Source organism: Rattus norvegicus, chromosome 9, assembly GCF_021556685.1.
Source record: "Rattus norvegicus strain SHRSP/BbbUtx chromosome 9, alternate assembly SHRSP_T2T, whole genome shotgun sequence".
Lineage (NCBI taxonomy): Eukaryota > Metazoa > Chordata > Mammalia > Rodentia > Muridae > Rattus > Rattus norvegicus.
This window is the reverse complement of record NC_141542.1, coordinates 121,611,116-121,683,204: the sequence shown is the minus strand read 5'-3', so window position 1 is coordinate 121,683,204 and position 72,089 is coordinate 121,611,116. Positions and strand designations below refer to the sequence as shown.

Here is a 72,089-nt window from a genome sequence, read left to right as displayed (position 1 = left end):
TTGAGAAAAATCCATCAGAATAATTTCTCAGTAGAAACAATGAAAGCCAGAAGAGCCTGAAGCAGTGCAGTCCAAGTCATGAAAGACTATTACAGCCAATATAGACTGATATGTTCAGTAACACTGTCTGTCATGACTGAAGAAGAAAGAAAAAACTTAAAACCTAAATAAAATACAATTAATAAAATATATTTTGGGGGCTGGGGATTTAGCTCAGTGGTAGAGCGCTTACCTAGGAAGCGCAAGGCCCTGGGTTCGGTCCCCAGCTCCAAAAAAAAAGAACCAAAAAAAAAATAATAATAAAATATATTTTGTTTGGGGTAGAGAGATGAATCAGCATAGTAGAAGAAACTGTGGAGATAAGTAGGAAGTCACAATTATGAAAACACAGAAGAGCACAAAGAACACCAAAAATCAACAAAAACAGTGACCACAATGAACACACAAATTCCAATAATAACTTTAAACATTAGTAGCTTTGATTCTCCTATCAAAAGACATAGAATAATGGAATGGATCAAGAAACAAAATCCATCTATCTATTGCCTATAAGAAACACATCTGAACTTTGAACTTTAAATTTAGGAACCACCTCAGAGTAAAAGGATGGGCAAAAGCACTCCAACCAGATAGGACCAGGAAGCAAGCAAGTGTTGCTATTCTATCTGACAAAATAAACTTCAAGTTACAAATAGTCAGAAGAGATTAAGGAGAAAACTTACTGTCTTAGTTAGGGTTTTACTGCTGTGAACAGATACCATGACCAGGCAACTCTTACAAAAACATTTAATTGAGGCTGGCTTACAGGTGCAGATGCTCAGTCCACTATCATCAAGGCAGGAACATGGCAGCATCCAGGCAGGCATGGTGCAGGAGGAGCTGAGAGTTCTACATCTTCATCTGAAGGCTGCTAATGGAAGACTGACTTCCAGACAGTTAGGGTGAGGGTCTTAAGTCCATGCCCATAATGACACACCCACTCCAACAAGGCCACACCTAGTAGGGCCGCTCCCTGGGCCAAGCATATACAAACTATCATACTTCTAATCAAAGTAACAGTTAACCAAGAAGACATTACTATCCTAAACATATATGTACCAAACTCTGGGCTACCCAATTTCACTTTTTTTAAAAATGTCCTACTGGATTTAAAGACACAGATTACCATTAACAGCAGGTGATTTCAATACCCTGCTTTCTCCAAAAAATGGGTCATCTGGACAAAAAATTAACAGAGAAACATCAGAATTAATTGACATCATACATCCAATAAGACTATTAAGAGACTATTTCACCCAAACGCCAGGTCTTAGTGTTCTGTTGCTGTGAAGAGATGTCAGGGCAACTGTTATAAAAGAAAACATTTAATCGGAGCCCATTTACACTTCAAAGATTAGTCCATTATCATCATGGTGGGAAGCACGGTAGCAAGCAGGCAGACAAGGTGCTGAGGAGGTAGCTGGTAATTCTGCATCCAGATCAGCAGGTGTCATGAAGAGAGAGAGAGAGACACTGGGTCTGGCTTGAGCTTCTGAAAACTCAACACCTACCCCAGCGACACACTTCCTCCAACAAGGCCACACCTCCTGATAGAGCTACCCCCTGTTGACCAAGCATTCAGACCTATAAGCCTATGGCGACCACTCTTATTCAAAAGAATCACTCACCAAAATATGCATTCTATTAAATAGCAAACAGAAGCTTGTCTAAAGGAGAGCATACCACTGGAATGCTTTAAAAATACTTAAAAAAAAATTGAAATCACACCTGTGTCCTGAACAGTCGCAAAGCAATAAAACTTAAAATTGGCAGCAAATAACTTTAGTAAATACCCAAATTATGGTGATTAAACGGCTTGTTGTGAACAATGATTGGGAAGGAAAGAAAGAAAGAAAGAAAGAAAGAAAGAAAGAAAGAAAGAAAGAAAGAAAGAGAGAGAGAGAGATTGATCTTCCTGGAACTAAATGAAAACAGAGACACAATAACCCTCCTAGAAACATTGAACGCAGTCTTGGGGTGGAAATATATAACTTAAGATGCCTACATTAAGAAATCAGAAACAACACAAAGAAGTTATTTCATAATGCAACTCAAAAAGTTAATGAAAACAAACTGGACTTCCAAACCCAGTCAATGGAAAGAAACAATAAAAATTAGAGCAGAAATGGATGAAGTAGAAACGAAGAAAAGAATACAAAGAATCTAAGTGCCCATCCTTTGAAAAGATGAGATTGACAGACTCTTAACCCAACCAAACAAAAGAAGAAAGAGAGGACCCAAATTAACAGAACCAGAAGTGAATTGGAAAACATAACAGACACAAAGAAATTCAGATTATAAAGGAACACTATTAAAACCTGTTCTCCACTCATTGACCAAGTTGGTTTCTATCCCTGATATGCAAGGCTGGTTCAACATACACAAATCAACCAATGTACTAAACTTCGTAAATAGACATGGGATGCCTGAGTGACCATCTCAATGGAGGCAGACTGGGAGAAATAATCGTGCCAAGGAAGAACACACTGATTGGTTATTGAATACCAAGTGATCGCGCCCTGAAATCGTGCATACAAGTAACACACAAACTGAGCAGCATATATGTAGAAATAGATGCCTGTATACATATATGCATATAATGACAATGGATCAAAAGAAAGGTCACGAATTTGAAAGAGGCCATGGAGTGGGTGCATGAGAGGGACGAAAGGGAAAGGGAAATGATGCTAAGATCTTAAAAATACAAAAGAAACTATATGCTAGACCTGCAGTGGCAGAGCGTTTTACCTGGCCTGGATGGAGATGTTTATGGAGCTTTCTAGAATTCACAGAGGCTCCTCATAGCCACGGCCCTGGGACAGAAAGCTTCAGACAGCCTTGGCTAAAGCTTGCACCTCCGGGAGCCAGGGCAATCAGCTGTGATAGCTATTGTTTTCCTCAGGGCAACCAAAAGATGTTCCAGACAGCTCCTGCTGGCAAGGGTCGTCTGGCTGGCTAGTTGACTGATAGTCCTTTCCTTCAATGGGAACAAGGAGAGCCCAGTAGCTACCAACTAAAGAATGAAATTGCTCTGCCCTCGCTATCCTTGTTTATTTGCAGAAAGTGGATATCAGAAATACTTGAAAACATTTTTCCCTTTTATTGAAAATAGGTTTTTCTTCTCATATGATATATCCTGATTACAGTTTCCCCTACCTCTTCTCCTCCCAGTTCCTCCCCACCTCCCTCCCATCTGGATCTACTGCCTTTCCATCTCTCACTAGAAAACAAACAGGCCTTTAAGAAATCACACACACACACACACACACACACACACACACACACACACACACACACACACGTGATACTAACTCCTGCAGGTCTTAAGATGAGACTTTCAGCATTTGGACACCCTGCGACCTCCATCTTGCCCCAGGCCCACTCCCCTGTTGCATTCACTCTGCTCCACAGGGAGGGATGTGAGGGAGAGACATGTTTAGGGCCGATTATCCCAAGGTCTCTGACCATTGACTTTACTTGTGCTCAATAATGCTCAACACTCTCCCAGTATCTCGGGGAAAAACAACTCTTATTCATCTGTCTCGTGTGATGGAAGCCATCCATCTTCTATGGTCTGGCTCTGCCACATCAGAGGTGTTTGGTTTTGGACCCCAGGACAAGGAACTGAGGTGCATATTTTATATGTCAAAGCAGAACTGGCCTCCAGGTTCTCCCAGCATCCCTCAGTCCCTACCTGGCATACCCTGCTCCCAACCCTGAACTTTCCAGCCTGGAGGCTAAGCTGTCCTTCCCCCAATAATTCAGACATTTTGCTTGCTCAATCTCCCCTCCACGTGTGCCCTTTCTCTCTTCCCCCTGCTCCCCTTCTCATGGTGACTTCACAAGCCTCAGTCCTTGTAAATCTGCCTTTAATATATTCTAATCTGGCTCGAACTGGCTCATTTCACTGGCAGAGAAATAACCTATCAGTGAGTGTTTATTTTTATTCCCTATACGGATGTTTCTGTGCCACAGGTTTTTCAGTTCCCTGGAGATATCAGGAGGGGGTGCCATCCTCTGGAACTGGAGTTAGAGATGGCTGTAAGCCACCATGTGGGTGCTAAGGATTCAACCTAGGACCTCTAGAATACCATCCAGAACTCACAACCACTGAACATCTATCCAGCCCCACTGATTAGAAAAAGAATTTTTATTAACCTTAGATGAGCTATAAGAGAGCAGGACCTTTTTAGTCCTTCCTTCCTCACTCTGATAGACTAATTACAGCATCCCAGACCTAGCCTACCTGATTGTTACAAAGCCACTGCTGTGGTTTGAAATCTAGTTTTTCAAGATGGCGGAGCAATCAGAGTAGAGGAGCTGGAGGCTGGGTGCCCTGAGCCGGTAAAACTGGAGCTGACCTGACAGGAGCAATCACAGAGGATGACAAGTTGCTAATATAAATTCTCCTATCAGCAAACAGCCAGCGTACTGACGACTCTGTCATCGCACCCGGGACTCTGCTGTAATTCATATCTTCCTCGTGGCTAATGGCATCTCAGCCCACTGATTCCACATAATGTGTTCATCAGCTCAGAGGGGCGATTTCTGCCCGGAACATCAGAGCCAATTTGTAAATATGGAGACATTTTCTTTCTAGCAAATTTGTATCAGAACGACACAATAATGTTCCCACAAAAATTAATGTGTCCTAGCAGATGTTTGACTTTTGACTAGCCTGTTTTGAATATATATTACCTGCGAATGTCTATACACCGAAAGCATTTTTTATGTCTACTCATTAAATCTCAATCAAACAAGTAACGGTCCTAAATGACGGAGGCACAGGAATACTGTCCCTCTGGCCATAAAGCAGTGGCGGCGGCAGCTTATGGTGGTATGAAATAAATTAACTGCCAGTGTGTTTTAACAAGCAACAGTGGCCACGGCAAAGGGCTGCGTCCCTCAGGAGGAATTGCTGGGCCAAGTTAGGGCTCCGGCCAGGACATGGTCTGGTGCTTTCTGAGTGACCCTACCCAGTTGCTTCTCCTGCCTTTCTGTCTTTCTCCGCAGTGTGAGGGTGTCTGTCACTCACTGCTTGGGACTGTGGGGAAAGTAAGGGAAGTTAACATGTGTAAAGCGCTTTTGTAACATGCTGCCACTGGGCATTGTGTATACTATTCCATGCTGGTTACTCGTTTACTTTTAGTGTGTATATGTATAGTACACACAGATGTGTATACACATGTGTGCACACATGTGTGTGCATGTGCATGTACACGTGTGTGCGCATGTGTGCACATTTGTGTACACATGTGGAGGAGGCCAAAGGATGACATCAGGTATCTGTTCAGTCATTCTCTGCCTTTTTCTGTTGAGACTGGATCTTTCACTGAACCTAGAACTAGGCTGGCAGGCAGCCTAGGTGTCCTCCTCCTCAGATGTGCATGGCACTTGGGTTGCAGGTGTGCACAGCCACACACAGCTTCTGGTGTAAACACTAGGGATTTTTAACTCAGGTGCCTGTGCTTTGCAAACAGGTTCCCTTAGCCACTGAGCCATCTCTCTGGTTCTGCTCATCCTATTACATTCTAAATTGCACAAACAGAATAAGAACACAGGAAAATAATTCTTTAGCATTCAGCAGCACCCACGAGCCAGCCTTCTTCTAAGATGACTTCTGGGAAAGCAGGGGCTCTGTTTTTCTGAAGACAGGCATCAGGGGCTGGAGAGATGGCTCAGCGGTTAAGAGCACTGACTGCTCTTCCAGAGGTCCTGAGTTCAAATCCCAGCAACCACATGGTGGCTCAAACCATCTGTAATGAGAGATCTGGTGCCCTCTTCTGGCCTGCAGTCACATATGCAGGCAGAATGCTGTACATAAAATAAATAAAATAAATCTTTAAAAAGACAGGCATCAGTTGGCATCTTCGTTGGCACCCTTCTGGTACAGCTGAGCCAAAGCACACCACACAGCTTCTCTCAGAAGTTCCCACACTTACTCAGCCTGTCCTCTGTGCCCTTGAGAGGTCACAGGGCAGGAGGCTCAGTGGAAGCCTTTAGAAAGGACAGACAAATGCAGACCACACAAATCTGGAGTCCGGCCACCAGGCAGAATGACTACTTTGTGCTTTCTCTTCCTGCTCAGTCTGGCTTTCTCAGCTCTTGACCTCTGTTTTGCCTTTGCCTGTCTCTTCTCATCCTGTCACCTTGTCTGACACATTATGATGCTCTCTCTCCTGTTGCCACCTCTGACATTTACCTCTGTCTTGTGGTTGCTTTTCTCTAGTTTGTTTTAGGTCTTCTAGATGGCTACTTTCCATGGTAAGAGGACTTTGAGAGCTAGGTTTTTGTTCCTTTGTTTGGGTTTTTGTTTTGTAATGAACGGCATGATGGGAGGGCAAGATGGATACAAGGAAAGTGTAGATTCAGGGTGCTTTGGCTGAATATGATGGACCCAGAAGTTACTTACTAGAAGCTTAGTCTCCGATGTGACTGAACTTTGGGGATAGGCCCTAAAGGAGAAAGGGACTAATATAATGGCTCTCAACCCCTTGGGGGTTGAATGACACTTTCCCAGGTCTCACCTAAGACCATTGGAAAACACAGATATTTATAGTAGGATTCATGAGGAAAATTACAGGTATGAGGTAGTAACAAAGGTAATTTTATGGTTAAAGGTCACCACCACATGAGGAACTGTGTTAAAGAGTCATAGCATTGGGGTTGGGGATTTGGCTCAGTGGTAGAGCGCTTGCCTAGAAAGGGCAAGGCCCTGGGTTCGGTCCCCAGCTCTGAAAAAAAGAAAAAAGGAAAAAAAAAGAGTCATAGCATTAGGAAGGTAGAAAACCACTGATCTAGTGGTCAGTAGGGTACTTAGATGACTCAGGATCTCGGCCTTCAGAAGAGATTAATATACTTCCCAGGGAGGAGCTGTGAGTTCCCGCTTTCACGGCTTGGTTGGCCTGGGCCTTGAGTTCTTGCTTCCTGTCTTATACCACGTTACCTTATTTGCATATACTCATGAATATGTGATGAGACTGCCAGAGGAATGACATGGACTTTCAGCTTACAGAACTGAGCTTATAGAACCTTTATACAGTAGGAGGAGAAGATTCCAGTGTTGTGCAATTACAACAGAAAAGGGGCAAAAATATGAAAAGAAAGATGGTTCTCATCAGCTATGTGAGAAGCCAGGCCCATGGTGCCAACCCACAGTATCCTTCTTGGATCTTGCAAGAAGAGAAGACAATCCCATCTGGTCTCCCGGTTCAATGTGCTATGCAGATGGACATGGTGGTAGCCAGGAAGTAGGCTGAGAGCACCTCCTAGTTGACCTGTGTGTGCTTACTATGACTTTGTGTGTTCACTATGCATAAGTGCTGTGTAAAGTCTCTGGGTATCAATCCTACCCAACACGACACCAACCACTAATACCTTAAGCTATGTGCTAGGTCTGAGTCTTTGCTTGTACTAACTATTGGGTCCTCCAAAATCTATTACACTGATGCTACCATTAACCTCACTTCATGGTTGAAGAACTCCATAGGGCTAGAAATCTAAGGCCTAGAAATCCAAGGTAGTGTGCAAGTTATCACAGGTAGTGAGTGAGAGAACCAGACTTAGGAAGTTGAGGTTTCACCATTTATTCTTGGCCCTAGTACTAAATGGTAAGGCGATTTCTGCTTTTGACTCAACAGGTAGATGGTTAAATGACACAGCTTGTCCCTCAAAGGTTGATGCCCTGGAAACTAATTCCTAATGTAAAAGATTTGAAGGGGTAGTAGTACTCTTAAGAGGTAGAACCTAGACAAATAGTGGTAGTGCACACCTTTAATACCAGCACTCAGGAGGCAGAAGCAGGCAGATCTCTGTGAGTTCAAGGCCAGCTTTGATATACAGAGCAAGTTCCGGGACAGCCAGAACTACACAGAAAAACCCTGCCTCAAAATCCAAACAGCAGCAACAACAATATGGAACCTGGTGGAGGCAATAACCTTCTCTTCTCACAGTGAGCCCCTACCTTGCCCTGTCTAAGGTCTGGATCAGCCTGAGTGGTGGTGGTAGTGGGGGGAGGGTTGTCACTTCTTAACTCAGATCCAGAGCAATAGCTATTTCCTGTGTCTATGACTCCTTAAAGTGTTCTTTAAAGTTCAGTTTACTTCACCCCTCATGTCAATTCCTTAGTGTAATTAATCATTCTGTGTGTGTTATATGCCTGCACATACATCCATTCCTGTGCATACACAGATGTGGAGGCCAGAGGTCAATGTCAAGTGCCTTCCTCATTCAATCTCCCCCTCATTTTTTGAGATAGGGACTCTCACTAAACCTAGATGCTTGGTGCTGGCTCCAACGGACTGGTATGATTGTGACAGTTTAAAGCACTCAGGGACTAATGCCTTAGATGCAGGAGAAATTTGAGTTGTAAATGTAATGCTATAAAGACTTTACTAATAAACTTGCTTAGGAAATACTGAAAGACCCCCGGAGTGGGGAGACCCTCACTCAAGTCTCGGGATGACGCAACCCCCCAAGAACTCACACAAGACCGTCCTTGTTGTAATCACATGAGGTTTATCGATAGCAACCAGTGCACTGGGGTCGAGACTCGTATCCCACGCAGGGGCAGTGGAGTTCGACCCCGAGAGGCTGGGAGAAGAGGTATTTAAAGGGAGAAACCACAACCCGAGGGGGCAGGGATGGCGTCATAGAATAACAGTGAAAAATCACAAGGAAGAACTCTGTCCCCCAAGATTGTTTCCTAGGAGAAGCTGTCTCCTACTTCTCAGATTGTTTAACTTCATGGTCCGCTAGTTCCTTGGAGAAGTTGTTTCCTGCTTCTCAAGATTGTTCTCTAAGATTTATGGTCAGCTAGTTTCTGGGAGAAAGCTGTTGAGCTGGCCAATGTAATTATCCATTCTATAGCCCTAGGAGAGGCTTCTTGGAACATACAATTCTGGGGCCTAACCTGTTTGGGTTTTTTTGGTTTTGTTTTTTTTTTTTTTTTTTTTTTTTTTTCTGCTCTAAACTTTGTGTCTAGGGGGGCAACTTTAAAACTTTTATCTTTCAATACTATGTTATACAAAGAGCTTAGTTAAAGAAGGACTGCACCAGATATGACCAGAGTGAAAGTAGTGTACTAACCAGGCTCCTCAGAAACTGTCAGAAACAATGTTTGTACTCTAATTGAAGTTTAGGGTTGCGGAGAAAGTTTCTGCTAATGTTCATTCACCAAGATTGACATCAAATCAGGTTCATCTCCATAACAAAAGGAGATAACCCTGACTTACCACCAGCTGCCCTGAGGTCCACCCATACACATATCAAAAAAACATGTCTCTAAGAGGCAGCTCGAGGTGGGCAGCACAAGTCCACAGCCACCTTTAAGTCCCCTACACTCTTACCAAAGAGAAGCAGAATCCTGCCAGGTAGACAAGATGGCCCTGAATAACAGCTATTCAAAGAGGACTGCACAAATGTACTTAAGAAATAATACTGTCTTGGCTTTGTAAATCTCCCATCTGCCCAAGTGGCCAGACTTACAGTCCCCTGTCTATTTAAGTTGTTCAAAGTGTAACCTGGGGTCAGGACCTAAAAGACATTTGAGAATGATAGTACATGGGAAATGGATAAGCCTAAAGTGTGTGTATGTTTGTGAAATTGTCTGTTCAAGGTTGGCTCCTCCTTGGCCATTAGCCTCAGCCAGACAAGTGCTATTAAAAATTGTGTCCTTCAACTCTAAGTGTGCTAAGAGATTTCTCACTGGGAAAGCATATTACTTCTATAATACCTTCTCTCACGCAACCATACTGCATCACAAGTAATATACACACCACCAGAAATATAGGGCCAAGTAAAACTCTTATTTAAGCCAAAGAGGAAAGCGAGCTCCTGCTACCACAAAGAACTCTTACTTCAAAATAAGGCAATATGAAGTTTATAAAGGCAAAAAGACCAGGTGTAGGCCAAGGGACTTTTACAAGCATCGTTTCCTTCCAAAAAAAGGAGTAGCCCTTCATCCTCTCAGGCAGGATGTGACTGAGAAGGTGGAGTCAATTATGGAGTCAGAGACCACACCTTCCGTCAAACATGGAGGAAGTGTGGGGTTAGAGTATACATGTGTTTGGGTAGTTCAACTAGAGAGTGTGTAAGGTGAAAACAGGGATGAGCTAGTTTTAGGGATAAAAGTTTGCATCAAATCTGGGAAGAGTCTTCAATCTCTCTGAAACACTTTGTTTTTGTTTGTTTGATTTTTGTTTTGTTTTGTTTTTGACCTTGTCAGTTGGTTGCTGAGAGCAATATGACTGTGGAATAAACCTGAGAACTGGGAAACTCAGAAACCCACTATTTACCCCTGATGCTATGGGGCCTGCACCCTGCCCAGGACAAAGAGATATCTACTTATTTACTCAAAGAAACAAAGAAAGATCTTATCAAGGCCCAGGACATAGCGACTCAAAGGCCACACCCTAAAGGGACTAGCAACCCATTAAGCTGTGCTGGGACAGGGATGACAGGGAAATCAGGAGTATAAAGGTCAAAAATACTGTTTTCTTTCTTCCTTCTCCCAGCTTTATAGCCACACCTTAATTTTCTTGAGTGAACTCCACTTCCTGTGAGACTACCACCTCCATTTAGCAAAAAGTACTCTGAACACCACTCTTTACCTATTAACCTCTGACCTTTGGACGATTATAAAATGTATGCCCCCCCCCATATCACAGAGATATACCATCCATGACTCAATTGTACAATAAGTAAAGATGAAAACAAAGTTTTGAAAATTAATCCAGGCCTTTGTGTGAATATCATAGCTTGCTTGTCAGCTGCAAAGATGTGCCTTTTGGCTCCCTGAGAAATAGACTAGAGTGAATGCATATCTTAGTGATCCGTCCTCTGACTCTTGGACATTTATATAGGTTATTATCTTTGTAATATTTTAAGATATATTCATGTATTCCCCAACCCCATCTCCCTGTACCTGTCAATGTATAACCAGTGTATTTTAAATTTGTCTTGATGAATGATTTTCCTCGTTCTGTAAAACTATAAAACTTCATGAAACTGATTCCACATTGGAATTTGGGGTGACCTAAATAGACCTGTGTTTCCCAGGACCAAGATCACTGTAACGCACTGCTTATCGCCTTGGAAATTCTCAGGAGTCATCAGAATGGGAGCTTTGCATTTTCCCTTTGTGAGAGCTAAAATCTGAGCCGGGTGTGCGCAGGGAGGAGAGTCTCTGTCCCTGAATGCTCTACAGTTGAAGAGGTACCTGGATGTTTGGTAAAACTCTCCCCAGAAACCCTGAGTCTTGTTGAGTATCCTTGACAACTTTCTCTTTGCTGCAGAAATTGGTGCCTTTACATGTCACCTGCTTTTAAGAGCACCAGTTTGGGCAGCTAAGTTGTTGTGATTTTTTTTTTTTTTTTTCCGGAGCTGGGGACCGAACCTAGGGCCTTGCGCATGCTAGGCAAGCGCTCTACCACTGAGCTAAATCCCCAACCCCGATTTGTTTTGTTTTAATTTGCTTGCAGGGCACCCTGTGAAGTATGCCTGCTATCGTGTAAGTGTCCTCGGTGTCCAGCTATTTCGTACATCTATTTTCTGTAGCTCTTCCTCTTTCCTTAAGCTAGCTCGTGGTCTATTTCATCATCTTTTAAAATGAGATATTGTGAGCTGCTAACACGTGTCTTAGTTAGGGTTTCTACAGCCACGGCAAAAACACCATGACCAAAAAGAGCAAGCTGGGGAGGAAAGGGTTAATTCCTCCTCATCACTGTTCAGTGAAGGAAGTCAGCACAGGAACACTCACAGGACAGGATCCTGGAGGCAGAAGCCATTACAGAGGCCACAGAAGGGTGCTGCTCTGTGGCTTGCTTCAGCCTACTCTGTTATAGAACCCAGGACCGCCAGCCCAGGGATGGCACCGCCCACAGTGAATTGATCACTGAGAAAATCTCTTACAGCTGGCTCTCATAGAGGCATTTCCTCAGCTGAGCCTCCTCTCTGATAACTCTAGCTCGTGTCAAGTTGACACACAGAACCAGCCAGGACAATAAACACTCTTGCTTGTTCTCTAAGATTCCCACAATAAAGTAACACCAGTAAGCTACTGAAAGCAGACATTCTCTGTAGACCAGACTGGCCCCAAACTAAGGCTGGCTACAGTGGTGGCACACACCTTTAGCCCCAACACTCAGGAGGCAGAGACCGGTGGATCTCTTGTGAGTTTGAGGCCAGCCTGCCCTACAGAGCGAGTTCCAGGACAGCCAGGGCTACACAGAGAAACCCTGTTTGAGAACCCACCCCCTCCAAAAACAGAGATCCTTTCTGTTGCAGTGGGAGAGGCTGGAGCTCTGTGCTTGGCATTGACTCTGCCGGCCTCCAATCCATGAGGAGATCCCTGGGTGTGTTAAAGATCCTGTATTATTTCTCTTCCTCTGTAGTGTGTCTCTCTGCTTTCAGTTTTAATGCTTTTTTTTTTTTTTTTTTTTTTGTCCTTAGGTCAGAGCTCCTTTCTGATAGTTATCTTTGTGCCTCCACTTCTGAATGGCCCTGGCTCTTTAGCACTGTGCTGGCTGGCATCTGTTACTTTGTGAGTTGTTCCTGCTTTTGCTATTGTTTACTTACTCCTTTGTTTGAGGTCCGGGACTTGAACCTATATAGGTCAACGGTGTCTTCACAGGCTCAGCTTGCTTTGTTAGCTTTTTCTGTTTTAAAGATTTGAGTACATTGTAGCTGTCTTCAGACACACCAGAAGAGGGCATTGGATCCCATTACAGATGGTTGTGAGCCACCATATGGTTGAGGGGAATTGAACTCAGGACCTCTGGAAGAGCAGTCGGTGCTCTTAATGCCAAAGCCATCTCTCCGGCAAAGCTTTGATGGTTTTTAATAATATCTTTTCTTCCTCTCCCTCAGGCACCAAATCGTAACTCGACCAAAGGTGGGGAACTGAGTCATTGAGGAAGTGGGAAAAAATGCCTGTTGGCCTGATTTCTTGGCTTGTCACTGTATAGTCCAGACTAGTCTGAAATTCACCATCCTCCTGCCTCAGCCTCCCCGGTACTGGGATTATAGGTGTTTTTGGCTTTGCTCCCAGGTAATTCTCAAGCTTATTAACCAAACCTTTGTTCTACCCCTCAGGCCAATGGTCCCAAATGCACACAAATATGCACCAAGCTCAAGTGAATTAGGGAATTCTGAGGGTCCAAGATTTGGACAGAAGGGTCTCCAACCTCAGGCTGTCACCTTGACTGCAGACTCTTCTCTAATAATCAAGGAGAGAGATCAAGGCTGCCTTGCAGTACGCATCAAAGGCTAGACCCAGGGCTGGCGATCCAATGGAGGAATTAGAGTCGAGGCCAGAAAGGCCCCGCCCCCTCATTACCTTTAAGGGACCTCCAGAGTTACCCTACCCACGAGGGGCCACGTGGCTAGCTTTATTACTGAACATCAGTTCTTAGGGAGTGGCACTAGCTTGCGGATGGGATGTTTGTAGTGGTCGATTTGGCCCGGTAAAAGTGTTTGGATTGTGGCCGGTCCAATGCAAAGTGTGTGGGGGTGGGGGTGGGGGGTGTCCTGTGGAGAGCCTGCCAGTCATCCTTGGGAGCTGGCCCCCTAACCTCTGCCTCCATTAGAACACCAAAGGAGAAGAGACAGAAAAAGATCTCCTCTAGCCTCTGCCGTCTTTCCGCAGCTCTGAAAAAATCTCTTTTGTGCAAAAGACAAAACGAAAATGAGAGAGGACTTTGCTCTGCCAAGATTTTTTTTTTACTTATCACGTGTGAAAGGGTATCGTCTTCAGCAAATTCTAAGATGTCTTTAAAATGGGTATCAAAGACTCCAAGGCCAATTAATCTGAATCACCCTAACACCTCAAGGAGAATAAAAGGCTCCTTCTAAAATCTGCAAATGACAGTAACCTACAAAATTACGGATTAAATGCTGGGCGGTGTGGGGGAGGGGGACAGCTGAGGTTCTCCTTAGAAGCAAGCGTCTTAGGAGAAGAGAAACCACTTTAATATTTTTAAATCATGTTTTGAAATAGATGAGAAAAAGACAGATAGGTCCTGAGTAAAACCCTGCAGAAAACAACCCAGGGAAACTGTGCTTCAGTTAAAACTAGCTGACATCAAATTTTATTCAACAAAGTTTCCCAGCTCCAGGAAAAGAGGCTATTTTGACAATCTGTGCTGAAATCCACATACACAAATCTAAATTTTAGAGTCATTTCTACCATCAGAGAGGAAAGAAAGCCCACTGTTCGCACAGTTTGCAGGCCAGTTCTAGTTACAAGCTGTCTTTGTTAGATCGGGAGTTATGGAGGTGGTGTGGAAATAAAGGAAAATGAACCTACCTCAACAAAGCAGAGTTTTCTTTTAAACAGAGCAACAAGAAACACGAGGGCCACGGTGGAGTGGAATCGTGTGTCCGGGGCCTAGGGGCTAGGTGTGCCCCGGACCCGGGTTCTGAGGTTACATAGGTAGGGAGAGGAACTTCGGGGATGCTAGCGTCCGTCTGGCAGATCAGTCTTCTGTGGTCTCCACTTGGTCGACAGCAATGGTCTCCGCTACAGATCTTTTGGAAGCCTCCGGGATCCCGACAGCCCGCAGGTGCCGGTCAACTCTCCCGGCTTCTCAGCGCACCTGAGGCTCTTAGGCCATCAACGCTTCGGACTTGCTTGCTGTTTAAATTTAGCCTCCAATGCTCAGGTAGTGAAAATGGAACTTGAGGCCTAAAATTCTTGATTTTGCAGCAGCCCCGGCCAGGAGAGGAAAGCCCACAGGAATAGAATCTCTTACATTTGCATTTCTCTAAGGAACTGACATCTGACCAGAAAGTGAGAATCTGACTATTCTAATCTTCACCCCTTTATAGAAGAAGTGGGGTCTCCTATAAGCCCTGAACCAAAGCTTCCCAGGAGAGTCTGGCCCTTCCCAGCTGTCTCACTTCCCAGGCCTCAAATCAGGCTTTCTCTTGCAGTCTTTCTCCCCAAGTTACCAATATTATAAAAGCAATCCAGGCCCATGTAGAAACTAGGATAAGATTATCATTTACATATATCCATTCACCCAGGCTGTCTTACCTGATATGACCACACACACACACACTCACACACACACTTACACTCACCACACACTCACACACACACTCACACACACACTCACACACACACTCACCACACACTCACACACACACTCACACACATACACACTCACACACACACACACACACACACACACACACACACACCTCTGAAAATACCACTGAGTTCACTTTGAGTTGGCCATTTGCTGCTGGGACTGGGGCCTGCTCATAAGTGTGGTTCATATACCATGGGAGACCCCACTGGAGAAAACTAGTTCTTCCTTTGCACGCAGGTGTCAATTGGAGATAGCTCAGTTAGGGATGGAAAGCCACGCCCACTTTCCCCCCTTGGTGCCGGGACCCCATCTGGCCTTCACCTGTGCAGCCCCTCTATGTGCACCTCCATGGTCTCTGTGAGTTCATATGTGTGTAGTCCTGTGGTGTCTAGAAGGCCTCACTGACTCTTACAACCTCTCTGCCTCCTGCGTCTTCTTCTGAATAGTTCCCTGAGCCCTGCAGGAGGGACTTGATGGAGACGTCCCATTTAGGATTGAGTGACCCAAGGTCCTTCACTCTCTGCACATCATTCCGTTGTGGGTCTCAGTATTTGTTCCCGTCTACTGCAGGAGGAAATTTTCCATGATGGTGACTGACCAAAACACTGATCAATGAGTATATCAGAATGTCGTTAGACGTCATTATGTTGCTGCATTTCTTTAGCAGTGCAATAGTGTCTTTACAGTGACACGAGGAGCTCCCACCAGGGGGAGAGGGGCCAGGCCCTGCCCTATGATAGATAGATAGATAGATAGATAGATAGATAGATAGATAGATAGATAGAAGATAGATAGACAGACAGATAGATAGATGATAGATAATAGATAGATGATAGATAATAGATAGATGATTGATAGATAATAGATAGATGATTGATAGATAATAGATAGATGATAGATAGATAGATAGATAGATAGATAGATAGATAGATAGATAGTGCTAGTTCACAGCACCATGACCAAGGCAAGTCTTACAAGGACAGCATTTAGTTGGGGCTGGCTTACAGGTTCAGAGGTTCAGTCCATTATCATCAAGGTAGGAGCAGGGCAGCATCCAGGTAGGCATGGTGCAGGAGGAGCTGAGAGTTCTACATCTTTATCTGAAGGCTGCTAGGGGAAGACTCGATTCCAGACAGGAGGAGGATCTTAAAGAACACACACATACACACACACACACACACACACACACACACACACACATACACACACACACACACACACACACACACACACAGTGACACACCTACTCCAACAAGTCCATGACTCCAAACAGTGCCACTCCCTGGGCCAAGCATATACAAAGCATCACAAATAGTATTTGGTTTTCTCCTAAGCCCACGGCCTATCCAATTCCAGGTTCTTGGTCACCCAAGCAGTGTCATGCATCTCATGGAGCGGGCTTTAGATCTAGTCAGATAGGTTGGTTACTCCACAGCTTGTGTGTCACTGTGGTACCAGCAGCAGGTCGTGTAGGCAGGTCACCAAAGGCTTGATAGCTGTGTTGATGTTTACCTTTCTCCTCTGATAGTGTGCATAGGGTTGACCACTCTTACCAACTCAAATTCAGGGAAGGACTGCCCCACCTTGGACTCCCTTTGTAAACTTTGTAAACCCTTAAGGCAGGAAAGTGGACAAGCCCCCACATGAGGAGCTCCCACCAGGGGGAGAGGGGCCAGGCCCTGCCCTACAATAGATAGATAGATAGATAGATAGATAGATAGATAGATAGATAGATAGATAGATAGATAGATATGATAGATGATAGATAGATAGATAGATAGATAGATGTGATAGATGATAGATGATAGATAGATAGATAGATAGATAGATAGATAGATAGATAGATAGACAGACAGACAGATCCCACCAATCCTCACTCTGGAAATCTCTACCCTGGAAAGCAATAGAACCTTACACAGTAGCCTCAGCTCAATAAACAATTGACTTGTTAGGGGTGGGGTCCGTGTAGCCTCTCTGCCGTCAGTGTTCTTAACCGTTGAGCTGTCTCTCCAGGCCCAAATATGTTTGCTTTTTCAGGGGTTGAATCCTTAGATGTGGAACCCACAGATCCAGAAAACGACTACATATAACATCACACACGCACATGCATGTCCATGACACGCACATGCACGTCCATGTACCTTCAGTGATGTTCATTCATCAATATTTCATTAGAGAGTTCTGTGTCTTGGAGCTCAAAACCATTTCAGCTGAATATATACAAGTGCCTTGAAGCATAAAACCCTAGTGAAGGAGAGTATGTGCCCAGCTTACGGTCTTCCCAAGTACTTTTCTCCCGAAGATACTTTCATCAAGCTCTACTTTTAATTGTCTTAAATTTTCTTCTTCTCCTTCTCCTCCTCCTCCTCCTCCTCTTTCTTCTTCTTCTTCTTCTTCTTCTTCTTCTTCTTCTTCTTCTTCTTCTTCTTCTTCTTCTTCTTCTTCTTCGCTTGAGTTTCTTCCTGTACCTTCAATATAACTGAAGCCATTGGCTTGATTTCCTTCTACAAACTTCTTTATGTGTAGGGAAATGTGTGCACATAAAACTGACAGTCACCCTTCGAGAGGGTCAATCACTGAGCTTGAATGCTTAGCCTAGAGAAACAGAAAGCCCTGTGAGGCTCGCTGGTTGGCCAAAGGTTAACCTCACCCATTGTCTTCATTTGGGTGGTGCATGAGGTGGCCACACAAGGTTGGAAGGAGGGGTGACTGTTGAGTAAGAAATCAAATCTCCTGTTACAGATTCTCCTTTGCCTCTCTGACCTAACCTGGATTATGTGACCACCCTCAGCTACAAAAGTACCTAGGACAGACCGTATTGACATTTTATGCCTCCACTGAATAAAGATACATAGAGAATGGGGAAAGAAAACATGAATTGCCAAAGTGTTGGGTTACCAAAGTGTGTGGTTTCTGCCTGGACAATAACCCAGAATGTTCAAAGTGAAAATTCAAAAATCAGAAAGAATTGAAGAAATTCTCTCTGTGAGGGTGGAGTTGGCTTAAGGACCTGAAAAGGAGCTTCCCCTACTCCAGATTTCAGGGAGATGGTGTGAATGAGTGGGTACTTCAGTGTCTAAGGAATCGAATGTTCTTTTGTGCTAATCCTCCTGTGCTTGGAGCAGCATCTTATCTGAGTGGCAGGGCACACCCACTTGATCTTAACATCTCCATGGCTCTGGGAGGACCTACCACCAAGGCCCAGTGGTCGTTCTGCTGTTGGACTTCTCCAATGCACGGGCATCTGGCACTTTGTTTGGTCAGATGAACTGAGGAGCACCAAGACCTTTCCATCCCAGGAGAACTTTGTAAGAGGCCCTTTGCCACCTACCTGCCCTGGGTGGACAGGGACTTACACCCACGGTACAGAGTGTTAGGGTTTGTCTCCAGTTTATTTTCTCAACCCCCATTTGCCATGGGGTCTCCACAAATCAAAACTTTCTCACCTTGATAAGGATATACGTGAGGTTTTGTGGTTAGGATGGGGCAGATGTCACCTGACCTCCCAAACATGGCTGACTGGTTTTGGTAAGTGGCCACCCAACAGGGCTGTGCAGAACATAGACATTCTTTTATGGTAATGGATTCAGTGACTTTGGTCTACACGTCTCTCTGCCTTTGTTGCCTTGCTATGCTCTGTGTTGGATGAATATAGCTCTTAGGTAAAGAAGGATTTACACAAGTATTCCAAATAATTATCAGCCACAAATCCTACAGTATATAAAACACAATGAAGGCAATAAGAAACTGATCCCTGGATTCTGTTGAAAGTTTTAGGGGAAGAAGAAAAACATATCTACAAGGAAAAGTCCTTGAAAGTCACTGCTCCAAATGTTTTCCTTGCACTGAAATTTGGTTCTTCAGGAAATCCACAGCCACAAAAGTCCTCTCCAAGTATGACTCAGCCAACTCAGGGAGCTCGAAGTTCATTTGTTATTAGTTTGTTTATATACCCTTTGATTGAAAGTTGCTTAGTATAAAGAAATAGTTTTGCATACAGTGACCTCAACAATTAGCCTATGACCAGATCTTCTGCCTATTAAGTTTTATGGTCTTAATTTCATCTGAACACTCCATGAAGAGGCAGGTTCTTTGAACTTGAGTTTCTATTTCATGCTCAAGGCTGTTTGAGTGGACTGTTGTGTTTGCTGTTAAGGAAGTTTCTAGAGAGACAGCTTCTCGCACAGTCTTTAGCCATGATGTTATTTGTGGAGAATGGGAAGGAGCTGAGACAAAGCAAACACTCAACATGGGTTGAAGTCCAGTTCTCTGTTAAGACAATCCTCCCTGGACTAGGTTGAAACTTTTAAGAAGTCAGGATCCAGAAGGAAAATGCCTTTAAAAAAGTCATTTGTTGTGAAGGTTATCACCTTTTCCTCATTATATGTTAAAGAAGCTTAATCCCCAAAGTTATCGAGAGGCCTAGCTGGGGAGGCAACTAAGATTAGAAGAAGCTAAAAGGATGAGGCTCCTGGATGATGTTAGTGATGTTGTAAGAAGAGGGAGAGGATCCTGACCTAGCATCTGACCCTATCTCCCTGGGAGACGCACTCCATCATGTTTAGATGAATGCAAGATCCTCGAAGATGGTTTGCCCTTGGACTTCCCAGCCTCTAAATAAAACTCCATTTTTTACAAATTGCCCAGTCTAGGGTGTTTTGTTATGGCAACAGGAAGTGGACCACAATGCAGCCCCTGCCCTTGGGCCTGTGCAGAAAAACTAACGAGAACTCTGCTGAAAAGATTTTGGTTTTGATGATCGCTATGAGTAGCACAGCCATTTGTTTATAAACAAACTCATAGAGCTACGAAGCCATAATCCTAGGACTGTGGGTATAGCTCAGTTGGTCTGGTGCTTGCCTAGTGCTCTTAATCTGTGGGACCGTGAAAGGTAGCCCAGTTCCTGGGTAAGTTAAGGATTGAAACCCCGGAAACCCTGAAGGGACAGTAGAGTAGGCTCTTCGCCTGTTCACTAGTCACAGACCCCCATAGATTTGTGGCTGTCAGTCACATAAGGGCAATGCCCCAAGCCCCTCCACATGCAGAGGACATGACCTGTGGTCATGTAGGCTCAAGACAGATCTCCATACAAACGAGGTAGCTAAAGGCCTGAGGGGCGTAGCCAATAAGCTTTCCTTCCCAGACACTCCTCCCTGCAAAAGATATTTAATCCTAGGCCCACCCTGAGAAGAGGAGTACAGTTTTACACACCCATTTTCCACCATGACAATAAATGCCTTAAAACCATGGACTGCCTCTTCTCAACGGGATCCACCATGGGGATCTACAGTCTGATCTCCTGTAGAAAGGCTCTCTGCACTCCCAGCCACAACCACCAAGCCAAGCTCAAACCAACCACCAACAAGCCAAGGACTCTCTCCCTTCGGAACCAGCCGGAGCTCCCCTCTTTTCCCCCTCAGCGCTGGCCAGATCCAGCCCGTGGGCCCCCACTTTGTTCTCAGCTCTTCTGCTCTTCCGTTGGTGCCTGGGTGTCCAAGAGCCTGAGAACCAGACGGTCCCGGGGACCCCTTAACCAGTTCCAGCTGTCCCATGCCTCAGACTGTGCTCTCCTGCCCCTGGAGTGGTGTCCTGGGGTTTCCCTACAGCCTGACACCCTACCCGTGATGGCATGGGGTAAGCACAGTCAACTCCCATGGTCCAACTGCAGCGGCTATGCCCTGAGGTGGAGCGGACACAGGACCCCACAACCCTACATTAATTCCTGAGCGCAATGCCCCTCTACTTCGTTGAGTGGATGTGTTGCTGCGTGCCAATAATCTCAGCACTCAGGAGGTGGAGGCAGGAAGATCAGAAGTTCAAGGTCATCTTCAGCATAGGCCAAACTTGACAAAGGAAACCCTGTCTCAAAAGAATATAAATAGCCCAAACGGTCCCTTACATCTTTCCAACCTGCAGACACATGGATCCCTGTCCTGGTCTCAGAGGCTTAAGACTGAGGGTCAGCAGCAGTGAGGGGTGCTGCATCGGAGGTCGTTTCTGTTTTCTAACGATCTTTAACAACAGGAAGAAGTCCTACTGTTGAAGTCCTCTCCTAGGTAACCATCACTTAGACCCCACGGCTGTGACTTCTGCATCGTTCTAATAATCAATCCGCAAAAGGCAGATTCTCTTCACTATTCTCCCTAAACTAGCAGCCTGTCCCTTGCATCTCATCCTTCTGTCAGGCCAAAGCAGAGACCTGCACAAGCCCTGGTGTTACAGTAATCCTTTCAGGAGATATGCAGACTAGAAAGGGCCAGCCCGCAACCTCTGAGGCCATAAACAACATTGGAGAGGAGGTAGGAGACACTGACGTTTGGAGCCTTTGCCAGCTAGGAAACCTAGCTGAAGAGAGAAACAAGGAGCCTGGTATTAAGCACACGCCGCAGGAAGTTTAAATGAGTTTAAATGTCAACATTACAGTGACATTAAATCTTGTGCAAAGTTCATAAAGAACATAGAGAGGCAACCAAATTTGGGGGGGGGGGGTGGCTAGAACCGAACAGTTAATGCAGGGTGATGACATCTGACCAGTAGGGGGCTGGAACTAAGCCAAGCCCTCATTCCTCAACCAAAGCTTGTCCACCTGGCTATGGGACTATCAGACTCTCTCCCTCTCACCCCCCCTCCCCCTCCCCCTTCCCCTCCCCTCCTTCCCATCTCTCTTTCTCTCTCTCTCTCTCTCTCTCTCTCTCTCTCTCTCACACACACACACACACACACACACACACACACAATTTGTAGGTTTACTAGAGGCTTATCTAGACACCTGAACTGTAAAACCCACAGGTAAGAAGGGGGCAGCCAGGAGCAGTTCAGGTAGGCCAGACCATAGTTGCCTATCACATCCAGATGTTGCCCTGGATCAGATAACATCTGACCTGGATTAACTGTCTTAAGGTATGTTCCAGAGAGCTGGAAAAAGTTAATGACCATGAGTGTCCATCCGATGGCAGGGGAGCTCCGGACAGATGTAGGTGGGGAAAGCTAACTGACCTTCAGTCCCTCAATCCCATTAGTTCCCACAATGGCTCAGCTATGTAATGAGTGAAGGCCCATTGCCACTGAGGAAACAGGAAAGTAACAACCTCGCCAGGCTGGTTCCTACCACATTAGCATATCCCAAATCAGCGCTTCGCAGAGCTGGAGAGGAAGACGGGGACTCTGATACACAAGTCAAAGTTTCAGCTATTAAAACCTTCTGCAAAGCAACTCGGCAATAGATAACAAAAGCCTTGGAAATATTAAAATCGTTTAGCTCAGTAATTACTATAATTAAACGCTGGTAGGACTTGCTCCAAAAGAAGTGAGATGAATATAAAGACCCCCCAACACACACACACACACTTGCACATATAGAAGGAAAATTTTAAGTGGCCTATTGTCTAACATTAGTACAAAAAGAAAAAGTTTATTAGTGGCTGGTATTTAGGTATTTATAGGGATTAAAATTGTGTTGATAAAGTATTTTAAAGCCTAAAACAATATCCGTAGAAACAGATTTACATCACTGCTCTATAGCACAGTTGAGAAGAATGGTTTTTATTATGAATATAAAGGAGAGGACATCTGGACTGGAGAGATGGCTCAGTGGTTAAGAGCACTGACTGCTCTTCCAGAGGTCCTGAGTTCAAATCCCAGCAACCACATGGTGGCTCACAACCATCTGTAAAGGAATCTGATGCCCTCTTCTGGTGCGTCTGAAGACAGTGACAGTGTACTCATATAATAAATAAATAAATCTTTTCTTAAAAAGGAGAGAACATCCAGAGACATCTGACAGAGTCCAGAGCAGAGAGAGGAAGTAGAGGACTGAACATGGCCAACAGAAACAGGAGAGAGAGAGGGGAGGGGTAGCTATGGGGAGTCAAGCCTATGAGCTGCAGACATTTAGGGTGGAAGAGACGAGAGGAGCTGAGAAGAGCAGGATGGCAGCATGGACTTTGAAATGTGTAACAGGTTCTCAGGCCACTGAAGGAGCCTAGAGGCCAGCATCCACTTCAGTGTGCTTAGACACCATCGAGAGCGACTTGTCCCTTCTGCCAATGATAGGGGAACTGGCTCCTCTTGACAGAAGGAACTGGCTTCCCAAGTTCCTGAGAACCGCTGGCTTTTGTCTACCTGTGAGAATTTGGGAGAATGGAGTTTCCCTTAACCCTGATAATAGCAAGTAAAAAATAACTTTCTGAAGGATGCAAACAAGGAGAGAGAGAAGAAACATTCCAAACTATCAGAGGTAGCCTCTCCTTGGAGGGAAGGTGTGGGGAACCGTACATTACTTCTTTACAATTTTATTCTCACAATAGATATTACTCTTTAATCAAATAAGGAAGAGGTGCCCTGGCTGTGATGGGTGGAGCACGTGACCCACTAGGACCCCAGTTCTGGCAGAGGGTGTTGACCAATGTTCAACTCTTAAGTAACTGGGGTGTAGACAGCCCCTGGGGCTTGAACTGTGTTGCCCCTTAAATGCTCAAGTACTCAAGGCTGCCATTACTGTTCTAGAACATTCCTTCAGCGACACCTCCCACATCTAATGTTGAACCCTATCAGCTGGGAAACTTGTTTAAATGAGGACTCTGGTTAAATAAGGTGCCTGGGATGGTGCCTGTATCCTCAACACACTGGTAGACGTTAGAGATGTTGTCTATCCAAGGTCATGGCCTAGAGAGTCGGGATTTGGTAAGTTGGGAGGGGTTGGGATAGGTTGACCTGCATTCTGTGTCTCAGGCAATGTTGGTGCTGATCTACAGACCTCACAATTCTAAGAGACTAGAACTTTTGCTGGACCCCACAGCCAGGGTTAATAATTCACCCCGTGGTCAATTAAGACTGCTATCCTACTTGCGCTCAAACTATTTCTTTAACCTGCTTTTAAGAGAACAATGTAGCAACCAAGCTTACTTGCCTGGCTTTCCCCTGCAATCAACTTTTCCAACCCAAGCCAATGCATAGCTGTAGTCTCAAGTCATGGTCTCTTCCACATCCCTGACCCAGACAATGTAGGTGTATCATTTACCGCGAGTAGCAAATCCAGACATTGAAAGCAACGTCCTAAAATCCATCCTAAAGGTTGAAAGTGGCCGTCGATTGGGAGGTAAACAATGATGTCTGTTATCTGATGAGTAGGAAGCCATTGCAGCCAGTGGCTCGACCTCTTATAGGACTCCGTTAAAGCTCTCTGTAAAGTATTCTGTTCCTTCCCCCTGTGATGCTCTCTGTGCTCTTCAATAAGGGCAGAGCAAAACCCTTTGTGAGAGACAGACAGACCACTTACACATAGCTCACATGACAGATAGACACGCAGATACAGGAACAGATTCACCAGACAGCCTTTAGGAACTCACAGATTCAGTCAGTCAGTCAGACAGACAGACAGACACACATGGGAGTAGAGAACTCAAATCTAGACTCACTCTGCATCCAAGGGGAAGTCCTTTGCTTCCCTTCCTCACTGAGACACATGTGTGTCACTGGTGATGTAGAGTTAGTCACTAACACATATAAACCAAGTAAAACTGGTGTCCCTTCTTGGAATTTAGTCTAAGCTCCGCCCCACAGTTACCTGGCCCCCTCTCTCTCCATGTGCTCATGGCTGGCCTATACTCCTCTATTCTCTCTCTCTCTCTCTCTCTCTCTCTCTCTCTCTCTCTCTCTCTCCCTCTCCCCCCCCCCCGCTCTGTCTCTACTCCCTCAACTTCCTTCCCCATGCCCTAAATAAACTATTTTATACTACCCTCCTGCGGCTGGTCCCTCAGGGGGAAGGGATGCCTCAACATGGGCCCCCAGAGGCACCCCTTTCCCACACCACACCACACCTCCACCAAACATATCCCTCTCTTCTTTCTTTTTATAAAACACAACATCCCTTGTACCTTGTTCCTCAAGAAGTAGTTTAAGAACCACCAGGTACGCAGGGTTGGGGATTTAGCTCAGTGGTAGAGTGCTTGCCTAGGAAGCGCAAGGCCCTGGGTTCTGTCCCCAGCTCTGAAAAAAAAGAACCAAAAAAAAAAAAAAAAAAAAGAACCACCAGGTACTGTCTAGAGGCTCGCCAGAAATGCAGGTGACTAGACCCCACCTTCAGGATCAGAGCCTGCACTGTGACAGGACAGTGATGTCTGTGGTGCTGCCCCGGACTCTCTAATCTAGAAGACCCTCCCAACAAGGCTAGTGAGCCTTTTCAGAAAACCATTCAGCCAAAACAGTCAGGTGCCCTACCCTTCCCAGCCCTTGGTCATTAAGCCAATAAACTTTCTCCCTGGCAAGTTAGTCACTTCCTCCTTTCCCCTGTGATCGTGGCTCACAGTCAGTCATGATCAGGTGGCTGATCACCTTGTCAGGAGAGACCTCTTTTGCTGCCTGTTCACTGCCTTGAGCACTGCTGACCATGTCCTGCCAGACGAAAATAACTCCGGTGCCATGGAGCAAACTTGGGATTCTTACATCAATTCCTTAAATCGGAACTCCTTACCCAGACAAGTGGAGGTGACCGAGGGAAACTATTTTTCAGGTAGGAGAGAGAGGGGTGGCATCTGAGGGGACCAGGAGAAACATAGTCTGCCAAATTCCGAGGAAATGTGGTTGTAAGACTTCAGGGATGGGAGTGGGCGAGGGGGTCCCGTTTCATCTGGATTATGTCGGGAGATGCTAGGCTAAGGGGAATCAGGCGTTATTCCACCAGAGTCATCTGACTGTTAAGAAAAACAATGCCCGCCCTTGTTTCTTTTTAACGTACCGTAACTTAAAGGGGGGGGGGGCAAGAAACCTCTTTCCCAAGATGGTTGAGCATTGGAAAAGAGAGAGAGAAATGTTCTGTTTATGGAAGGCATATATTTACTTGCTAAAGTATTTTTCCTTAGCCATGGGCAAAATGAAATATACCACCTAGCAATGCTCCTTGCTATATGTTGGCATATTTCTGCTGCTTGAAGGGTTATTTTATTTATTTATTTATTTATTTATTTATTTATTTATTTATTATTTGAATTTGACAGGAGGCTGGGAAAGGAAGGAGCTATTCACCAATCTTGCCTAGGAAGAGGGAAACTGTTGTTATTGAGCGGTGAATATTTCTCTCTGCTGAGAAATTACTGCAATCTGACACACGAAGTCTAAGGCAGGGATAAATGCAAGCTGGAAAAATTGCCTTTTGTTGGTTTGATGATAACAAAAAAAAAATCATGTCACACTCTAGGGGTTCCCCTTGGTTAGTGAGGATTCTGCCTGTACAGCAGAGGGCCATCTCTTAGTCTGCATTGTGAGAACACAGGAAAACGGGGCTTACTGCGGGAAATGACAAAGGTGGCCGTAGTGGCCCCTGGGCAAGACGAATCCTGGTGTCTACTCCTGGAAAAAGAATTATTTGGAATATTTTTAACTTCAAAGTGAATTTCCTATAGTGACATACTGAAGAGTCTACCTCCGTAAAAGACATTGAACTACTCAATTAGCGGTCTTGGTCATTTTTCTGTATTCATTAAGAGACCTCCACTCGTCTCGTCTCATATTTAACTAATTTTACTTAGAGCTTTCATTTACCTAGAGAAACATTCAACCTTTGAGGTTTGTTTTCCCATGGCAACTGTTGTCTTTCAGGGTCCCTCGAAAACCTGTCGTTTTCCAAAGGGGATGTCATCACGGTGGTTGACCTGGAACCGATTCTTGTCAGAGCAGAAGTGAAGGACGGTGAGCGAGTTCTGGACTTGGTCGATATACCTCTCGGATACGAAGGTACGGGGTACAGTACACTTCCTTTTCGGCCTTGTGACTCCTCAGAGAACACATGGAAGGTCACTTTTGTCTCCATTTGTCACATGTCAGAGAAGGAAGCCAGGTTGTCAGCTGAACACCGGTGAGTGGAGAAGCAATAGGGAGTTTGCCAGACGCAGGCCAGCAAAGCTGACTGCATCATCCTGTCCCTGGAGCTCGGTTCTCCTGATGGTGTTTGCACCAGCCTGCAAAGCTCTCTACCCCAGCTCCTGCTGTGACCTCAACTCCACGACTGGTGGAAATGAATAGTGGGGGAAATCCTGGGAGTTCTCTCTTGTGCTGGATCTGGTTGATAAGTGTTCCTATGTAAGAGTAGAAGCCAGTTTTAGAAACTTCGGAGAAGACCTCAAAGCCACACACAGACATGATCATCGGAGCTCGATCATGGGGCTGTTTTGGTTTGGTTTCAATACTGAAAGAGGGATAAAGATAACTCCTCTCCTGATTTAAGGAGAGCATATGAGATAAACAAACCACTCTCGTATCCACAGTGGGGTCAGTTAGGAAACATTGAAGAGAGGGGAAGGTGGTGAGCAGAAGGGTGCAGGGCATCACACCCAGGCAACAGAAAGAGGAAGGCAGAGCCTCTAGCAGGAAAGGTTGGGATTTTAGGTACAGACAATGGAGAGCCTCTGTGTGGCTGTTAAAAGCTCAGAGCTCAGGTACTGTGTCTGTCACCTCCAACACAGAGGCAGGGGTGACTCTGCTGGTACTTTGGGGATGCTAAGGCCCCTGACAGACACTCTCTGACCTTGAAAACGGGGAGGATGCCCAGTAGGTGCGGAGGCTGGTGTCAGAGCAGATGGTGCTGACGTCTGAGCAATAATCTTTGGACGCGTATGATGGCTTCCTCATCTATTGAATATTGGAAGACGGGGCTGGAAAGAGGGCCCAGGGGTTAAGAGCACTGGCTGTCCTTGAGTCAGGGGCTAAGTCCCAGGTCTCACACTGTGGCTCACAACCATCAGTAACTCCAGTTCCAGGGCATCCTGTGCCCTCTTCTGTCCTCCCTGGACACCACACAGCACATAGTGCACAGACCTACAGGCAGGCAAAATGCCCATACACATAAAATAACAAAATAAATCTTTTCAAAACATTCATCCACAAAAAAAAAAAAAAAGAGTTGGATTGTTTAAGCCACGGAAGACAACGCTAGTAGCAGCAAGATCCTGCCTGTGGCCTCTCCATTCTAACCATGGGCCCAGGCACTCCCCATCTCTGGGTGTGGACACGCACTTCTGAGTTCTCCCAGAACACAAGCGAAGATGTTCAAGCATGAATCCCTGGAAAAGAAGGAACGAAAATCTCAGCTTTGTTATTCGAGGTTCTGGGCAAGCATTTCTGGGGTCTGGACGGAAGAAGGCTTCTGGAATGTTCCCCAGAGCCCACATTCCCTGGCTGTGCCTACTGACGCAGTCCAAGTTGTCAGTCTGGTCTCATGCGCAAGGCGACACAGCCCCTGCCTTTCTCTTCCCCGTGAGCCCTTTTTCCCAGCTGAGGCCCAGAATGTTCTTATTTAAAACTGTAATTCTTTTAGCTTAAAATGGCAACCTAAACCTCTGGGCAGGCTTTGTGATGGAGCCGCTGCATCTGCCAGGTGATTGGACACCTCCCACCCACCCCACCACCCATGCCCGCCCACGCCCCAAGCAACAGGCCTGCCCAGAACCCAATCCCCGCTTGCCTTCTCCACCATTGCTGTGCACTGTGCCCCAGCCTCACCAGGAAGCAGGACAGAAACTATCCTAACACACCAGACTCTCCCTCCATGAACAGCCAGAAGACACGCCTCCTGGCTCCCAGGTGCAGACTTTGTCCAGGCCAATCAGATTCAGAGACCTGCGGCTCTGGTATCAGAGTGGTGTGGAACCTGCTGAGCTCTAAAGAGCTTATCAGAAGGCAATGGTAACCCTCTCTGCAGGCTCGCGTGTGAGACTGGCGAACAAAGAGAGCGTGAAATGGAGGCACCCGGGGACTAGGCAGCCCCGGCACAGCCACACACCAGGAAAAGCAGGCACAAGGAGGCTGCCCTGGAGCTCTCCCGGTTGGGCCTGTGAGGGGCACAGCTGGCGAGCAGGACAGAAGTGCACTCTTGTTTCTGTTGCGCCTTCTGCTTGCGGGCAGGTGCGGGACGTGACTAACCTATCCATTTGTGACTACTTAGCCAGCTCACCAAGTCACTGATGGGCACACGGTGCTTTAATATTGCCCAGGCAGTGTTCCGAGTGCCAGTCAGGATGATGCCCCGTGGTAATGGCTCCACCGAGTAGAGTTTAGGGAGGAAGCAGCACTCATAACTGCCGTTCTGACGTGGGCCTGTTTCAGATTTCAGTGCAAAAGGTGGACCAGAGAGCAGAGGGCAGCCTTGGGGAAGGCCAGGCAGAGCTGGACACCTGGGGAGTTGCTTCCTTGTCTGCATTCATTCCCTGATTAGCATTCTAACATGCCTCTCTGTTAAGGGTGGCCCAGAGGGTCAGATTAATCAAAGTGGAGAACATTCCTCTTTAAATCGCAATCACAAGCATTATCTGTGTTTTGATATTAATCAATCACCATTGACTACCCTTACTATTTTTACAGCATTTTGGAGAATGGAACAAACACAATCTCAAGCCCTTGCAGGGTCCGTAGCCCCATGCTACAAGGCAGAAATGCTCTCATGTTCAGGATGAAGGGAGGAAGGAGGGCTGGCTGTGTGGTGGGTATTAAAATCGAGTGGGCAGTTTCTGAATAATGCAACATGTGATTTATGACTCTGAGCTAAACACTGGTGCTTCTTAGTTAAGCGTGCCTGCAACAGGGGTCACCCATGTCAACCCGATATCTGGAGATTTCTTAAGGAATACTTGCCCCTCTGCTTACTGGGTACATCAGAGGTGGGGGTGGTGGACCACTGTGTTCGATCCAGCCACATGGCATCTGCGTGTGCACTGGAGAGGTGATCACCGTTTCTCTTCCCAGTTTCAATGTGTAGAGATTTTCCTTAGCATAACAGAAAAAGTGTATGGTTAACAACTACATTCATGTCTGTTGTGCCTACCAGTAGGGTATGCCAAAGAAGCAGAGACAGAAGGTTCATGAGTTTGAGGTCAGAGAAGTGGTTCAGTGGTTAAGAACACTTGCTGCTCTTCCAGGGTGCAAGTTCAGTTCCCAACATCCACTTTGGGTGGCTTACAATCACCTGTAACTCCAGCCCCAGGGAACCCGAGTCTTTTCTTATGGCCTCTTCAGGCATACATGGTACACATGCACACAACAAACCCACTCTCACATTCTGAGCAAAAGAAATAATTCAGTTGAAGGAAGGAAGATTCAAACACCGTCTAGCACAAGACTTCCTAAAGGTCACAGAATATGGGAGGGATTGGTGACAGCATCCTTCCCCTACATGAAGAGGAAAATCTTTAGCTACTCAAATACCATCTATAAAATGGCACATTAGGATATAATTTATATGTATCCCTCCCATCTATTTCAAATCATTTCTAGATTATTTATAATATCCAGCAGAACATACATGTTATGGAAGTGGTTAATCTGGACAAGTTGAATACTAATAATTTTGGTTGTTGTTGTTGTTGTTGTCGTTGTTGTTGTTGTTGTTGTTGTTGTTGTCGTTGTTGTTGTTGTACAGTCTAATTATGTAGACCAGGTTGGCCTTGATCTCACTATCCCCCACCTCACCCTCCTAAATCGTTTTTTCCCCCAAATGTTTTGACCACCTGAAGATACAGAACCTTCAGGTAAGGCGAGCCAGCCATTTTGTTAGCATCTTTTGTTCTGCGAGCTGGGCAAAGGCAGTTACTAGGCATCTACAAGACATAGGTGGAGAGGCGATAAAGTTTAAATTTAAACAGTAGTCTGAGCATCAGAAAGGTTAGCCTTTGAATGTCAAGCCTTGTCATTGCATCCTCGAGGGTGGGAATTCTGACAGGGAGGAAGACAGGCACATAGAAGTGTGGTGCACACAGCATCCAGACACAATCCTGAGCTCTTAATAGCTCCCTCTACCTTCTACAGTTTTCTCCAGAAGCCCACTTCCCAGCCCCAGATCCCAGACCCTGCAGCTTCTTGAAACACAATACCAGAGGTCTCTGCATCCAATTCCATGAGCTGGGTACAGCCCCATCCCAGCAGAGGGAAACCAGAACCTCTGTGGATGACCCAAACTTAGCGAAGTCTACACTCGCCTGGCAGATTCTACCTTGCCCTCGGACCAGGATTTGGACTTACCAAGACCGCTGTGAAGCCAGCCTCATCCTTCTTTCTAGGCTAACATGATGTGGTTAAGTGTCCTTCCTCCCACCCCTCGCAAATGAGGTTTCAGGGACCAATCTCAGACCAACACCATGGCCGGCAGTTGGCAGTCAGCAGATTCTCCCTATGGAGCGGAACCCGGGAATTCATAGGAACCAATTACCAAAGCCCAGGACCGTGGAGCCCAATTGGCATCTGCCCATTTGATTGCCAAGTTCCTTCCCAATTACGGAAATGGAAGATCTGCTGAAAAGTGAACGGACGGTAAAATCAACAATACCCTTATGCAGTCCATTCACCCCTTATCCACCCACAGGTGCCCTCCTATTCTGGTCATTTCAGCATCTGAGTCTCGGGTCCTGCTGGATAACTTTACAGGCAAAAAGATCCGTCGGCTCTCCAATCCTATTTGACTGTCAAAGCCCCTGCCAGGACTCGCAGCAGAGCGAGATACATTTTCTGTTTACTCCCTGAACGCCTTATGTTTTGCTGCTGAGCCCAGAGAGGAGCTTCCTGGAGACTGCTAAGGATCTCAGGCTGACACCTGCGTGCCTTTCTCACTTCTCATTCAGAGCAAAGCGAGGGAGATGGGCGTGGGATGAACGCTCTTGCCATCCCCGTTAGCCCCACTTTAAAATCGCCACGGTTCGCAGAACAGCATTGTCTAAAGCCTCAGGAATCTAGCCCAGCTCCCATTGCAACCACGAGCCATTCTGCCCTGATTGTTCTAACCTAGATGGCCGAGCACTTTTTGCTGCACAGGGAGAAACTAATGAGATGGAGAGCTTTTGGGATGGGAACCTGCTGGCCCACTGCCTAATGCACCATGCCTGGGACCTCTGGGAACCCACCTTCCAGACTACCTCGTGCCTGGTTGCAAAAGAACACGCTTACGTGTCTGTTTGATGCCGATGGGATGTAAGTGGACTGTAAAACAGAACGGCAGGTGAAGGGAGACCCTGCGGGGAAGCAGCTAAATGGCCTCTCCTCTCAGCACATCAGGTATCGGCATCATGACGGGCATCATTACCTACCTGGAGAGTACATCAGGAACCCAGCTGTGGAACCAGGATAGGAAGGCCACAGTGGGGAACCAAGGCCTGGCACTCACGTCGAGAGCCAGGAGTTATGTCTTAGTATTATGAGTCTCGTGGCAGCTGAATTGTGTTATCGATGACGTCGTCAAGGTGAATCCAGATGAACAGAGAACCGGTGACCTCCTCTTCGCTGGACTTGATCACTTAAGTTCAAAGGGGAGAGATTAAAATAAATCAGAAGTCGTTGATAGTAACGTTTGGTAGGCTAAATGAAGATCAAAGGGAAAATGGAGGACAGGTGCCTCGAGCACTGTGGAAGTCTGCAGTAAAGACAAAAGCTTTATCAGGAGCACCCTGTTCGCTTCCTTGACAGAGGGTCCTACGTGTTGACAAATGACTAAATCACAGCTGTGTTTTCCTCTGTGCCTCATTTAGCATGTCTTCCCATCCAGCGGGGCTCTCTGTTGGAGCACGGTAGGCTGGCAACATTGAAGAGAGCAAAAAGGTTTAAAAATCAAATCCTCTCCGCTTTGATTGAGTCGCCGGCTCTTCCGGGAGAAATAGTCAGCAACGCTCCTTGGCTCCACCGCTCTAGCTACTGAATCCCAGGAGACACCGTAGGAGGGTTCTCCCAGTCCCTGTCTCTCACTCACGTTTCTGTCTGCTGGTCTATAAGACAAATAGAGCACTGGGGGTGAGGAGCCACTGCCAAAGCTGCGACTGGTCCCATCTGGAGTGCTGGGGCTCTGTGACAGGGGGTTCGCTTGGCTTCACCAACTTCACTGCCAACCTTCAGTATACCAAGTGCTGCATGTCTGGTCTCCATTCTGGGTGCCATAACCAAAACAAAGGAAGAAACCTGAGCTTCCGTGTAAACCAAACCACCAGCCAGCCACCCCAAGCTCTGCTGAGAAACTGAGGCACGTGGAGGCTTGGGTCAAAGCCAGCAACCCTTCTTCCAGGCTGTTATGTTGCTGTAAACCCTGGAGAGGGCAGCCACAGACAACAGTTAAGAGCCTCCCACCTCAGCGCCAGGGTCATCCCAGCAGCTGATGGAGGATCCAGAGAGTTCTGGTCTACCACAGCCTTTTCAGTCCCCCAGGTTCCAACATCCTCCCAAGTTGAAGAATTCTGCTTCTTTGTGAGCAGTGCTTTAAGTCAGGAACTCACAAACAAGTAAAAAAAGAAAAAAAAATCACCCTTTTTGTGAGACTCCTAACAGTGGGATCGGGGGCTGTCTCTGACACCTTTGCCTGCTTTGGGGATCCTTCCCCTCCTACTGAGTGGCCTCATACATGCTATGCCATGTTTGGTTGATATCCAGGGAGGAAGGCCTGCCTTTTTCTGAACAGACAGAGAGGTGTGGATGGGAGAGGCAGTACATGGGGGGACTGCAGGAGAAGGGGAAGGGGAAACTGCAGTCAGGATATAAAAATATAATAAACAACCAGGCATGCCTAGGCTCTCCATGGTCCTGCAGGCTTCAGCCCAGTTCTGATTACAGCCAAGAGAGGTTTTCCATGCATGGTATTTCTTAGCTGGAAAACAGACACCGTTACTAAACCATCATAGAAGTTTGATTATTGGAACTGAACTCTTTGTTTTCAAGTGTATACTTAGCACAGGGTATTGAGGTGGGGCTCAGTCAGCTGCCTCTCTGAGTCCCTGAACACAAGGACGGGTGTTCATCAGAGGCACCAGGTGATGATGACTGACATTGCTAGGAGACCGTTGGGAAGGCAGATGCTTAACCTTGACTTTAAGTTTGATGGAATCTATAATCTTAGCCTTGGAGAAATATCTCTGGGCCAGGCTGAGGGGAACTACCTGTATGAGGTTAGGTAAGGTAGGAAGATTGAATGTACACGGCTCTACTGTATAGACTGTGGTCCCGGAGAAGGCGAACTAAGCACACAAATCTGTTGCCCTGAGCGCTCTGGCTGCTGCTGAAGATCAGGTTGAGTCCACAGAGGACAGAAGCCATAGAGGCAAAGAAAAAGAAACAAGGGCCTGGGAGAAACACTTTCTGGATTAATCCTGAAGACAATGAGCTTGATTGCTAACTTCCTAGGGGGCAGAACTTGGGGGTGTTGGTGGGTTGAAATGGTGAATAGTGTCCAGGGATATTGCTAAGGTAGTACAGCCAAGGATGCCTCCATTTTCTCTCAGATGGCACACAGTGGGGCCACTCCAGATCATGACAGCATGTTACAGCCAACCGTACTAGCTGGCCCAGGGCACGGTTCTAGCTCCCACATCAGTCTTTCAAACTTGACTGTCTCTTTCCTGTCCAGGCACAGTTATGCCATTTACTGAAGTCACTCTCCCCGTGTACTCGTGTTGCTATCTGTCTCCTCATGGGTGATGGTGTTCACAGTTCCCTGAGAAGGAAACCAAGGTCATTCCCACTCTCTCTCTGACACCCACAGAGCTAAGACATTAGAAATCCATGTGATTCTCTTATGGTATACTGGTGATTAAGTGTGGTGAGTAAGTTCACAAGCAATTCGGCCATCCAGCCTCATGGAGAAGGTATTTGTCGTTGTATAACTGATAGAGCTTGCGTATTTAGCAAGGAGAATGTAACGGTGACTTCCTTTGATTTACCTTAGTACTTGACTCGGTTTCTAGGTTTCTTGTGGTCTCTTGGTTCTTCGTATTTTAGAGTTACTCCAGCATCCTCAATAGCATAGGTGCACAGTTTAAGGTTCATGGGGCTGACACATGATGATGTTATTACAGTGCTTTTCCCTTTTACAACACCTTCCAAAGGGAGGTTGAGAAAAGTCTTTAAGACCACAACCTAATCCTTGTGAGTGAAATTAAAGTGAGTCTGAGAAGAGGCACAACAATCTCTGATTCGTAAATGAAGAGTTCCAGTGGGAAAGGGACAAACAGCAAGCAGCATCCTCCTGCACACTCATGCCAAGCTCATGATACCCAAACGCTGAGTGCAGGCTCACACCCGTGCACAGGACCATGTGATCCTGGGATCATGGGATCATGTGCACAGGAAACTCCAGCCTTGACTACACAAAGATAACATATTCATCCATTTCCCCTAAGTTCACCGGCTTTGTTATTCTGGCAAAATCCCTACACAAAATAAATAAATAAATAAATAAATAAATAAATAAATAAATAAATAAGGGGCAAGAGAGATGGTTCAGCGGTTAAGAGCGCTGACTGCTCTTCCAGAGGTCCTGAGTTCAATTCCCAGCAACCACATGGTGCCTCACAACCATCTGTCATGGGATCTGATGCCCTCTTCTGGTGTGTCTGAGGACAGCCACCATGTACCTATATAAAATAAATAAATAAATTTAAGAAAAAAAAACAGTAAACACGTGGGGTAATATGTTTTAGCTTGATTTGTTCATTCCCCAATGTACACATATTAAAAAGCACTGTGTCATGTCATATAAATGCAGTTTTTATTCAGCAATTCAGAAACAAAAGTAATATTGACCATACAACAGGTCAACAGGCTCTCAAACTATAATGGCTGCAGACGGGCTTCCCGTGTGTTTGCTCCAACCTCAAACCCAACAGATGATTATCTCAGCCTTAGGGAACCTTGCTGTGGAACCATGGCTGTTTGTTAACAGCTGTGGCCAGAGACCCAGCAGCTCCACGCTTTAACTCTGTGGGCCACGGCTCTGTGTAGTTTGCACCATACCTGAGACACTGAAGCCTGAGGAAGTTGGCGGAGGTCAACAGGGGCTTTGGAGTGCAATCGCCCAAGCACCGTGCCACAGCAGCTGCGGATAAGATTCCGTAGTCCCTAATCCATATGTCCTCAGCAGCCCAAGTTCAGCAGTGGACGCTGCAGAGGGGTGGCTGGACGTAGGTCTGCCTATGGTCCTGCTAGGCAAGGTGGAAACACAGGGGGTCTCCTGCAGTCGGAGACCAAAGAAATAAGGGCAAGTTGGGATCTATAGGGCAATAGATGGTCTTGGCTGAGCATCAGAATCCCTGGGGGGCTCTGAAAGCCTGAGGAAGCCTCGCTCTGGAACACCGGATTTAATTAGGCTAAGGTGGGGCTGGGCCTGGCTGGCTGCTAAGACTCCCCAGGTGACTGTAAGAAGCAGGCAGGGCTGAGCATAGCTCAAAGCCACTCTTCTAAAGTGTAGTCCCCCAGCAGCATTCCCCGGTAAAAAATGGTGCTTTCCTGTGCCCAGCTCGGGTTGCTCACCCAGAACACTTCTGTGCCTGGCTGTGCCCTTTAAAAGATTCCAGTATACTCTAAGGTTTGAAAAATCATCAGGTTCAAAGAAATTGTGAAGTGTAAGGAAGGTATTCAGAGCTTGGGGAGGGGCTGGGGGTAGAAGTGACTATGTTGGCGGGGAGAGCTGTTTGGAATCCAGTCACTAAACTTGGAATCTGGGGAACTGTGGTGCAGAGCCGATTCGGGATGATATGGAACTTGCAAAGGCAAAGAGGAGGTTGGGACGCAAGTTTCCCAGAGATGTGTTGGAATAGAGTTGATGAAGAGCAAGAATATTATAGATGCTCTGAGCAAAGGTTAGGGGGTGAGGAGTGGTTGTTCAAAAACTGGTTTGCGGGGCAGCGTTTCGGGCTTTGCTGCATTGTCCCGGGGTCCGTAGTTCCTCGGCCCTGAATGCTCGTCCTGGAGACCTACAAAAGAAAGGAACTACTCCCTTGGGGACACTGCTTTATTTCAGGCATATTGTTTACTTTTCTTGCTGCACAAGGAAGCAAAGAGGGTTTATTTGAGGCAACCATTAGGAAACCATGATGAGTGCTCAGCTCTGTTTCCTTTATATTCCGTCTGGGACTCCAACCCACATTTAGGGTGGGTCTCCCCACCTCCGTTAACCCAGTCTAGAAACTCCATCACAGACATGCCCAGAGGCTTGTCTCTTCAGTGATTCTAGATCCGGTAAATCTGGCAGTCCGTCTTAACTCTAACGCAACCGGTACCCAGCTGCTAGGGTGGTGAGTTGTGGAGAAAGAGGGTGAGGTACTGAGTGTGCCCCAGAGGGAAGGTTCCGGAAGGAAGCAAGAGTCACGGAGCAGAGCGGCGCACAGAGCAGAGATAGCAGAACCACACCCCAGCTCCCCGGCCGCAAAGTTAATCTCTGGGAGTCCCAGTTTCTTCACTAGGACCTTGCTGAGGGCCTGGGGCACAATAGAGGTCACGGCTCGACCGGCAGGCTGCTCGGTCCGGGTTGCTGGAAATTGGAGTTCTTAGCCAGCACTGTCCTCAGTTGCCGGCTGCTGCTGGTCTCCCCAGCCCTTCCTCCCTGTCCAGTCTTCTAACTTAACGTCCTGTGTGAATGTGGACAAAAGCAGACCGTTGCTATGACGGGCCACATCTTCATCAGTAACAAACAGGATGATATCTGCAGGGCAATGGTGAGGTTGAACACTGTAAAGCCCAGCTCCTGCCTCCGCCTGTGCACCATAGGGCTGGTTGTGTTACTGTCATGGCGAACACCTTTACCAGAAGGAGCTTGAGGAAGAATGGTTAATTTCAGCTTACAACTGGAGTCTGTCACTGAGGGAAATCCAGGCGAGAGCTGCAGCAGAGGCCATGGAGGAATCCTACTTACTGTCTTACTTCTACTCCTCTCACGGTTAGCTTTCTTGTGCCCCAGGAGCCCAGGGATGGCCCCGCCCACCGGGAACTGGGTCCTCCCTTATCAGACATCAATCAAGAAAATGCTCACAGATTGCCTACAGGCCAAGCTGATGGAGGTATTTCCTCAACTGAGGTTTCTTCTCAGATGAAGCCAGCTCGTGTCAAGTTGACAAAAGAAGCTGAGAGGCTGATTAAGGGCTTTCCAGGTGAATCAGACAGGAGGAACTGTTAATAGTGAAAATAAAAATCCTACCTTGAAAATTATGATTAGAGCGTCTATTGGAGAATTGATGGAACAAACAAACAAAAAGAGAGAATGCTCCAAAGTTTTAAGTACAGTTTTACTTTCCCTATTTATGTATTCTTTACGGAGCAAAAAATCTGATGCCACCCAGAGGGACAGTGTGAAAACTATGTTTACAGATGGGCTTCCCTGTGGTGTGGATGTACTGTTTGTTAACACTTTTAAGTGGCCTAGTCACAAACTGAAAATACCCCCTTTAATACAACCATCCCCAAGCACAGAACCAGGAGGGGCAGCATTCCTACCTCACTAGGTGAGTCTCTGCCCAGAGATTCCAGTTCCGCCGCAGGGATGGATCATACCTTTGCTGTGGTGACAGCGCCATCTTGTGATCCTTCGCGGAATTAGGGAAGTGGCTGTCCAGGGTCTTCTCAGCGTGCGCCTTCAGAATCTGTGATCTATGAAAGCCATGTCTCCTGCTGGTGCTGTCTAAGTGTGTCTAGGGCTCTTCTACAGCGAGAGAGGAGAGGGTGAGTTTGAGAAGTAACAAGCATCTTCAACTCTGGGAAATGTCTCTGGCTTAAGGAAAGACATGTTCATCTGTCTGAGTTCTACAGAACCAATTTATCTCCTGGGGGAAAAAAGCTATCTAGCCTTTTCTTTGTGGTAAGAGAACAGTAGCGATGGGTATAAGGCCTTTAGAGTCCTCGGCGGTACTCGGAGCCTGAAGCCGGCTACCTCTGGGAACAGGAATCTCAAGAGAATCTGCCAGCGCGAGCCACACTTTATGTTTCTGTCAGACAGTGTAGGTCAATGTCGGTGTCTTGAATGCAATATTTATAGGCCTCCCGCTTGCCCGGCATTATCTTGTTTTCAGGAAGACATACACCGCGCTGTCTGAGGACACATTCTGTGGCCTTTAGATTTGATGAGCTCCAGTTTGAATGACAGCTGAGTTTGTTAATTATGACTGCTGTGTTCCCCGGGAGAAAATCTAATAAAAAGCTTTATTGATCCACTTTCAAAGGAGAGGCATGGTAACTTCTAGAAACACGGAATGAGCTTCCTATTCTCCGGCAGAGACGACCAGGAACAACTTGAGAAGCGCAATACCTCCGCGGGTAGACTCGATGGTCACGGGACTTCTGATGAACTTGATAAAGATTCTGCATTTGATATAAGTGCCTGGAAAGAAATTCAGCCGCCCTTGTTAGAGATGGGTTAGGTGTCCCTGACCTAGGGAACAGGCTGTCCCTGACTGGTCTACGTCAGTGACATTACTTTGGCCGCATAGACCTATGACAGTCTCGTCTCCCCTATAAGTGTACATTGTACTCTGATTACAAGCAACAGGTGTTCGTTACATAAAATTGGAATAGCGCAGTTGCCAAAAAAACTCCTGGTGGGAGTTTGCAGCCTGGTTCCAGGCCTTTGTTCATTTGTTTGGCTTTGTTTCTAGTGGGAAGTTTTGTTTCTTCTGTAGATTAGTTACCCTACCCCCTCCTAGATTTTGCTTCTGCAGTAGCACGTAAACTACTTTGAGCCAATTAATTGATTCCATTATATGTGTATATACATGTATATATCTAAGTAATGGAATATATACATATATAACGGAATAAATTCATTATAAATAAAATTATAAATAATAAAATAAATATATGAAATAAATAAAATGAGAAAATAATTTTTAAAGTATGTATTATATGTGATTATGATATATGATATAAATTATATATAATACACATGATATAAAATTTATTTATTTTAAAATTTAATTTTATATTATATATTTTATTATATATGTGTGTATATATATAAAATATATTGTATATATATATATATATATATATATATATATATATATATATACACTAGAAAAATCCAGAGACAAATAGTGCCTAACTTTGAAGTTGCATGTGACTCCTGGTAGTATGCTGACCTCTTCTCCCATCCCTGCCCAGGATGTAAATCACTTTCAGCCCCAGCTTGGCCATGTCACCCACCTACTAGTGAGCCACCAGCTGCCTGAGTTATCAGATTAAATGTCACAGTCTCCCGGTGCTGAATTTTAACTGGCCTTATTTCCCTAATGGTCTCAAAACACAAGAGTAACTTTAATGGGCCAATGAGAAGCTACAAAATGTTTCTTTTTAGTGAAAGGTAAAAATATAAAAACATATTACATATGTGTGTGTGATATAACATGAGAAAGACACAGTATCCATGTAACTCTTCTTGTAGTAAACTGCTGTAATCATTCGGTGTTGTGATTAATCATTTCTGTCATGTGGGTCTAGATTGTGCTGTCTTCCCATGGAGCCAAAACCAACAGTGACCTGAACCATGAACTAAACCCCAAACACCGAGATGAAATAAGCGTGTCCTTCTTATGAGATGATTGATACAGTAATACCAAGCTGCCTGATGGTTCACGATTCCAGGGTTCTACTCCCAAACATGTCTTCTGTTGGCAAAGGGGATTGGTGTAAATAGGTCAAATTCAGGTCTGAATAGCAGACGTCACCTTATTTCTCACTAACATTACAACATAGTATCAAACCAAACTCTTTATAAAGACAAAGTGTACACAGGCATATGTGACTACTTACATCGCTTTAGAGAGATCCCCAAAAGACAACGGGTTAACTAAGACCGTGTCTTCTTCCCAGCCACTATCAGTAACACTGCTACGCCTGCCTTTGTAGGAGCTCTCCCTAAGGGTCAAATTGTTGCCTGGGGCCATGGTCCCAGAGGTAAAACGACTGCACTAAAGGGCACAGAGATCTTGTGCCTTCTGCTTCCCCTCCAGAAGGAGGTACCCATCAACAGTCCCATCGTGCTGTTGAGAAAGCACCTGCATCCTCAGCCTGGGTGCGCACCCCACCCCACCCCCGCCTGTGCTCAGGGCTCAAGCTGTCTGACGGGGCTCCACACTGAGCCTGGCATCCAAGCTCAAATCTCTAAACTTCCTCTGGCGTTTACCCTTGCGCCACTAAGACAATGAGCACAGGAACAGTCTCCCGTTTAATTCCTGCTCATCCTCATCCTCTTCCACAGGCAGCCCAGGTTTGCCCGCAGCCAGATCCCATCCTTCCACACTTCCCTGAGTCTCCAGAGGCCTGAAGGTTGACAAAGCAGCGTGGGTTTTGCTTTCTTTCTTTTCCTATTAGGTTGGAACTCCGGCCTCACTTCCTAGGCATACAGGCTCTCTCCCCTGCGCCATGCCCCAACAATCACTCTTAATTGTCTGATTTCCCATCTTTTAGCCTGTGGCGGGCCAGGCACTGGATAATCCTCGGAGCCTGACTCTGTAGGAACTGATTCCGTCTCTTTAAGTTAAGATGGAATGGATCAATTTTAAAATGTGAGTGTTTAGGGCAGGCAAGATGGCGCCATGGTTAAGAACACTGGCTGTTCTTAAAAAGGATCCATGTTCCATTCCCAGAACCCACATGGTAGCATAGTACGCCCTCTTCTGGCCTCAGTGGTCACTGCAGACATGCAGTGCACAGATATATGTGTAGGCAAACAGCCACACATTTTTAAAAATGCTAGAAAAACTGATGTGAGCACTTTAAAGAAGGGCATTCAGTAAACTGCTTTGAATTATCTTTATGTGAACTAATATACCAATCCTCCTTGCTCTCTCTTCTTCCCCTTCCTCCCTCTCTTCCTCTTTCTTTCCCTTTCCATGCAGTTACACATACATATACATACATACACACATACATACACACATACACACATACACACACATACACACATACATATACATACATATACATACATATGCACATACATATATACATACACATATGCACAAATATACATACACACATACACATACACACATACATATATACATACATATACATACATGCATACATACACGCATACATATACATACATATACATACATATGCATGTACATATATACATACACATACACACAAACACACATACACATACATATATGCATACATATACATACAATACATATATACATATACACATGTATACATGCACACACATACATATACATACATATATGCATACACACAAGTACACATATACATACATATACACACATGCATACATATGTACACATACATACATACACATACACATACACAAACACACACATATACTTCTTTCTCTACCCCAGTTCTAACTCCTTAAAACAACGACTTTACTAGATCTTCCTGCTTTGTCTCTATATTTCTAAGTAAAATGCATTCTTTGGTTTCCACTTGGATTTGTTCAAGGACCCCCTGTGAATACTAAATTCTACAGATACCCAAGTGCTTTATATACAGTGCACAGGATTTGCATATATATATTAAATATATTTGCATATATATTTGTATATAGTGCACATGACAAGGATATATTATATATAATATATATGTTAAATTGCCTCTAGGTGACTTGCACTACTTGACACAATGTAAATACTGAGAATCATAGTTGCACTGTGTCGTTTAGGGAATATTAAGAAATAAAGTCTGTGCATGTTCAGCACAGATGCAATGTTTTCCCAGGTATGTTCAGTCCTCAGTGGAGTCCTCAGTCATCAGAGGGAACTGGCAGGTATGGAGGGCCACCACACTGGCCTTCTTGGTTTCTGTCCCACTTCAAGATAGTTTCTGTTATAGAAGGCAGAGATGTGGATCTCTTTATCTTCCTACCCTAGTCCAGGGGGATGCTCCCATGCACACATACACACACACACACACACACACACACACACACACACACACACACACACACACAGGATTTACATAGTTACAACTCAGTTACTCACAGCTGAAGCCTGTAGTAGAATAGTTAAATCACTCTTCTTTTGTAAATTTATTTATGCGGGAGGGTCTTACTGTGTATCCCAAGCTAGCCTAGAATTCATTATGTAGCCCAGGTTGACCTTGAATTCATGATTCTCTTGCCTCGGCCTCTAGAGTACTAGGGTGCCTGATGGTCAAGCTCATTTGCTTTGGTTTTCTTTGTATCGTCTTTTGTATCTTTGTATCCTCAGGTTATCTGCTGTTTCGATGCCCAGTCTGTTCAAATGCCTCAGACTGGTCAAGTTTTGTCTCCTTCCCTAGTCCTCCTCATTGTAATGAAGCCCTCTCCCAACCCCAGCTTCTTTCCTGGTCCCTCCTCACACCTCTCCCAACCCAGGCCTCTTCCATGGTTCTGTCCTCACAGGCCTATACTTCTCTCCCTGGTTTCTTCATGGCCTACTCCCTAGTTGGTCAAGAGACATCTAGTAGCTTTCTTAGAAAATAATGTAGAAAGAGCAAAATTTGAGCCTTATGCATGTAAAAACCCTCTTTGCTAAAACCAGCACTGAGCCCACCCTTATGGTTCCAACCACCCCTCATCACTCCCAAAGGCCCAACCTTCAAATACCACTCGAAGATCAAGACAGCAGTTAAGTTCCCCACACCTGAAATTTGGGGGCACCTATTCAAGCCATAGCAGCCCCTGTGCAGATTTTCGGTGAGTGGGTGGAGTGAGACAAGGCTGAGCAGAGCCTACTGAAGTGACTTGACACTGCCCTGGACTTGGTAGAAATGGCTCCCTTAAAGAGAAATGGATGGACTCAAGATCACCCAGAACTTAGTGATACGTTTGATAATGGCCTGAGTCCTGGCTTCTGACTTAAGAGGAAGTGGGGGAATCACGTGTTTACTTCCAAAGGAAGGGGCGGAGGGGAAAGAACTCGTTTGAGGGTGAGGTTGGGAGTCAAGGCTTTCAGTTTGCAGTTTTCAGATTAAAGATGGCTGAAGGTGCCAAGTGGACGCAATGAACCATTGGGTCTCAGATTCCACATCTGTGGAACAGATTGAGGAAAATGATCTCAATACAGCATGCACGTGAGCGTGTGCACACACACACACACACACACACACACACACACACACACACACACACACACACACCACTTCTCCTGTCTGCCGACACCCTGGTCTAGGTGGTGTCTTTACAGAATCTCAGAGGACAGATCTGGTGGAGACCCTCTAGACAATACTATTTAGAGTGAACAGAACTTTGGCAACCTCTGGTGAGAAAGTGTGAGAAGGTAGTTTATAGCCCGCCTACACCTTGAAGGACATGGTTAGCGACTGCTTTGTGTGTCCAGGGAGAGAAGAAAAACGCTGACCGTTTGCCTTCCCTGGGCACTTTCTAAGGAAGGTGGACAGAAAACCTGTGAGGGTAGAACTGACTCAGGCTTGCCCCCTAGTGGTGGAGTGTGTCTGACTGGAACAAAGCAAATATGTTGTCATATTTAATGAATATGACAACAATTAAAAATCCAGTTGGCTGTAGTGGTCCATGCCTTTAAGTCTATTTCCCAGGAGGCAAAAGAATGCAAGCTTCTGTGCTTTTGAGGCAGTCTGGGCTTGCATAGTGATATCATCTTGAATATAAAATAAAAGGAATTTAGAAACCGTTGGAAACTGAAGATGTGGTTTCCAGCCGATGGGTGATTCCACCGTGTGATGTGTTCCTGAAACATAAGGAAACAGCCAGTGATGGGACGCATACGTGCACGTGGAGAGAGTTAAAGCGGGTTCAGGAGGCACCGAGCATGAGGTCCCAGGTTTGCCCACATGTGTTCAAAGCGCAGCATACATAGATCAGAGCAGTGAGAGAGGCCAAATTAAGCCATTCCTACAAGAAGCAATTTGCTGTCACTTCTTATTATAAGATTGGGCCGTTTCCCCAACTTCTTTCTTTTTCTTATCAAGATAAGTAAGTTTTCTGCCCCACTGAGTATCAGGCTAATTTCCAACTTCTTTTATATTAAAAGTGAATTTAGAAACTACAATCAGATTTAAAGACATGGTGCTTACTCAAACAGTTTCCCCTTAATCAATTTAATTTTTAAAATTGCAGCATAAACAAAAAATGAACAAGATGGTTTTGATTTCAAATTACATGTTTCTGAAAACCACCACCCAGGGACTCAGAGGCCAGGAAAGTCCTGTACCATGAGTTGTAACTAATCAGGTGTGATGTTGAAAAATGAAGTTCTAAAATTGAGGGGTTTTTTTTAATACTCTGTATTAAGTTGTACCTCAATTCTGCGTAAAAACAATTTTGCAATATGCTTCTCTTGCAAATAATTAAGAAAAGCCATCCAAGGGCTGGAGAAATGGCTCAGCAGTTAAGACTGCCTTTCTACCGGTCCTGAGTTCAATTCCCAGCAACCACGTGGTAACTCACAACCATCTGTAATGAGATTTGATGCCCTCTTTTGGTGTGTCTGAAGACAGCTACAGTGTACTTGCATACATAACATAAAATCTTTTAAAGAAAAAAAGGTAAAGCTTCAACTTTGCTGCATGGTATTTTTTATAGCCTTGTTTATCTGGTACAAGACAAACTACAAGAGATATAAAGAAATATAAAGCTTAGACAGCTTTATTCATTGAGGGAAGGGAATCTGTTATGAGCCTATTATAAAGCAAAACTAGAACAATATGGAGAAACACGGAAGAATGAAGACAAGCTGGAGTTGTGTCGGCCGCGCTCGGGTTGAGTCGACCGCACTCGGGTTGTGTAGCCAGGCGGTAGCATGGTTGGCATTTGGCACGCATTCTTAGTCTTTTTCTCTGCCTCTGTGCCTTTGATGCTGCATGCAAACTCCACCACAGACACGCGTTGCTGTCTTTCCCTCTCAATGTACCGTGAGCGGCTCCTTCTGGGATCTTCCAGTCCGCCTTCGATCCTGAAAGAGGGCCCAAGAGTCCACGTTAGAGCCACACCGGTGCTTGCTAACCTCCCTCTGGTAACCGAACCAAGCGCACGTTTTCCGGTCACAAATGAAGGAGTCCTGAGCACTGTGTACGCCTGGCTTCACTCTAATGACTTCCTCAGGATACGTTCCTAAACATAGAAACGGATGTGTCAGGAAACCGTTGCACACGTTTAAATTTTTCCCTTTCACTCGTGGAGCGGTTTCACCTAAAATGAAGCAAAGCCGAGCAAAACTGGGTGGAAGGGGCAGACATTCCCCGTCAGCCCCTGCCCTCACCGATGCGTGACCTTCCTTCTTAGAAACGCCGGCTGGACACGCGGCAGGGACTCGCCATCTTCATCCAGAAGGCTCTGGGCTGCGTCCATCCTGACAGTGGACAGATAGGTAGTGATATTTGCCCACTGTGCCTTCCACTGTGGCTCTCCACAGTTTAATGGCGAGGCAAATGCTCCGAAGATGGAGTAATCTGTTGTTGACTAGCGCAGGGCATTTCCAGTGTGAATTCTGAGAATTCGAACACTCCGAACCGGAAGGATGACTTCCTCGCACACTCCGTGGCTGGATGGGGGAGTCTCAGTTTAATCCCTCAGAGCGGTTCCTTGAGGCACAGCCCTATCCCACGCCCGCTCCTGTGCCCTGGCTGCTCACCCGTGTTATTTACACTCCTGATGTTTTAAGGCAACGGCGCAAACTGACTGTCCTCAGCCTCCGCCTCTCTGAAATTACGGGAGTGTGTGCCCACGTCAGGCTGCCTGTTTTGTTTTGTTTTGTTTTGTTTTTCAAATTGATTGTTTCCACTTTTCTTTTCCATTTGTAAGAACTTTTTATATCGTCCATTTTTGGTATAAGTTGTAAGTATTTCCCCTAGCTTAGAGGGGGCCTTTATCTCTTTGTATTTAACAGTAGTGATTTTAACAATGCGATGTTTTAATTCTCGTAGATTAACTCCAGGGAAAATTAACCGGTTCTGGATATTCAAAGCTTCAGTGCTGACTTTTTAAAGGCAATTGAGATAAACAACACACATAAATCTGCGTTCCTTCCCACAGAAGGAAGCCCAGACAGGACACCCTTTTAAATCCACCACGTGTAAAAGGCTCAACAGGAGGACTCACTGGAGTCGGATGGGTGGGAGGGTGGGGAGGGTCTGGGAAGAGATGAGGGAGGTGAACCATGATCACGATATATAATATGGGGGGGTCTATGTTCAAATGAAATATTAAAAAAAAAAAACTCAACCCCACCAGTACCACCTTGGACCTTCTGACCTGGAGACTGCATTGTTGTTCTAAACTTGTAATTTGTTCCCAAACCAGTAAGAAGTTGAAAAAAATAGGAAAATTTTTACTCCTCCTCTGCTGAGTTAATTTTAAATCGAAAATAAACAGCTTCAGAAAATTTATTGCTCATCTTAATATGGCTTCCAGGGATTGAACTCTGATCTTCAGGCCTGTGCAGCAAGCCCCTTTACCCACTGATCCATTATGCCAGCCCATAAAATAACTTTAATGGAGCCAGGTTCGGTAGCACACACCTTTAATTCAGGCACTCAGGAGGCAGAGGCAGGTGGATCCCTGTGACTTTAAGGCTAGACTGGTCTACAAAGTGAGTTCCTGGCCATCTAGCGAGACTCTGTCTTATTACATATGTAATACATGTGTGTGTGTGATTATTTAATCATACACACACACACACACACATATATACATATATACATATATACATATATATATATGTATATATATATATGACGTGGTGGTTTGAATAAAAATAGTCTTCTTGGGCTGGAAAGATGGCTCAGTGGTTAAGAGCACTGACTGTTCTTCCAGAGGTCCTGAGTTCAAATCCCAGCAACCACATGGTGGCTCACAATCATCTGTAATGGGATCTGATACCCTCTTCTGGTGTGTCTGTAAACAGCTACAGTGTACTTATATAATAAATAAATCTTTTTAAAAAAATAGTCTTCATAGGCTAATATTTTCGAATGTTTAATCATTAAGGAGTGCCACTACTTGAAATTAGGAGGTGTGGCCTCTTTGGAAGAAGTGTGTCACTAGGGTTGGGCTTTGAAGTTTCAAAATAAACAAATAAGTCCCATCAGTAGCTCTTTTTTTTTTTAATAAAGATTTTATATATGAGTAAGTACACTGTAGCTGTCTTCAGACACACCAGAAGAGGGCATTACAGTTAGTTGTGAGCCACCATGTTGTTGCTGGGACTTGAACTCAGGATCTCTGGAAGAACAGTCGGTGCTCTTAACCACTGGGCCATCTCTCCAGCCCCCATCAGTAGTTCTTAATGAAAAATTGAAGACAGCCAAAATGTTCAGTAATGAAGCACTTAGTGACCAAAAGTTGTATTATGCACACCCTTCAGATTGACTATATTCCAGTCACTTATGGGTGGCATCCCTTTGTGAATTGCCTCTTGTCCCCACCTCACTCTCCTTGCTTTAGCCTTGCCATGTCAGCCCCCTTCTCCCCACCCTCCTGTGGGAATCTCCTCTTTGCTCATCCATTGTTCCAAGCTGGACTGCTGGTGTTGGCTGTCCCTCTGGACATCTCTTTGATCAGGACCTGGCCTGATCATGAGAAAGTTACTTTCTACACCACAACATGTCAGCTCAGGTCCTCTCTGCCACAGGGCATGGCAGCTTGGGCAGGCAGACCATAGGGAGTTTAGCTGTGCTTACCCCAAGCTGCCGAGGCAGTACCAGGCTGTAGGGAAGCACCAAGGCAACGCTCTAGGACGGGAAAGCACAGTCTGAAATGTGGAAAAGCTGAAGCTGGTTTGGTGGTCCCCAGGCCTGCGAACAGACCCCAGACCAGGGCCATGGGGTTCTCAGACTCTTGGACATCCAGGCATGGCTGGGAGTCTTGGGAGAGCAGAGAACTGAGTCCTGGCCTGCAGGCTGGGGACAACATCTAGCCCTGGGCAGGAGGGGGGGATGGCTCTGGCTTGTCCCATGGGGGTGATTGTCCTTGGCTTGATGGAGGCAGGTTGTGGCTGGGAGCACAGAGAGGCCTTCTACAAGAGACTAAAACTGCAGCTCTGTAGACAAAGGCCTTCCCCAGGTTCCTCACAGTGGATCATGACAAAACAGACAGTCCATGGTTCTAAACAGTTTATTGTTGTGGCAGAAAATGGATGCATAAAACCATAATCAACTTCTCAGGGTGAGCTGAGATTAAATACCTTTTGCAGGGAGGAGTGTCTGGGAAGGGAAGTTTATTGGCTATGCCCATAAGCCCTTATAGGCTAGGCCTCTAGATACCTCATTAGCATGGAGAATTCTGTTTTGGGCCTATGTGACCATAGGACATTTCTTTTATATGAGAAGCATGGCACATGTTCCAAGTCAAAAGTGTGGCAGGGACCTGGGAGTCACCTAAGCCTCAGGTGTGTGCCCACCAAGTCTCTGGGTCTCGACCTGCTATACCTTACCAAACTTCTTGGCATGGTTTTACATCCCACAGTCACACCTGTCATTTCACATTCTTACTCTGTCTCTTCTACTCTGCTATAGCCTTGATGAGAAGAGGGACCTGTCTGTGTTGCTTGTCACTTCTCACACTTACTATGGCCCAGGCACAGGGCACCTGGAGATGCTTCCTGAGTGCCTATTCCCTCTAAAACAATAAATAGATAAATCTTATGTGCGATTACCTTCCCAGTAAGCATATATTCATATATACACACTGTTATATGTTGTGTGGAACCACTGGAACCTGGTGAGAAGCAGGACTCTGAAGGAAAGATGGGGAAAGACTGGGCAGGTCTAAGAGTGGGTGGCTCGTGACTTTCTGGAACTTGGTGCAGGTAGTGGTGACAATTGGGTACAGTCACTACACCTTCAGTTTCACCTCTCAGATGACATAGGGAACACACCACATTTAAGACACATTATTAAGCTGCTACAGTAGGCAGCTTTGTGTGTGTTGAGTTTTCTATACAAGGCATCCAACCAACCAACCGTGGATCAAAAACGCTCTAAAGAAAACCGGTGGTGCTGGGTCGTTAGTCCTTAAATGACAGCAGAATGCCAGGAACATGATCTTCGGAGCTGATCTGAAACAGCAGGAAGATGGTAGAGGTCATATAGAATTAATATAATCATTTTATAGAAAGGCCTTGAGTATCCTTGAATCAAATACCTGCAGATATCGAGAGGAGATAACATTATGTTCCAAGCCATGTCTATGGGACTTGGATAGACAAAGGGACAAAAAAAGCGGCCCCACCCATAGACAGGACCAGCCAGCGAGGAGGGAACTGGACCCCACGGCCCTATGAGCAGGGACACATGCCCACACAGACGCAGAAACTGGACTCCAGTAGATTAACTTCACATCTCCATACCTGGGCCTTCCATCAATGTCTGTATAATCTAAGGTTCGTGCAGGAAGTCAGCTGCGTGAACAGCTCTGAAGCTGGGGATCTCTGTGCAGTCTCCACCTGTGCTTCCATGGAAGAACTCCAGGATGCTGGCCTGAAGGATGCTTGCACAATGTGCTTGTGGCATTCCAGTTCTGAGAGAACTTGAGTAGCATGGTCTGGGGGGACCTTGGGGATCCAACCACAAGCACAAGTCAGTGCCGAGGTCTCCAGCCACCTCCATCAGCTGAGGCAGGAGGAGCCATTTGACATTACATCCCTGTAGGTTGACGTCATTATGCAGGGGAGGGCTGGCACAAGTTAGATCAAGGTCATGACTGGACAGTAAAAGAATAAGGCGGGGACAAAGTTTTTTGTAAGGAGGGAGAGAAGGAGAAGGAGGGAGAAGCAAGATGGAGACGGAGAAGGATGACCCAGATCCAGGTGGTCCTGAATTGTCAAGGTAGTTGGGATGGATTTCTGTAGACAAATTTATCTTATCTAGGTGGGCAGTTTATATCCTTATCAATTGGTTGTAAGTTTATTGTGTGGATGTATTGTATATTGAATATTTAACATATAAATCTGGTTGTTGGGTTACATTTTGTTGAGTCCTGATGTTACTGGGTAGCTGGAACCAGAGAGTTCCTGGCTGTCCAGGACTGACCAGGGTGACTAGCAATGAGAGCGGAGAGACCACTGGGGCCAGAAGATAGCTAGGCTAACGTGGTGTGGTGCCACACTGAGGCCAGCCGCCACTGAGATAAATTAATGTCAGTTCTATGTGGTCCTATGGTGCCAGAACTAATCCCAGGGATCAACTGCCCAAGTCTGAGAGTACCAGGGGCCCAGCGTGGAATGGTGACGCACGGGAACCCATTGTGCCCATTTTTAATTATAGCGTGACAGCTAGCAACTCCTGCACCAACATAACTGTGGGGCTGCTGGGGCAACCAATGGGATGGAGGAGGTGGCCTCACCCTCTCCATCGGGGCTGAGGTGTTCCAGCATGAGCGAGAGAGGCTACCGTCAGCCCTCACTGCCTCAGCCCACACCTTCTCAACTGCTCTGTGAATTAGAGCTGTCTGAGATGCTCACCCTGGGGGCGGGCAAGGCTCGAGGCTCCCTCTCAGCCTCTTCCTAACTTGGCCAGGTGTGACCCTGGCTCTTGGCAGACCAACCGGAGGCTCTGCCTTTCTCCTTGACTGTCTGCCTCCCGAGTCTCGGGCTTGCTGTGCAGTGGAGAGTGTAAAGGGTAGTGTTCTGTACACCTGGTCACCCGCCACCTGCTGCCAAATGACGTTTTGTGGACACAAGCTCTGGCATCCTGCTTTCCGAGAGTTCTGAATTCCTTATCCTATCCCAGACCACATCGCCAATGTGCTGTCATGGAAAAGGAGTGTGTAATGGTGTAATGCAATGAGCAAACCGGATATCAACTCTGTCTGCACTGTGCGACCCAACAGGACATGCGCGTTGCTTAACCTTCGGGGGCCTTACATCCCCTACCTGCAGCAGAGAAGGCTATCAGCTGAAATCACGCCGGTACAGATTAAAGGAAACCATAAAGATCACACTAAGGTGGCGTGGTGGCTTGAATAGGAATGGCCCCCATAGACTCATGTGTTTGATTGAATGCTTGACTCAAAGGAAGCAGCACTATTAGGAGGTGTGGCCTTGTTGGAAGAGGTGTGTCACTGTGGGGAGGGGCTTTGAGGCCTCCTATGTTCAAACCACACCAAGTGTGGTACACAGTCTCCTCCTGCTGCCTGAAGATCACGATGAACAAACTCTCAGCTCCTGCAACATCCTGACATGATGATGGACTGAGCCTCTGAAACCATAAGCCAGCCCCAGTTAAATGCTGTCCTTTGTAAGAGTTGCCTTGGTCATGGTGTCTCTTCACAGCAGTGAAACCCTAAGTAAGACAGTGGTGACTGGCATTCATGCATGCCCTCTGCTGTCTGGGAAGCTTTACAAGAGCCTTTAAATGCTAAAGGTTAGGCATTAATATGATTTTCCTTAGCGGTAGTGAAAGAGAAATGGGTGATGGTGCCCCGCAATGCCTGGGACTGCAGGGCCCCCGATCCTCCTTCCCCACACAGAAGGGGACAGAGCAGCAGGTCCTGAGTTTAATGGAGTGGACAGAATCCAGTGCTGCCTTTTCTGCAGATGGGCATTTCCCACCTGCCAAGCTGAATATCTCCTTCTGGTAACGAGGAGAGAGATGTCAAGTCAACAGCTTCCGGGACTCAGACGGCAGCTAGGTGACAAAAGAAACTGCTTGCCATAGAGATGGCTTTCCACCGCTTTCTCCACGATCATCCGCCCCTCTGAAGGGTACTCAGCAGGATGTAGACAGCTGGCTGGCCTCTATGTGGAGAAGGAAAGCAGACATTTTAAACACAAGCAAGGGACTGAGGCCTGGGAGGCCACACAGTTTCCTCACCTCCAGCCTCCTCTGACTTGAATGCACCCCTGAGTGTCTGGTTTCTCCTGAGTAGTTTTTCCAGAAACATGGCTGACATCGGATTGTTACTGTAGTTGTTCACTTTGTCTGTTTTTCAGCTTGGCAAGAGCACATTCTGCCTATTTCCAGTGTAGAATTCAACTGCAGGATCAGTACTGTAAATCAGTTTTAGGCCTTTTTGGTTAGCAGTCCAAGGTCCTCCTCTTCCATTAACTGTTAACCTCTCTCCCCATCCCCTGCCCCTCTGCAACCACTAATCCACCGGTTCTGTAGATGCGTTCTGAGAAACGTTATCTGGGAGAGACAGTTTTTTTTTAACTTTTTTGAATCTGGAACACATTCCACTGTCTTTATGACTACAGTTTCCTGATCCATTCTTCTAGAAAGAGACTCTCTTGGGCTTCTCCTGTCTTGACTTCTGTGAATAATGCATAAGGTATTAAAAAAAAAAAGTTTGCGTAAGCTCTTGTTTGGAGTCCTTCCCACCCACACCTAGAGGTAGAATCACGACTGCATAGGGAGCCACTGTTTAACATCTAAGGAATCACCATGTTGATTTCCAGTGGTAGTCATATATTTGTTCCCATCAGCAACATAAGCATTAATCCCTCCCCATCCTCAACAACAACTGGTACATTCTGTGTGCTGTTTGGTGTGTGAGTGTGTGTGTGTGTGTGTGTGTGTGTGTGTGTGTGTGTATGAGTATGTGTGGTATGTATATTTTTTAAGAATTATTTATTTATTTTATGTATAGAATTACACTGTCTTCAGACACACCAGAAGGTGGCACCAGATCCCATTACAGATGGTTGTGAGCCACCATGTGTTTGCTGGGAAATGAACTCAGGAACTCTGGAAGAGCAGTCAGTGCTCTTCATCGCTGAGCCATCTCTCAAGCCCCTTTTGTTTTGTTTTTGTTGAGGGGGTGGGGAGAGGGGTGGTTGGTTGGTTTTCTGCTGTGTGGGTTCGTTGCACGTCACTGTTGCCTGAGCATTTAGTGGGAAAAGCATCTGTTTTGCGTTCATAAAACCAGAGAGACCCGGCTCATACCTTTAGTTTGAGTCACACACTGGGGAAACACAGGTAGGCGGGTCTCTGTGAGTTGGAGGGTAGCCTTGTCTACATAGCCAAGTTCCAGGACAGCTACAACTACACAGTGAAAAGCTGTTTCAAAAATACATACAAGGGAGCTGGAGAGATGGCCCAGTGGTTAAGAGCACTGATTGTTCTTCAAGAGGTCCTGAGTTCAATTCCCAGCAACTACTTGGTGGCTCACAACCATGTGTAATGAGATGCCCTGTTCTGGTGAATCTGAAAACAGCTACAGTGTACTTATATAAATAAATAAATCTTTTTTAAAAAGAAAAACCTACATGCATACATCAAATAAATTTTTAAAAATCCAAAGGACAAAACCCTATGTATGAAAATCAAACAGGAAAACAAAACCACCTGACGTCATAACGGGAAATCAATCGTTTCTCCAGACTTAGTTCTCTAATCATTCCGTTGTTTCCACCGCACTTCTTGGCATGGGTTAAGCAGCAGTGGCTGTGGCTCCTGAGTGTAAGACCAGTCAGCATGTCAGGCAGACCGAGATCCCAGCACTTGCTCATTCCAGAGTCCTTTCAGTTCCAAATGACAGAAAGGCAGTTTATAACGGCTCAGACAGAAAGGGAAATTACAGGTTCGTGTGGCCAAAATGCGGAGCCCGATGCCTTCTCGATCATTTTTTTCTGTCTTCACTGTGACCTGAAAGTTTATTTCCCCACCCCCACTTCCAATGCTGAAACCCCAGCTTTCAAAGTAATGGGAGGTGGCGCCTTCAAGAGGTGTTTAGTCAGAGTCCTGATGACAGTAATTTGTTTCCTCATGAAAGAGGCCTAAACAGTACCCTTGCCTTTCAAGTGAAGCTATCAGGAGAAGATGACCACCTATGAACCAGGAAGCAGTCTCTCATTAGACAGTATGTCTGTTGGCACCTTGATTTAAGACTTCTCAGCCCCCGGAGCTAGAAATAGAGTCTCGTGTGCCGTGGTTATAAACCACATGGTTTATTACAGCACCGACAGAGAAAACACTCTCCCATCTGTCTCTCTCATTCTCTGAATGGTTTGGTTTTGCTTTAGACTTCCTGTTACCTATTGGCTCCATTCCTGCGCATTGTGTGTAACTTCCTTTGTGTGGCTGGGGCCGGGAGCTGTCATGAGACAGAACCTTGCATAGCTTTATCTTACTATACTGTTGTCCAAGTCCCAGGGAAGCCGATGAGGCCTCTTCGGGTCATGTGTCCATCTCTGAATCAGCCTCTACTGCCTGGTAAATGAACAACTCTTGACTGGTGGGTCACTGGCTTGGAGGATGGCTTGTGTGCAGTGAATCCCCATAGACACACAGAACATAGACACACAGAACATGCCCTAGACACTGTGAACACGTTACATGTGCCTGGTTTCTTTCAGTGGTATCATTCTCTGTTAAATTTGGTGGGATGTTTCTCATTTGTGTGTGAATGTTTGTGTGTGAGAGTGTGTGTGTGAGTGTGTGTGTGTGAGTGTGGGTGAGTGTGTGAGTGTGTGTGTATGAAAACATTATGCTTTTATAAGATAAAGACTTTTTCATCCATGAGAATTTCCAATAGAAAAGGCGTCTGAGGACTGGAGAGATGGCTCAGTGGTTAAGAGCACTGACTGCTCTTCCAGAGGTCCTGAGTTCAATTCCCAGCAACCACATGGTGGTTCACAACCATCTCTAAGGGGATCTGATGCCCTATTCTGGTGTGTCTGAAGCAGCTACAGTGAACTCATATAATAAAACAAATAAATTTTTTAAAAAAGCATCTGATGGGATCTGGCATTGAGGGATAGTAGCTTTCTAGACAGGAAGAAGGTTTATGTTTGCACACAGTAGGACAAGAATAGAACGAGTAAGAAATGCCACCAGGAAGTAAGAGTGCTCATGGCTTAATCTTTCAGAAAGCAAAAATAGTAATGAGTGTGTTTAAGAAGGGAAAGTCAGAAGGCTGGTATTATGTCACAGGCCTTTGACACCAGCACTCAGGAGGCAGAGGCAGGCAGGTCAGGGCTACACGATGAGACACACACACTGAGAGAGAAGTGGGACCTTGATTCAGGTTACAGTGCCTGTGGGATCTGCTGAGGCAGATGGCCACATGGTCAGCAAGTGCTGGCATTCTCTGCAAAGACGGCCAACAGTGCAATCTTCAGACAGGGCGGGGACAGAGGGTGCAGGTCCAAAACTGTGGGATCCAGGAAGCCTAATCATTTTGTTAATTTGAGCTAAACCGAAGTTGAGATAAGTAGTATGTAAGTCCAGAAAGGTCTAACTGTTGGGTGGGGAGAAGTACGCTCTGGAGGGCATAGAGTCTTCCCTACAGGGGGAACTGAATGAGTTCCAGGCAAGCAAAGGAGGGAAGGGGAGCATGTTGGAGAGAAACTGCTAGAAGAGTGTGTGTTTGGAACCAGCTGCCCAAACAGTAATGGGAGACAGTGTTGCAGGGAACAGAGAGCTAGGGACAGGTGTGCTCTGAGTGACAAGAAGATACCAGGTGGTTTGAACATGGGGAGGACAAGTGGAGATCTAAGACCTGATTTGTGACCAAGTCTGTAGGATGGAGAAGGGCTGATTCTCAGGAAGGGGCTCTATGTTCATGGAATCCAGCCGGTGGGTGAGCTGTGTTAAAAGGGTAACAATAGGGTACTTCCGAACGGGGAGGGGTTTGGAGTCACAATCCCACTATTCTCCTGCATCATAGACCCTGAGCACTGTTTTCTGATTTTCTCTGCAGGGAACTTCCAACTGGTTGCAGACCCGGTTTCTTTTGAAACTGTGGCTGATTTAATCCATTCTGTCCGACTTCCCCAGAATCCTGTGGCCCACAGAAGTCCTCCCCGCTTCCAGAACTTAATCCCCATCTCCACAGATGATGTGCCCATGAAGCTCAGGAAAGGAGAAACACTGTCCTTAATTGGCTTTGAAGAGAGTCAGGGGAGGAGGCTGCTACGATGCGAGGTGCTGAGGAAGACGCCCCCCCTGAAACTGCTCCTCCCCATGGACTGCAGGGGCCACTTCCTGGAGTGCCAGGATGACCAGCTCTACTCCATTGACACCATCGTGAGGTGGAAGCTGCTTGCAGGGAGGAAGCGCAGGGTTAGGGTGCAAGCTGGACATCGCCTGAGGCTTCTTAGCCCCCTGGTTCCAGAGCACTTTCGTGGACATTTAGTTTTGCATCCCTATTTCTCAGTGATGGCATATCTGCCAGGTAAGTAAGGCAAAATAGTTTGGAGCATGTGTAAGTCTTGTTTTCTGATCCTAGAACAAAAATCCTTGAGGCGGGGACACTTAAAAAGAAATGAGGTTTTATAAATCAGCTCTGGAGTATGAAAGAATTTCACGGTGGGTGGGGTCACCGCAGGGGTTTTGCAAGTGAGAAAGATCACGTGGTAAGACAGGAAGCCACAGCAGGGAGGCAGTATAGCTGTCCTAAGCCGCTTCTCTTGAGAAAAGAACTAGCCAGTGTGCTACTAGAATTTCCCTGATCCCACCGTGTCTTAACATCACCACCCATCGAGGGACCAGGTTTTTAGAAGAGGAATCTTGCAGGACCGGCTCAGATCAAATTCAAGCCCGGGTGCCACAGGCAATGAAAGCAAGGATACTGCCCCCTACAGGCATAGAAAGGTATTTGCCTCGAGGACTTGTGATGGAGTAAAAAGCCCTGTCTTCGGGCTGGGCAGGCAACTTGCGAAGGCACAAACATTTGTAGATTGGTGGGGTGAGGAACCCCAGAGACTGCTGCAAAGATCCCATTTCGGAAACTGGTTAGGTCTCACCTCTCTGGCCTCGCCCCTTGATTTATGAAGAACTATTAGATGTTGGAGACCCACTTGCCCCGAGAGGTGGTTTATCCTCGGAGTTTCAGACCCACTCCTTCCCATCCGCCGTCGACTCATTCTTACCGCCATATATATTTAAACATTCCTGGAGCAGACCTAAGATGCTTTAATTTGTCTCCCTTAATAAATATCCATACCGTGGTGACAGCCAGGTGGAGTTGTAAGCAGATAAAAAAGAAAGTCTCTCCTCTGAGAGAACGTAATATTGATGTATTTTCTTATATGTTATCATAAAAGCTAGTCCCTCACCACCCATTAGTTTTACGGTGTTGTTTATGGTCCACGTGAAAGCCAGACTCCAGCGCACTCCTTCATCTTCCTACAGACCCCGTTACTTTCTCGTCCTTGGCAGAAGAGAAATGCTGCCTGGTTATATTAAGCAGGAATTTACAGCAGCCTTAAAATTTCCCTCGCTGGAAGATCCCTTTAAGTAGGCAATGTTTGTAAAAGACCGATTGAGCTCCATGGTTGGGTATGAGTATCTCCATTGTTGGGTTTCCAATAGAAACCTCGCCTCAATTTGTTGTGCTATGACTTTGTTCATTGGCTATATTCAGACCGACTGTGACATGTTCCCCGAACTCCCACTCCACGCTGTCTCCATAGCTCATCTCTGTCTTTTATTCTCAATCCACTCGGTCTTTTGAGCAACAAGACGACAATAGCTGTGAGTATGACGGAAGGGGTTGGATGGTTCTAGCATCCCAGTCCCGAGGGAGCCAGGGTAAGGAGGGTGCTACCTGTGTATAGTTCTGAGGCTGACCCCAGAAACAGCTCTGTGACCTGTTCATCTAAGATTCAGTCCTCTTCCCAATCGATTCTCAGCGAGCAGCTTCTCCCCTTGTCTTACTCTGCCTTCTGAGGCTTATAGCCTATAGCTTCTGCTGAGATGAGTGACAAGTGCTTGTGGCTAAGCATAACAAGCAAGACCAAGGTTTGGATCAGTGGTAGATCACGTGCTTAGCATGCATGCATGAAGCCCTAGGTCCCATCCTTAGCACTGAGAGGGTGGGAGGGGCCACAGAGATGGCTCGGAGGTTAAGAGCACTGGGTGCCCATTCAATGAACCTGGGTTCAGTTTTCGGTACACACGTGGCAACCCATAACAGCCCGAACTACAATTCCAAGAGTGCTGATGCCCTCTTCTCCCTTCTGCGGGCGGGCACTGCACACACGACACACAGGTATTCATGCAAGCGAAGCACATATACATAAAACTTTGTTTAAAATTTTCAATTAAAAAAAGGTGGAACTCATTTTGAAGAGTCAATTAAATCGAAACACTATTAAAAACACTATTAAAAGTTCGACTCTACCCAGCGCAGTGGTACATGCCCCTGAGCCTAACTGCTTGGGACCCTCAGACAACAGCCTCACTTGAGCCCAGGCATTTGAGGGTAGCCTGGAAACCAGTAAGAGTCTAATTCAAAAATAATATATTCTTTTGGGGCTCGAGATACGGCTCAGCAGTTAAAAGCACCGGTTGCTCTTCTGCAGGATCCAGGTTCAATTCCTAGCACGCACAGGGCTGCTCACAACCATCTACAACTCTGGTTATAACTCTGCGGGCACCAGTTGTGTGTGCATGTAAAGTAAAATAAGTAGATCTTTTAAAGTATTTTCTAAAAGACTTATTTACTTATTTAATATATATGATGAGTACACTGTAGCTGTCTTCAGACACACCAGAAGAGGGCATCAGGTCTCACTACAGATGGCTGTGAGCCACCCTGTGGTTGCTGGGAATTGAACTCAGGACCTCTGGAAAAGCAGTCAGTGCTCTTAACCACTGAGCCATCTCTCCAGCCCGAAATATTTTTAATTTAAGTAAAAAGTGGTTAATGTTCCTGACCGGTAAGTACACGTTGCCCTTGGCCAGCCCTTAAATCCTGTGGGTTACCGACATTACCCACGAAGGTATCCAGGTGACCATGAACTCATGCGCCAGGCCGTGGTCCAACACAGTTAACTGTGGAGTTAGTCCCAGAAGGACCAGGTTCAACACAGACTAAGACAAGGCTCTTACTGTGGCCTTTGGAAGTGACCCCACTTGATATCCTCACTGATAGAAACCTCTGGGCAATAAATCCAGACTTAGAAACTGGTTGTTTTGTTTTGTTTTGGTTTGGTTTGGTTTGGTTTGGTTTTGGTTAGCGTTTTTTTCACCATGGCTAAGGCCAGTATTACCTTCTTCGCTGGATCACGGTTCGGAGAGGGCGACATAAGGATTTTGTGGCTTAGGTTGTAATGTGGCTAAAGGTTATGTATACCTCAGTCATTTAATTAAACTTACCAGGTAGTGAGGGCCAGAGAGAAGAACCTCAGAGCACCGGCTGCCCTGCCAGGGACACTGAGTTCGATCCCCCGTGTTCACTTTAAGCCTCTTAGAGCTGCCAGGAACTTCAGACCCAAGGAATTCAAGACCTGGCTTCTGCGGGGCCACGCACACCCATGATGTATAGACACGTCTATGCGCACATACACGCAAACATGAATAAAAATAAGTAAGCCACTTTAGATCCCTCAAAGCGCCTGTGTTAGAAATCAATTGAGAGTTTGATAAACACGTTTGCTTCTATTCACTTCAGAATAACAATAAATAAATTCAAAAATAATTGGCAGGCCAGTAAGACGGCTTGGGGGTGATGCAGCAAAGCACACATCGTTAAACCTTCTGGTCGTTTCCACATTTTAATTTTTAAGGGAAATGAGAGGCGGAGGCTCGCTCCTTGTGTTGTGTAAATGCTGCCTCTCTTCACTGCCTGCTCAATGCCACCTTGGACTCTCCAAAGTTTAAAAGAATACATGGAGGTCCCACTAAGGCTTCCACACCAGTAAGGTGCGTCTTCAGCAATAATCTAAGCAAAGGGACTGAAGAGGTGGCTCAGCCCGCTAAGAGCGCTTGCTGTTCTTGCTGAGGACCAGGGTTCTGCTCCCAGCACCCACATGGTGGTGCACAACGGTCCGGAACTCTAGTCCCAGGGGTCCCGATGCCCTCCTCCAGCCTCCACACAGGGGCATATTTATACATGCAGCCAAAGCATTCATACATATAAGTAAAAATAAAGTGAATATTTTTTTAAAATCTCTGCAAGTCTGTGATCCCAGCCCTCGGGAGACCGAGGCAGAAGGGTGCTGAGTTAAGGCCACAGCCACCGTCTGATGGGCTTCTCCTCATTGTTTTGAAACACAGTTATGTAGAAACACATATGCCTGCACCCTCCCGTCTGGCTCCAGGCCAGTCCCATCCCCCATCCCTCTCTAGGACCCACCAATCTGTTCTCTCATCATCCAGTCCCAGAGGCTGGGTCTGACCCGTGAAGAGGGTATCAACCCACCTTCCTTGCTTCACAGAATAGCTAGCCAAAAACTGGTAGCTCTGATTGAACTTAGGAACGTGAGGGAGGAAGTGGAGTTCCAACCACATTGCTGCCCTGTGTGCTCCAACCAGGCTGGCCTGGGTTCTGCTAATTGCACAAGGGAGGGTAACTGTTTTTCTGCGGCTGTCTCCCATATTCTGTCTAGAGATGCCTTTTGCAGTGAGTGCTTTCCAGCTCTGAAGAACGGTGTGGATTCTTGTTGTCAATCCTGTATTAAATTCTTCTCAAGTGTCCTATTCTGGGATGCACTTGATTCTTCCCAGAGCTAGATCTCCAAGTCCTAGCCAGAGACAAAGACAAGCAGAGCTTCCCTTGCTTCCTGGGGTGAGGACCATGGATTTGGGAGTAGAACCGTGAGCTACAGCACACTCAGCTGTTGGAGAAGGACCCCTAGTGTCCTTCATAAAGAAGGCAACTTCACCATTCCATTTAGGACCAGACACACAGCAGTGAAGGGCCTGAGCCATCTTGCCGCTGGATTCACCTTAGCATCCCCTGCAAACCTATTGGGTGGAAAGTTACAGGGTTGTAAAGTGTGGACGCATGAACAACCCCCATGATTCCATGCGCGGCGATTCCTTCCAAACTCACGCCTTTCTCAAAAGCCTTACGCTATCCTCCCTCTTGACTTTCCCAGGTGAGACCCAGGTTAGCATCCCCTCTGATCTGGACATCAGTGTAACTGAGATCACCGGCTTAGATCGTAAGCCCAGGACAACAATGAGGCAAATATTCAGCATGGAAGAAAACAAGTTCCCAGTGAGAATCAAAATAACTAGCGTGGTCCTGACGGAGAACGAGGTGTGCCCAAAGCCTCTGAAGTGTGGGCAGCTCTTAACCATCCTCAGGACAGAGAATGTGAGGAAATTCGTTGCCACTGAGATTTCCCAAGGAAAGAAAGGGAGGCGTTTTCTCATCCCGTACACCTATCAGGGCCTGGTACATAGGAGAGGTCGTTACTTTTATGCTGTCTCTGATGTCGCTGCTGCCATGCAACACGGACAGGTCTACTTCCAGGCCTCCAGGGACTACACCTCCTTCCTGGGGCCTTCCGCATCTTTCGAAGCCGACGAGTGCTTCCTGGCCCTGAAGAAGACTGTGGTGTTCGCCAAGTTTCACAGTGAGCTGCACAGGGTGAAAGTCCTCAAGTGCCTGAACATTGCCACCAAAGACCAGGTCAAACTGCCTTTGTTCGCAGTAGGAGAGTTCCTGGAGCTGTTCGATGGCGCTGGACCAGGGACCCTGCAGGAGCTATGCCAAGTCACAAAACTGCCGTGCCACGTCAGCGTAGCCAGCCCAGATCCCTCCGTGACTGAGGAGGAGGAGGACCCCCTGTACGGAACTGAGGAGCTGAGAATTGAAAATGTCGTCGTTGAACGATGCCTCATAGCCAAAGATGAACCGTCACTGGAGGACATGATCGCCTCAGGAGACATATACAGGGAGTGTCCAGAAGCCACATTTGCAATCCCGATTGAGAAGTCAAGCTTCGAGGTCTCAGTGGTAGAAGAGCCTTCCTGGATAGCTGATGTCGAGAAAGAGAAATGCACGCCTCTCCAGAGCATCCAGGAAGTCACCGAAAAGTCTCTGGCCTTCAGTAATTGCTTGGTTATCCCCCGTCCTCCGCCACTTGCTCCAAAGCCCAGAAGTCTGTTTTAAAAACAGAAAAACGTGACTGTCATCCCTTCCTTTGTTTACAGAATCATCAGCTGAATGTTTGGAGTTTTCCAGAGCTGAAAGGGAGCCCCCAGAGGTGGGAGCCCGGATCACAGGTGTCAACAAGACACTATTTCCATCACCCCTGAACATTTGCTATAAGATGTGTTATTGTTCTGTCACTGTGACAAAATGCTTGAGATAATCAACTCATGAGGAGAAAAGGTTCCTTTTGGGCTCAGAGACTTCAGTCCGTGATCACTTGGCCCCACTGCCTTTGGGCCTGTGGCATGGCGACTCATCGTGGTGGGGACATGCAGTGGATCAAAGCTGCCCACCTCACCATTGGCAGGAAGCAGAAAGGTTCCTATAGCTCTTTCTGTATGTCCCCAGGAAAATAACTCCCTTCACCAAGGCATCAACCTTTAATGGTTCCATGATCTCCCAAAAGCACTGTGCACTAGAGACCAAGCTTTTGGGGGACTCCTATTAAAACCATCTGTACTGGTTGTAGTTTTGTGTGTCCACTTGACACAAGCTGGAGTTATCACAGAGAAAGGAGCCTCCCTTGAGGAAATGTCTCCATGAGATCCAGCTGTAAGGCATTTTCTCAATTAGTGATCAAGGGGGAGGACCCAGCCCATTGTGGGTGGTGCTGTCCCTGTGCTGGTGGTCCCGGGTTCTATAAGAAAGCAAGCTGAGCAAGCCAGGGGAAGCAAGCCAGTAAGTAACATCCCTCCATGGCCTCTGCATCATCTCCTGCTTCCTGACCTGCTTGAGTTCCAGTCCTGACTTCCTTGGGTGGTGAACAGCCATGTGGAAGTGTAAGCTGAATAAACCCTTTCCTCCCCAACTTGCTTCTTGGTCGTGATGTTTGTGCAGGAATAGAAACACTGACTAAGACACCATCACAGCTGCCTAGGAGACAGACTTTTTCATCCATGTGGATGGGAAGCAAGGCTCGGGTACTGTGCACGGCCACAGCGCTCTTCCTTCAGTTAAAGTGAGAGTCTATTTATTCGGCAGGAACGTGTGCTCGCCATCAGGCGTGGTTATCCTACGGCCCCAGGTTTGGAGCCACCTGCTCCCATTGCCTCCGCTGTAAGAGTGCCTGGCGTGTGGTACACGCTCAGGTAAATCTCCTGGATGAATAACCAAAAGCGCTCTTTGATCTGTTAGTTGCTACGCTGTACTGTGTCCCCCTCCTCGCCCCTCTGTGAGGAAGGTGCCCTCACCCGCCCCCAGTTGCTCAAAACCTTCCCTTGCCCAACCAACTCATCAATTGGTCACCATGTCCAACCAATTTCCACAGTTCCTCTCAATCTCTCGCCTTTGCCCAGCTCCATCTCAGACCCATCTTTTTCATTGTTAGTCTATCGAGTCCCACCACTTTCCTGACCGTTCTCCTTTCTTAGCAAAGAGATACCTGTCTCTGTTGTCTTAGGATTAAGTCCAGTCATCTAGAACAATTTCTAGGTCTGTCCATCCACTGTCCTGTAGCCTGCACCTTCGCCTCTGACCCCTACCCTAACTTGTTTCTCTGTCACTCTGAGTTCCATCCATACCAGACAAGTTCTGGATTTCCTTGGCATGACTTTGAACCCACGGTCACACCACAGGCTTGTCTTCTCTTTCTCCTTTTTTTTTTTTAATTTTCTCTTTTTTTGAATATTTATTTATTATGTATACATCATACAGCTTTCTGCCTACATGTAGGCCTGCAGGCCAGAAGAGGGCATCGGATCTCAATACAGATGGTTGTGAGCCACCATGTGGTTGCTGGGAATTGAACTCAGGACCTCTGGAAGAGCAGGCAGTGCTCTTAACCGCTGAGCCATCTCTCCAGCCCCTCTTTCTCCTTTCTTAAGCATCGTAACTTCTGCCCATTCTCCAACACTCACTGTACACTGCATCTCTCCAACCGACTTCTCTGAGCTTCAAGTCCAGCTTAGTCTCTGCTTTGCCTGCTTCAGAATCAGAGCCCGGTCGATAAGAATGGACAGTGCTGGCAGCTTGAGAGATGGCTCAGCAGTTAAGAGCACTGGCTGCTCTCCCAAAGGACCTGGGTTCAATTCCCCGGCACCCACGTGGCCGCTTGCAACTGTCTATAAGTCCAGTACCGGGGTATCTGACACACTCACACGCACACACATACATGCAGGCAGAACACCAATATGTGTAAGTAAAATCAATAAATCATTTTGATAGATGATGATTACACCCTCCACAGTGACAGCAATCCCTCTGGGACTTTGTGTCCACCCTGCCAACTGGATAACCCTGAGTCCCATTGTCTCATCATTGCAGAACTGAAGGAGACAGTCTGTAAGAGCACAGCACAAGGCCTGTTGTATATGTGGCCAGTCACAAGACAGGTGCTCTGTGGTGGTTGAAATGAGAAACGTCCTCCACAGTTTCAGGTAGTTTGTATAGCACTGTTTGGAGACATCATGGAACCTTTAGGAAGCATCAGAGGAAGCAGGTCACTGAGTGCACACTTTGGGAATGTAGAGCCCCGTCCTGTTTCCCGTTTGCCTCCTGTGTTTCCTACTTGCAGTATAAGATGCAGCCACTCCGGTCATCATGCCTACAGGTAAAAGGTGTGATATCTCAGCTCCCTGCTCCTGCCGACCCTCACTGACAAGCTTTCCTGCTGTAACAGACTCATAGTCCTCTGGGAGCGTAAACCGAAATAAACTCTTTCTTTCACAGATTGCTTTTGGTCGTGGCCTCTTATCACTACAGAAAAGTAATGAATACTCACTCCCAGCTTAGTCAGTAGCGCAAAGGCCTTCACTGAAGTATCTTAATGGCAGTACGATGAGAGTCAGGAGCTTGGGTAGGGTGGACCTGGGAGTGTGGAGCCAGGGCCCAACTCTATTTTGGACCCTGCTTCAGAGTTGTGACAACCAAAGAGCAAGAACCCCTCTCTGACTTCTCAAATACCTGAGCCTGTGGAGGACTTCATTTCTCATTCCAACCACCATGGAGAAGCAGTGGGGACACAGTCATTGAGCACCTGCCTAGTGACTGCCCACATATATCACAGGCCTTGTGCTGCGCTCTTACAGACTGTCTCCTTCAGTTCTGCAACAACGAGTGAATGGGAGAGAGGGTTATCCAGTTGGCACAGCCAGTCACTATGTCTAGTGCTATGTGTGATTGCTGGAGGTTCCCGTTGGCAGAAAGGGAAACAGAAAACCCCGTTTGCCAGTCTGGCAAGAGGTGTGAGAACAGAGTAAGAATCTGGAAGGTCTTTGGAGACAAGTGGCCCTGGGATATAGAAGAGAGAGAAACAGTCTCATTGGCAGATCCTGCTGTGGGCCACAGGGCCCAACTCTAGGAAGCCACTTGGACTAGGGTCAGCAAGCTACAGCAGGTGAGCCAAGGCAGTCATATTCCTATGACCCGGGAGGTACCATTGGTCATTGTGATTTTAAATGGTTGGAAGATATTCCAAGAAAGAAAGATACACTGTGGCATGAAAGTTATTTTAAAAGTTCTCATTTTAATAGACACCCATAGAATTTGTGTTTATAGCAGGGCGTAACCATTTATTTGTCTATGTCTGTTCTATGGCTGCCTCTGCCCTATAATGTAGAGAGGAACACTCGTGAGGGAGGCTTAGTCCACCAAACCTAAAATTTATTATGTGGCCCTTTTAAAGGAAAAACTTGCCAACTCGGGTTTGGACCTACTTCAGAGCTGTGCCAACCAGAGAACAAGAACCCCTCTATGACTAGGAAATCTGAGGAGTTTAATTTGCCTCTCCCTCGGTCAGGCACGCTCTTGAAATCCCTATCGCAGAGTCACAGGTTCTTAGAGTAAGAAATTAATTGCATATTTAGGTAGCAGTGGGTGCAGGCGTGAGCCAGGCAGGGCGCAGACAGCTCTTGCTACAGGGGAGCGTCTCCAAGTATGCTCATCTTGAGTAGGCATCAGTGGTGGTGTCAGAGGAGGTAGCTTCGTGTGAACACTCATGGGAAGGAGCGATCGTGGAAACTAGCTTGTCTATAATGAGATTGTCCTGTTACGAACATCTTCTCTAGAGAGGGGACAGTCGTGCCAGGCCCCGTGTAGTGAGTGCACTGTACTGTCACTCCCAGAGAGACCAGGATGAGCTTCAGAGACTGTGCTGGAAGCTGACTCATAGAAGCAAGCTCCGTGCATGCAAGTAAGGGTGTCAGAAAGACAAGCCGTGGGTCTAGACCCAGGGTCTGGGAACCTGGCTGCTCACTGAGCTGCCTGGCTCAAACCTCTAATGTCTAAAATTTTCACAGAGAGAGCATGAAGAGGAAAGCAGGATTTTGCCAACATAAGGAATGCAGGGCTGGGATACCTAAATTTCTGCCTGAAACTGCAGATATTGCTGCCTCTCTCGATGTAAATGAGGACTTGGAAGAGAATGGGGGAGGTCGCCTTCCAGCAACGGAACTAGAAGCAAACGTGGTCTCCTGTCCCTTGTCCCTCGCACATCATGTTCATGCAGCTCTTTCATTTATGAGATTTACTTGAATGACTTACAGGTTATGGTCCGGCTAATCTAGCAATGGCACCTACATATAGAAGGTCCAAGAACCCAGTGGTTGCTCAGTCCACAAGGCTGGGTGTCCCAACTGGCCTTAGTATCTAAGGCCAGTGAAGGAATGGGTTTGCTAACAAGGAGACAGCAAGCGGGCAAAGAGCAAAGCTTTCTTCTTGTATGTCCTTCTATAGCAGCAGTTCTCACCCTTTCAAAGGGCCGTATTTCAGACACCCTGCATCGAACCACAGTTACGAAGCAACAAAAAGTAACTGAAGAAACTGTATGAAAGGGTCACAGTGTTAGGAAGGTTGAGAGCCACTGCTATATAGGGTTCGAGCAGAAGGTGTGGCCAGATTGAAAGTGGGTTTTACTGGTTAAAAGATCTAGATTAAAGGTGTGTCTTCCTACCTCAAAGATCTGGATTAGAAGTAGATCTTCCCACCTCAATGTATTAAAAATTCCTCACAGCTGTGCCCACCATTCTTGGGTTTTAGGTCCAGGTATAGTCAAGGTGACACCCAAGAATAGCCATCACACACACACACACACACACACACACACACACACACACACACACACTTTTAAAATGAAGGGCTATAATTTCAGTCGCCATTTTTTTAATATCAAAGGAAATCTTGGACCATTTTCTTGGAGAACACGAATATCAAAGTAAGACATTGATAATGGATTAGGGAGGTAGCTGATGCCCCAGACATGAGATGGCAAGAATAACATTGCGTCCGATGTTCTGGCAAAACCCCCATGTGCCAAACGGGTGCAAAAGCAATGCCTCTAATCCCAGCACTTGGGAGCCTGAGGCAGGGGCATCTCAGGCTTAAGGACAGTCTGGGTTACACAGTGAAACTGTTTTCAAACAAAACAAAATGAGATAAAAAAAATCCTGTGGTTTTAAAGTTCTGGAAAGTGGCTGTCTTAGTCAGGGTTTACATTCCTGCACAAACATCACGAGGCAAGTCGGGGAGGAAAGGGTTTATTGAGCTTACACTTCCACATTGCTGTTCATCACCAAAGGAAGTCAGGACAGGAACTCACACAGGACAGGAAACAGGAGCTGATGCAAAGACCATGGAGGGATGTTAGTCACTGGCTTGCTTCCCCTGGCTTGCTTCCCCTGGCTTGCTCATCTTGCTTTCTTCCTCCCCCCCCCCCCCCCAGCTGGGGACCGAGCCCAGGGCCTTGCGCTTCCTAGGCAAGCGCTCTACCACTGAGCTAAATCCCCAACCCTCATCTTGCTTTCTTATAGAACCCAAGACCATCAGCCCAAGGACTGCACCACCCACAATGGGTTGGGTCCTCCCACCTTGATCACTAATTGAGAAAATGCCTTATAGCTGGATCTCATGGAGGCATTTCCTTAAGGGAGGCTCCTTTCTCTGTGATAACTCCAGCTTGTGTCAAGTGGAAACACAAGACCAGCCAGTACAGTGATATATGAGAAGCCAAAGAAATATCCCATATTTGAAATCACAAGAGTCGGCCCTGGACCCGTTTTCTTCTCTGCATAGGCACTGGCCAGATGATTAAGAGGGAGTAGCTGGACGCCCTTTTGGGAGACCTTGAATACTACGGGACCATGCGTAGAAGTGGCACAAAATGACCTGATTTTTCACACCCTGACTGACTCCCTTCTGATACTGAGCTGGAAAGGTCGTTTTCTTCCACCTCAGTCGCGTGTTTCTGAGACAACTTTGTCTTTGAGACAGAGTCTCACCGTACTCCAGGCTGACCGGAGACGTGCTGTACTGCCCAGGTTGGTCTTGAACTGTCCATCCTCGAACCCTAGACTCCTGAGGGATGGGATGGTAGGCATGCCCAAGCATTCCTGGATCTTCCGGCTCACTGTTTTCAAAGTGGACTCTAACCCTGGACCTTGGTAACTCTTGAGCACAGGAGACCTTGTGCATCTGGGCGACTCTGTATCTGTCAGAACCTCACAGTCCTAGAGATCTGACAGGAGGTTTGGAAGACATTCTGTTCTTTCTGCTGTTCACAGCCCAGTTGTCTCCCGTCCCTCTGATTGATAAGAGCCGTATCACACAGAGGAGTCCAGTTCAATTGTGATTTGCAAGACGGTGCCAGAAGCTAGGGGCTCGCTTTAAACGCCCCATTACTTAGACTGGGAAATGTGCATCTGAGTTGTCTGGCTTTGCAAAAAAAAAAAAAAAAAAAAAAAAAGCACAGAAATACTTGCCTTTTTTTTCTAAATCAGTGCCTTTTTATGTGCTAAAAGTAAAGCACACTGAAAACATCTGCTAAAACAAAATGTATCCTAAAAAAAAAATGAAAAAAATGAAAAGCCGCGTGCCAAATTTGGGGAAATATTACTAACAGTTATGACAAGCCAATGATAGCAGTGAGGTTATTAAATAGAATGCCATCCAGGCAACTACAAAGAGTCATGGGGTGGGGGAAAATAGGGAGGTTAAGGGAAAATCAGAGGAGCTGTAAGAGAAATGGCCAATAAATATATCCAGCAGTGCTTAGCTTCGCTATGAAAGGTGGGAGTGAAAGCATTAGAAAATGAATCTTTCGTCCATTGTAATGTAAAAAAATTTAGAGTTTTGCCAGGATTTTCTCAGGATGAGTCTCTAATTGGTCCGTATCAGGTAAGGAAGAGGTAAGATGTCCGTGCTTCCTGGCCTCAGAACAGGGTTGGGGGTTAGAAAGATGTGTGAGCAGTGCACAGCTTTAATCCCAGCATCTGAGAGGCAGAGGCAGGAGGATCTCTATGAGTTAGAAGTCAGCCTGGTCCACAGAGTGAGTTCTAGGACAGCCAGGGATACAGAGGGAGACCCTGTCTCAGGCAAAAACAAACAAAAAACCCAGAAGATGAAGACTGCAAAAGGTCAGTTATCTTTGAGCAAACATCCTCACAGCTAAAGAGTATTTTTATGTTTCTTTTTTTAAAAAAAGACTTTTTAAAATTAACCACACATGAGCAGAGAAAGTGGACTTTGGAACATGTGGTCTTAAATGGAAGGTCTTCATCCAACCCTTCCCCTCACGGCTCAGGCATCTCTCTGCTGGGAAGAGGAAGCGGAAAGATTGTACGAGCCCATCATGAAGGGTGTCTCTAAGGGAACGTGTCTTCCAGGTAACAGAGGACTGATGAACATCTGAACTCCAGAGCCTGTAGCTCTGTGGATCCGCACAGGCTCAGATCAAATGGAGACATGGGGTCCCAACCAGCCCTAACCAAGAAGCTATGGGCACCTGCTCCCCACTGGCAAAGGGAAACATCCCTTCTCTTCTCTCAGGGCATTTGACCAATCACACTTCAGGACCTCATGCCCAGGAGTAATTGACTAATACAAATCAAACTCTATGGTGTTGATTGGTTGTGAGGGGAGGTGGACATTTTGGTTTGGGGGTCATTTCTTGTCTTGTTGGCCTTTTGTTTGTTTGTTTAGATTTTTGTTTTGTGGATTTTTCTTTCAAACAGAGAGAGAGAGAACATGGAGTTGGGTGAATAGTGAGTGGGGGGTGCCCTAAGTACTTCTCTGTCGTGGTGAAGAACACCATAGCCAAGAACACCATAACCAAGGCAACGCCCAGAAGAAAGAGTTTATTTGCAGCTTGCTTACAATTTTAGAGGATGCTGATCATGGTGGGCAGTGGGCAGGGAGGCATAGCACTGGATCAGGAGCTGGGAGCTTACATCTGACCCATAAGCATGAAGAGAAGGAAAACTAACTGGGATTAGTGCAAGTGTGAGGATCCCTTCCCCGCCGGGACACGCCTCCTCCAAGGCCACACCTCCTAATCCTTTCCAAATGGTTCCATTAACTGAGACCAAACTCTCAAATACATGATGAGCCTGAGGGTGCTGTGCCCATCCAAAACACCACAGGGAGGATCTGAGAGGAGTTCGGGGAAAGAAAAACATGATCAAAATATATTTTTTAAAAAAGGTGTATTCATGTGAGCATGAGTTTATGTACCCCATGTGTGTGCAGTTACCCAAAGAGCCCAGAAGAGGGCATCAGATTCCCTAGAACCACAGTTTCAGGTAGTTCTGTGCTCTCTCTCGGGATCAGGACAGCAAACTTGGGTCATCAGAAAGAGAAGCAAGTGCTCTGAACTGCCGAGCCATCTCTCTGACCCGGCTTTGCGTTTCTTAAGTGAAATAATTTGTTTAGCACAGGCTCCCCACCTCCCCTTCTATTTCGGAGTTCCTCGGTCATTTATTCCACAAAGCAAAACCCTTCCAGCAGTTTAGTTTCTGAAATTTTAAAGTAAGCCGTGTTTCAGTTTGTTTCTTCACTTGTTTTTTTTTTAAATCACTTATTTTACTTGTTTTTACTTAATATTTCCAAACTAATAATAACAAGTGCCGTAGTCTCGACTGCCACAGCAGACACAGCTGCTTCCTGCCGAACTGTGGGCAGCAGGCACAGCGCCACTCGCAGCCACAACCGCAACCACAACCACAACCATATCCTGTGTGTTCGTCTCTGGCTCTGGCTGAGGACGGAGTCACGGGTTCACACTTGAGCAGTTTCTCTCTCCTCCTCCTCGCTCCTCTGACACCTCCCACCTCCTCTGACACCTCCCATCTCCTCTGACACCTCCCATCTCCTCCCCGCCACTCTTCGCGAAGTCACTGAAGAGTTCCTGCAAATCATGCTGTGTTCTAAACCTGTCTGACCCTTTCCTTGTGATCCGAGTTAGGTCAAACATTTCCAGCCAGAACATCGTATGGGGAACTCGTGAATCTCTCTCGCCACTTCACAGCATGAACAGGGTGTAGTCAGTGTTTCAAACGGAGGATCAAACCAAGCAATACAGGGCTTCTCCACAGCTTCCCCCACGATACTTCCTCCACAGTGGAAGCCCTGCTTCCCCAGGCATAAATATACAATGGACTTCCCAGGCATCTTGACTTATGAACAGATATAACCAGCCACGGACTGAGAACAGTGGGGAGAAA

The 72,089-nt window shown here is 46.3% G+C and overlaps 1 protein-coding gene and 1 long non-coding RNA gene across 2 annotated transcripts; one reads left to right on the top strand and one right to left on the bottom strand.

Annotated features, from left to right (window-relative positions):
- The first annotated feature begins 25,439 nt into the window (after positions 1–25,439).
- Positions 25,440–63,466, top strand: Themis3 (thymocyte selection associated family member 3). Its single transcript, NM_001433349.1, is given in 4 exon segments — positions 25,440–25,641; positions 26,727–26,861; positions 56,470–56,943; positions 61,595–63,466. Coding segments are annotated over 4 exon segments (1,722 nt in total). The 5' UTR covers positions 25,440–25,550; the 3' UTR covers positions 62,617–63,466.
- On the bottom strand, positions 45,462–46,324 carry LOC148003894 (uncharacterized). The gene is made up of 2 exons (XR_015629989.1): positions 46,091–46,324; positions 45,462–45,784 (listed from the first exon to the last, which is right to left on the bottom strand). It is a non-coding gene; the product is annotated as an uncharacterized LOC148003894 (long non-coding RNA).
- Positions 63,467–72,089: the final 8,623 nt, after the last annotated feature.